We start from the raw sequence: 67,584 nt of genomic DNA on the forward strand, positions 1-67,584 counted from the left end.
GGGTCAGGCACCTTTCAAAGGTACAATTTATTGGCAATCTATTGGTAGAGCTTAACTATCTTATGCAACATATGCAACTTAATCACAGTTGTGTGTTTATTGTGGTGTCTAAATTTGGAAATAGGGTGACTATACAATTAGTAAGTAATGCAAAAAATCTGATCCAAAGATTGATGAAAATTTTAAAATTTTTGATAAACACTTGAAATGAAACTACAGATCCAGTACGAAATAGCCATCAATCGAGGCTACTACACAAGGTTTTTGTTTCTTAGGCGTTTTCATTTGTTTTGACTTTGATATTGTGAATTTTATCTGGGTTCATGTTGTTTAGGAGATTGGAATCCTAGAAATTGAAATTTAATTCTTTATTGATTATTTGAGGATTGGAATCTAATTTTTATTTAAATTTTTGTTTAAATGATATTTTTCATTGAGTAATTGAATGTTTCGTATAAAGGATAGAGATTTTTGAGATTGGAATCCTAATGTGCAACATTCATTCTTTGTGATGAGAGTTAGATACTAATGTGCAGTATTCATTCTTTGTGATGGGAGTTAGATATCTATTTGCTTTATTTCTAATTACTTTAGATATCTATTTGCTACTAAAAGATATCAAAATGACTCTCACTTTCACAAAACGTAAGGTATTACATTCACAAAACTTAACGTAAGGTATCCTATGCTTTCAAACTTTGTGAAAAAATTCAAATCCATTCCATCTGTTTGTCTCATGTTTTTGTTTTGTGCATGTTCAGGTTACTAAGGCAACAAAATTAAAATTTTAAGGTTGCTTGGCACTGTCAACAACATTGCATAAGTGGTAGCTTAAATTCTCCTTTCATTGTTGAAATTTTTTTCCCATTTGCTTTGATTGTAGAAAATAAACAAAGATTAATTAATAATTCATATTCTATTGCTTTCCTATGCATCACACGGGTTAGTGAACTGAAGACATTTGACCATTAGTTGACTTCCTTAGGTTGTGACACATAAGATTTTGGAGGTCTCACAAATTTCCACGTACACATTTTTTAATTTTTAGAAAAATTGATTTTTTACCTTATGATTTTATACCCAACCTCTTCTTCGACTCTTCCCTCTACTCTCTCTCTCTCTCTAGCAAGATGACCAGCAACCACTGCCTAGCTATTGTGGAGCCCAATCTCCTACCATTACGCTTAATCGTCGCTGTCTTCTCCTCTATCTCCACTTTCCAATCCACTATCTATATTCTCTGACAATGGTTTCAGCCCCCAACATTGTAGACACTACATTTTGTATCCCTTACAACTCGAGCCTCCGTTCCCCAATGATGCCGAAATTCTAAGGCCCAAGGTTGGTTTAGGGCTCAATCAGATTACAAATTGACTTGAGAGATGTTAAAAAGGAAAATATAACTTCTTATGAGCAAATAAATCTATTTTTGGAAAATAAAAGGCCAAAAAAACTCTCGGCCTGCATATGCAAGCTAGAACCTGTGTACGCAGGTCTGATGCATGCATACGTAAGCACAAACCTGCACACGTAGTTAGGGTTTCAGAAACCTATGAAAGACAAGTTTTCTGCATTAATGTTGAGGTTTGGAACGAATCCCACATCGTCTAGGAGCCATTCCAAACCCCTATTTTCTCACTATATATGCCATACATGACACATTTTCAAAACACATAGAAAATCCTAAGGGAAAACCTAAGATTCACTAGAAATAGTGAATCAAAGAGGGGGTTTTTCATAAAACATCCTCAAGTCAATTTTATTTTGATTGGGACATTTTCTGGTTTTGATCCTCGAGTTTTTAAAGTTTACTAATCATTTTTGCTTGGTTGTGAATAGATTTGACTGGGGAGAATGGCCAAAATCAAGCGAAAGGAGCTTTTGTTTTGAGGTATATGTTCTAACCTCTTCTCTTCCATTTATGCATTTAATCTTGCTTTTAATCTTATTTCTTTGCTTTGTTTATGTGTTAATATGTTTGTTTTAGTTTAGGTTTTAATTCTTTTCTTTTTTAAAAGTATGCTAGGTTGTAAGATTTTGTTGTTCTTTTAGTTTCCGTTCTTGCTTTCTGGGTTAGGGTTCTTCTGGGCATGTCTACGTGCATATGCTTTTACATGCGTACGCAAGCTTGAAGTATGCACACACATACAACTGGCCTGCGTATGTAGGCCTATGTATGTGCACATATACTCGTGCCCAAAAATCCTATTCTGAGTCTATTTGCTTCTGTTTCTTTGCTTCTTTCATATAATATGCCTCTAACACGCTAGATTAGGGTTTTCTCTTTGTTTCTTGTTTTGATACCATGAACATGCATAAATATGATCATGCATTAATGCCATAGGTGCTGTGATGTAGTGAGGTAAGCGAGGTAAGTCATGCATTCACATGAACATGCATTGGGTATATGTTTGATGATGAATATGAATGTGTTCGTTTGGATGATTTGTTCTCACGTGTTTATTTGAATCTTGCCATGCTTGTGTTTCTCCCATGTACACTTGTTACCTTGTTTGAATAAGTTATTTGCCATGATAGATGTCGTGAACACAAAATCTCAAGTTTGAAAATCAAACAATTGACAATGTTTTACAAGTGTAAATTTGTATTGAAGAATTTGTAAGTATAATTCTCTATGTTTAGATTCTAATACAATAGAATAATCTCCTGATTTGATCTCCTTAGAAAAGTCTTCAATTCAAGTATAGCGTCGATGTAGTCTTGACTCGAACACAAGATGTCCTCCACTTGGATTGGAAAGTGGATTGAAAGATCTTTGGAATGAAATTGCGATGAATCTCTGGCTGTGCATTCGTTAGGGATTTCTTGTTCTTTGCGTTCTTCATGGGTTCTTCAAATTTTATTGATCTTCGAAGATTTATGGTGGAAGTTCTTCGGGGCTTTAGAACTTGAATCCGATAAAAATTTGATGGATCAAAGTCATTGAAGTTTTTGGAGGCTTTGATGTTTGATTCCAGTAGAACTTTGAGACTTGGAAGAATGATTTGGATGAATGTTCTTCATCTTCGAAGATTTGTAGTGAAAGTTCTTTGGGGGTTTGGAGGCTTGGATCCATAGAGCTTTACTAATTTGTAGTCTCTTAGTGTTTATGGAGGCTTTTGAGCTTGATTACAATGAGCTTTGAGATCTAGAAGGATGACTTGAATGTTTTTGCTTTGAATGTTCTTCGTATTCGAAGGTTGAAGTTCTTGATTTTCTTAGAGGTTTTGGAGCTTGATTCCGGTAGAGCTTCAAAACTTCTAAATGTTTCTATATCCCCTGTAAGGCTAAGAAGGGTCTCTATTTATAGGAGTCCTAGAGAGGTGTGATAACACATGATTGACTATCATTAATGACATGTGTCATAATTTACATGGAGGGACTTTATGCCTCGTTCTCCAAGGGACACATGGCATTATTTGATTAGCCATAGTGCTTTAATTTAAAATAACACATTTTAGCCTTTAATTAGACTGCTTATGTCATTTAAATTAACATGAGCTAACATTTGATTGGCTCTCAAGTATTCTTTGTAATTTTTATTCTTTGACACTTGGAATATTGTCATTGGTCTTTGAATAATGATAGTGACACCCATTAAATAATACATGACTTCTTGTAATTAGCCGCTTTAAATGTACTACATGAATTTTGTGGTCTGACGTGGCAATTTGTGATTGGTAGAAAATTTCACTTTCTATAGATGTATGCTACGGTTGGTTGATGAGTATGATAGATGAATGTTAGGTCTTTGGGATGAAATGCTATGTTGTATGCTGGTGTGTGTGTGTAAGTTAGATGCAATGTTGAATGTGCCTTTAATAGGATTAAGACGTAGGACACAATTGAGTGGAAGCTGACCCACGGGTCAGGTGGTTTTGGGTGCCTAACACCTTCCCAAGACCGTACCTAAATTTCGAACCCATACTTTGGTAGTAAGACTAGTCCTTCCACGTAAGGACGCTATATTCATGATTCCTAGACCATAAAACTAGGTGGCAACTCCTTGTTTCTCTGCCCCAATCCACTCAGCCGAGGCGTACTCCCTAAAGCGACCATGCCTTGCGCCCATAGTGGCGACTCCACTAGGGATATAGAGTTTGATTCTAATGTGTCTTATTTTTTAATGTTAATAAAGGCTTGTTTAATATTTTTTTGCACACACTTCACTTGGTTATTTGTCCCTTTATCTCGGTTGGTGATAATTGGGAAGATGAGTATACTCCATTCAAGCCAAAGTCTTTTGAAGTTCATCCCATCAACTCACAATGTGTGCCATTGCCTATAATGGGCTTTGAGTACGTTAACAGTTTGCCACTAATCCGCAAAGGTCCACTTAGGCCCTCGGTTGGAATCATGGCCCACCTAGTTGTGAGTGACCTACTTATCTATCCTTTTAGCTCTAAGGAACCTACCCACACTTAGAAAAATCCTAGATCTCATCCAAAGTGGATACCCTTTATATCTCTTATTTGTTCAACCATATATCTTGTGGTCACCTAACTCTAAAGAACAAATATAAGATATAAAATTGAAGGATGACCCAAAAGTTATGGCATACCCTAAAATGTTTAGGATGAAAGAAAAGATGTTCTCACATATAAGAGGCTTATCCTAAATTCCAAAGGTATATCTTAACTTGAAAGGTTCATAAGACCATAGCCTAATTGCTCTCATAAGCCGAAATAAAAAGGCCTTTTGAAAAAGAGGACCTTGGACTTAAGGTAGCAAGTATGTTATGGACTCAGCATCTAATGTTCCATAAAGTCAAAATGAAATCCCCTAATCTTGGGCCTCTTTGTTGCATGCCTAAGCCCAAATAATGAGAAATTCATGGACTTTGAAGGAAAGGCTACAATATATTCTAGCTAGAAGGTAAAAAAATAATGATAAATAAAATGAGAAAGAAGAGCCGAAAGGTGATGAATACATTGTAGGCCCATATTTGAGACAATGGGTCGAAAATCTCTAAGTACATTCTAATGAAAGCCCACGAGAGTAAGATGAGAGCATTATTTTAAATGGACTAAAGCCTAAATGAAACAAGGGGCAAGGTTCATAAGAGGAAAGAAAGTGATTTTGTAATTAGGCCTTCACTAAAATGGACTTAAAGACTTTCCAAGAACATCTAAAAGAGAACTCTTTTCTTTTTTTGGGGCATGTATTTACTAAAACTCGATGGGCCCTCTCAGTTTTCCACATGCCACGATGTTGACTTAAGAAGACATCGATCGAATGATGACCGAAGGAAAGGTTCGCTTTTTTCTACTAGAATTCGTGACACAACTGAGAAGCACTCTCGGACCATGGACCTTCAGAAGGGCCCATGTCAACGATTTCTCTAAATCAGGAAGCAAAGGATCATGAGAAGACCATGACTGGCCAAAATGGACCTTGATGGCAAAAGCAAATCAAGTCAACCCAGCTCACTTCACGCTTGAACGCGACATAAACCCTCCTTCTAATGATGATCAATACCTTGTGCTGACCCAAGATGAAGGGGAGGAAGGAGATGATGGAGTAATTAGCTATTGGAGTGAAGACGATGGCGACTAGTTTCTTAACAAGGCAGGAAGAGATCTCCCCAATGAAGGTGAACTTCTGTATGAGAAAACTAAAGCTATACGCGTGTGGGGGCCTCTAAAAGATGAAGACTAGTCCACTAAATTGAAGACTTTGTTCAAAGAGGAGGACGAAAAGGAAAGCGGCACACCCTAAAGAGGAGGAAGGATAGAATTCATCAAGGGGCACCTCAATAATTGGACTTGGGTTGGGTTTTCTAAGAATGAGGGAAAAAATTTTGTAATGCAAGTTCCAATGTACTTTTCAACATTTTAAATAAAATGAATTTTTATTTGGCTTGTTTTGATGTGTCCCATAATATTGAAATTCTACACTTAAATGATTCTAATGAATTTGAAAATGAAATTAATAAATAGTTTGAAAAGAAAATTGAACCTTTGGAACCAACTTTGAAACTCTTAATTTGGGTAATGATGAGAATCCACGCTTAATTAAAATTGGTTCAACCCTAAGTGAAAAAGAGAGGAAAGATCTCAAAAAGCTTCTCACAAAATTTCAAGAATTGTTCGCATGGTCCTCTAAAGATATGCCCGGCATCGATCCTGAGATAGCCTAACACCACATTAATACTCATGCTCACATGGTATCCATCAAGAACAAGTTGAGGCGTATGAGAACTGAATGGATTCTAAAGATCAAAGAAGAGGTCACAAAGCAATTGAAGGTAGGGTTTATCAAACTCGTACACCAAGCTGAATGGATAGCCAATGTTATGCCCGTACCAAAGAAGGATGGAAAAGTAATGATGTGTGTGGATTTTAGGGGTTTGAATAAAGCTTGTCCTAAGGATGATTTCCCTCTTCCCCACATAGATGTCCTAGTGGATAACACGACCGGTAATGCCTTGATGTCTTTCATGGATGGTTTCTCAAAATATAACCAAATCAAGATGGCTCCTAGGGATATGATGAAGACCACCTTCACCACAGATTGGGGAATCTATTATTATACGGTAATGCTATTTGGGCTCAAGAATGCAGGAGCAACTTGTTAGGACATATGTGTTTCACATGTTAAGAACATATGTCACTACTTTATGTAATTGACTTATCCTTTGACAAAACGCATTTTACTTGTATTTGGGTAGATTTAGGATGTGTTTAAATACTTCAAGAAACCATGTTTCAAGATCAAGTGTTGAAGCCTTTAAGTCTGTCTAAGAAAATAAGTTGATAGTGCAAATTCATTAAAGCTCGACAGTTGGCTCGACAACTGCATCTATCAAGCTTAAGAAAGCTGTTCAAAGACTAGTGTGCTCGACACCTACTCAACACCTCCTATCTGTCAAGGTTTAAGAATTTCAGAATTCAAATATGATTTTCTTGGGATCCGTGAATATGTTTTTAGGCTTTCTTTTCTCCTAACCCTAGACATATAAAAGGATTGTTTTAAGGGCCGTCAAACAGTTCACAAGTTGCATAAGCATTGAGCAAACTCTGTTCAAGCAAATTGTGACCGGAGACGAAGTTCTTGCCTTAGTTCATCTCTTTCTCTTGAAGAAGTTGCTATGTATGTGCACCGTAGGGTTTTGTGACCAAACATCTTCTTGATCTTCATCATGTGGATGAACTGAAGAACTTTGCAACCAACAATCTTCTTAGTTGGTGATTGAAGTCACGTACTGGGATCCGCGCAATTGGTTAGTCATGTACTTTGGAGTCGTGCATCAGAAAGCGGAACTGTCACTACAGAACAAGTCCAATTGGGTATTGGGGTAAGGGTTCAACTATAGGTTAATAAGGTACTTGGGATTCCTTTACTTGTAACCGCTTGTTGTGATAATAGTGGAGTTTCGGGAGTGGTGACCTAAAAATCACCCGGTGGGGTTTTTGCCGTAAGGTTTTCCCCATTTGTAAACAAATCACCGTGTTATTTATTTTCCGCTACTTAATTAGTTTATTGGTGATTTATTTGTGCTACCACGCTTTTGCATGATAAATTGATTAATTAATAACTTGGCTAATTAATTAATTAATTTCTATCACAAGGGGCAAAGGATGACCACAACTTTGTTAAATGACATGATGCATAATGAGGTTGAAGTATATGTTGATGACATGATCGTGAAATCCAAAGATAGAGAGGGTCACATCATTAACTTAAGGAAATTCTTCAAGAGGATTAACGAATATAAATTGAGGTTGAACCCCCAAAAGTGTACCTTTGGAGTAACAGCTGGGAAATTGCTAGGCTTTTTAGTAAGTAATAGATGGATAGAATTTGACCCATTCAAGATCAAAGCCATATTGGAGATGCCTCCACCCAAGAGTGAGAAGGAAATAAGAGGATTCCTAGATCAGTTACAATACATCAACTGTGATTCATTGCCAAACTGACCTCTACTTGTGAGCCCATCTTCAAGCTCCTAAGGAGGAATGAACCCCATGCATGGAACGATGAATGTCAGAAGGCCTTTGAACTTGTCAAGGAATACCTTCTTCATCCAACCATCCTAGTGCCTCTACAGCATAGGAAGCCATTACTACTATACCTTTCTATCATAGGAGATACAGTTGGAAGCATGCTTGCACAAGAAAATGATGATAGGAATGAGAGAGCAGTATACTATTTGAGCAAAAGATTCCATGATTATGAGACTAGATACATCCCTATAGAGAAGCCATGCTTTGCACTAGTATAGGTTGTACAGAAGTTGAGACACATCATCCTACCATTCCAAATATGGATAGTAGGCAGAATGGATCCATTAAAGTATCTATTTAAGAAACCTGCTTTGAGTGGAAGATTTTCGAGATGGTTAATCCTATTCGCAAACTTTGATTTGAAGTATGTGGCAAGAAGAATGATCAAAGGAAGCACAATATTAGATTTCTGTGTTGAGAACCCTATATGCCTTTGGCTATTAAATTGAACTTTGAGGTGACTAATAATATGGCAGAATATGAAGCTTGTATCACCAGAATGGAAGCTCTCCAAGAGTTAGGGATAAAGGAAGCAGAGATCTCTGGAGACTCAACCTTGGTTATAGCCCAAGCACATAAATTATGGAAGGTGAATGAAGAAAATTTAAAGCCTTATCAACAATATTTAGAGGACTTGACCAAAACCTTTGATAAGATTGAATACACCACCATCCCTAGAGTTTAGAATCAGTTTGTAGATGCCATGGCTACCTTAGCCTCCATGGTTGAAATACCTGAAGGAGCGTGGATATGACCCTTAGAGATTGAATAGAGTTATGAACTAGTGCACAAGGGAAAAATCGAGTCTTTAGTCTTGGCTATAGAAGAAGAAGGGGTTCCTTGGTATTATAACCATGAAATTCTTGGAAATAGTTGTATCCTGTCGGTGCCAATAAGAGAGAACGTCGTTCGATAAGGATGATGGCTATGTAATATACCCTATGTGGAGGACAGCTCTATAAGAGGTCTTATGATGGTATACATCTCCATTGTTTGAAGAAAGAGGAAGTTGAAAGGGTTATGGAAGAAGTTCATCAAGGAATTTTTGGTCCTCACATGAATGGAAGAATGTTAACCAAAAAGATCCTAAGGATAGGGTACTATTGGAATACAATGGAGACTAATTGTGTAGACTTTGTGAAGAGTTGCCACGATTGCCAAACACATGCAAACTTGAACCACGTGCCATGTAGTGAGCTATACAGCATGACCTCTCATTGGCCTTTCTCAGTTTAGGGCATAGATGTGATTGGAAGGTTAGTCCCAAAGGCTTCGAATGGACACGAGTACATCCTAGAGGCAATTGACTACTTCACCAAGTGGGTGGAAACAGCCTCATACTTTGTATTGAAAGCCAAGCATGTGGCTCGGTTTATAGAAAATAACATCATTTGCCGGTACGAGGTACCACAAGAGATCATCTCAGATAATGGCTCCCACTTTGAGGGAGAGGTTCGAAGGATCATGGAATTGTACAAGGTTAAGCATCACAAGTCTTCATCATACCAACCACAGACTAATGGGGTCGTAGAAGCAGCCAATAAGAACATCAATAACATCCTAGCCAAGATGGTGGTGACATACAAAGACTGGGCCGAAAAACTTCCATTTGCTTTATGGGGTTACAAAACTTCTATCCGTGCATCAACTGGGGTAATCCCTTACTCTTTGGTCAATGGATGTGAGGAGGTCCTTCCCATTAAGGTAGAGATACAATCTTTGAGAGTGCTAGTAGAAACCAAGGTCTTAAAGGAAGATTGGATGAAAGAAAGCTATGAACAATTGGCTTTGATAGATGAAAAAATAGGTAGGATGCAATACCATGCACAAGGGTACAAGAAGAGGGTTGCTAGAGCATTCAACAAAAAAGTGAAACCTAGAAACCTTAAGGAAGGGGACTTGGTCCTAAAGTGTTTAGAGATGAAACTTTTAATCCAAGGGGGAAGATGAAGCCAAGGTGGTCTAGGCCTTTTATTATCAAGAAAATCATGTCGGGAGGTGCTACAAGAATTATAGATTTGGATGGAGAAGAGATGCTTCACCCAATCAACATGGATAGCCTCTGAAGACACAACATTTAAAAAGAAAGAAAAGAAAAAAAGTCTGTTAAGTTGAAAAACCGAAAGGGCGGCCTAGGAAAAAATTAAGGCAAAAAGAACCCCACTAGATTGAAAATCCGAAAGGGTGGTCTAGGCAAAAGATAGGAGAAAAGACCATGGGCATGGCGAAAATTCCTATGAGGATGTCATGGGCAAAAATTATATGGCATGGAAAAAAAAAAAAGAAGAAAAATAATGATAATAAGCAAATATAATGAATGGATGGTTCTCTTATTACTCAAATTAAAAGATAATAAATTGTTTTCATAGGGGATTTGGAATATTCCAATCTTTTATTAAATTCAAAAGAAAAGACATGAGAATCATAAAGTGTAGAGAAGTAAAATTTGGGGTATATTAAGGTAATCAGTTAGCCTTCTTTCTTTTGTTGAACCTCTTGTAAGTCTTTTCATCTATGGGAACCCATTTCAGGTTAGCCTCTAGCCAAGCTTTATAGCCTGAAGTAGGATGAAGAAATTGAGGGAAACGAATGTCTTTAGCCACCATCCTCTTTAACCAAGTCTCATGGATCCTGTCGAGGACTCTTTTTGTAAAGACAGAGATATTAAAGACACCATCATCACTAGCGATCCCTTGGCAATCTCCAAATTGCCTTGTAATATGGTTCGGGGAATAATAAGAGTAACGATGAAGCCCAACCAAAGGAACACAATTGTTTTTGAAGACGCGGTTGACCATGCTTGAAATGTGCCACCATTCCACTATCCATTGAATATCTGTGACATTGATGCACTTCATGAACTTTGTGAACTCATCAAAACTCATCTTAGCACATTTGGGCCTACGGTCAAAATAATGCTTGGGGAGATATAGGAGGAACAATAAGGGGATGGAGCATTCAAAGCCTTCATATGGCCATATTTGGAGAAAAAAAAAAGGGAGAAGAGAAAGAAAAGAAAAAGAAAGCATGAGTGGAAAAATGAGAGATAAAAAGAAAAGAAAAAATGACAAAGATGATATAAGGAGCCTTGATGGGTTGAAAACCGAAAGGCAATCCATGCAAAAATTAGAGGAATCCTGCTAGGTTGAGAATCTAGGCAAAAATTATGGATTATACCTGAAGAAGGAGAGGGCTCCCTGCAAAGAAGTTTGCTTCCTCCCTATGAATAGCGTCCAAGCCATTTAGAGTTTCAGCCAAGATCATACCTACATGACTTCCCTTGTCCAGGTTGTTAACCATTAAGCACATCCTTGGATCTACTCGATATGTTTCATGCACCAAGAAATACCTTGCAAGGAGGCATAAACAGAAGGCATTGATATAGTGAGAACACTTCCTACTAGTCACAGTAACAACCAACCTAGAAAAGTATGCAAAAACCATACGAATGTTCAAATGGTTAAACATACACCATTATGGTGCCACAGCTAAAGAAATCCCTAAAAGGTCACGAGCTAAGTCAACAAAGTCCTCACCATTGGTGGGAGGATAAAAGTGCTAACTACGGGTTCACCCATGATTGCACTAAATTCTGCAGGAGTGGGGCATATCTCCACACCATTGAAGTGAAAAACATGCCAAGTGGGAATTCAAAAGTTGGAAGTAGCACAAAGGAGAGGTTCATCCACTTTGATTTGGTGATAAGGAATGATGCAAGAGAGACCGAAAGGAACTAGAGCCTTCTAGAAACTAGGGCCAAGATTCTTGATTCATGCTGAGACTTCTAAAGGAGAGAATTTTGCCATTGGAAAGCCTCAAAGAGTGTTTTCTGAGTTCAAAACACATTTGGTGAGGGTTTAAAGGTTCCCAATGGCTATTTTATACTTAAATAAGACGGCTAGGGTTTTTCTGAACTACAGCACACGTGCACAGGATTAAAGCTACGTACGCACGTATGCATGAAGAGAGGCAGAGCCGAAGTCCATTTCCAATTTGGAGTGTGATTCCTCCACCAAATCCTCTCCCATGATTCCTACAACCTAGGGGACTACTTAAGGCACACTCCAGCTCTGATTTGCAAGCATCAAAGATCAAGAAAAAAGTAAAATTGCATAGAATTGTGCAATTACCCCATAAGTTATAAATTAAGTACATGTCCTGAATTAAAGCATAAATAAAAAAAGATGTTCTTAAATACAACCCAATGTCTCAAATAAAGATAAATTGCAAAAATATATGCTAATAAAAAGAAAAAAGATATGTTGTATGTTGTATGCTGTGTGTCTGTTTGTTTGTCTATCTGTAAGATCTTCGAAAGCGCCTCTTCCTTGGCTGGTAGGTAGGAGTCGCCTCTGAATCACCATTACCATCACCACCACCACCACCACCACCACCGTCATCATTATCACCATTTGGGGATGCATGCCCTCTAGGATTGTAGATCTGCCGGGAATACTCTGTCATCTCTGACTTCAGGTTCCTCACAAGCCAAACTAGCTCCTGAACAGTGGGCTGAATTTTGAGGGAAAAGTATTAGAAAAAGTGTTGTGATGCAAGAATAAAAAAGGAAATGAGATAAGCATGAGGAAGAACAAACTGCTTGTGTACCCTTAGGAAAAGAGTAGTTCATGACATTTGTGTTACGGCCCACCGCACACTCACGAGCAAAACCATCAGAACCATAGACATAGACCGACCACGATAAGTGAGGAGAATCAAGGGGAGCACCAGCAATAGGGCCAGCCTGACATGAGTATCCCATGTGAACATCATTGTACAAAGTAATGCAAAGGAAGAAGAGAAATGAATAAGAAGGGAGAACACATACTGCAAGAGTGAGAGAAGGCATGAGATGGGTATCGTTGAACTCCTCATAGTCTAGCTCATTTGAAACCGACTGGGTATAGGGGATGCCACTCCTCCACAACTGGTATTTCACATCCGTTGGCAAGCATGAACACTAGAAGGTCCATTGGAACTTGAAGGGCACCCTCACCCATCAATTGGCAATGCACCCTCTCTGCCAGATAGAGCACCCTCAAAGGGCTAAGTGATCCTGGAAAGGAGAATAGTAGCTGTCTCTAAACAAAAAGGGCTAAACAGAATAAACATGTGAAGGCAGAGACAAAACAAACAAACAAAAATTTAAGGTTTCTAGGCAACGACATCATGCACGCTAGAACAGGTCTGTGTGCGCATAATCAAGCCTTTGTGCGCAGGCAAGATTATGTGTATGCAAGTCCTTGCCTAGAAAACCTAAAAACACAAAAACAAATCAGAACTTTAAAACGAAAATCTAACAACCTAATGTGCACACAACATGAAACGAACTAAGAAACTAACTTAAACAGACATACACTAACATAAACTACGCAAAAAACAAGATTAAAACGTAGAAAGAGAAGCATAAAAGGAAAAGAAATAAAGAGAAAGGGTTAGACCTAATACCTTAAATGAAAGCTTTACAAGCTTGATTTTGACCGTTCCCCTTAGTCAATTCTATTCACAAACCAATAAGAAAGTGATTAGCAACGTTAAACTAAAAGGATTGGGGCCAAAAAAATGTCTCAATCAAATAAAATTGACTTGAGGGTAATTTATGAAAAACTTCCTTTTGATTCACTATTTTCTAGTAAATTTTAGGTTTTTTCAATGGGATTTCTTTGTATTTTGAAAATGCACCATGTAAGGTTTTATATAGTTGAAAAAAATGGGGTTTAGGATGGATCCTAGACAATCTGGGATTCATTCCAAACCTCAGTCATTATTGCAGAAAACATGCATTTCTTATGCTTCTGAAACCCTAGTTGCGTATGCAGGAATGTGCTTACACACGCATGCTTTAGCCCGCATACGTAGGCCACGACCTACGTATGCTAGCCGCAACCCACGTATGCAGGTCGAGGGTCACTTTGGTCATTTTATTTCCAAAAATAGATTTTCGCTTATTTAAAAGGTTATATTTTCCATTTTAACACTCATCAAGTCAATTTAATATCTGATTGGGCTCTAAATTGACCTTAGGCCATAGAGTTTGAGCATCACTGGGGAATGGGGGCTCGAGTCATGCAGGGTATAAAATATGGTGTCTACAGATGCCCCTCTTTTGATTCGTGAGCTTTGCTAACGGAATCAAAAGAATAAGAGAAAAAACATTTTGTTTTAATGTACAACTCGGGCCCATCCCACACACATCATGCATACATGAGGCGGGGTGCAACTCCGAAGAGCTGCATGGGATTCATATGTCCGAAGTCCCACCTTTGTAGCTCGGGAAACGAGCAATGACAGGTTCATTATCCCAAAACCAATTTTTTCACTTGCAAGCAAATGGCAAGTGACTCAAAATCCTAGAGTCACTTAAAAAGAGAGAGAGAGAAAAAAAAAAGCAAAAAAACAAAGAAAAAAAAAAAAACAAACAAACAAACAAGGGTGCTCTTACGAGCTAACCCAACAAACAACAAAAGGATATAGTCATTGTGGTGTCCATTTAGAGCTCTTGCCTCTAACTTCTCTGGGTGACTTATTCCTCTCGTCTTCTTCACTTCTTTCTCTACCTTTTCGGGTGAGGCTTTTGCCACGAGTTGACCTTGGTCTCTTTCTCTATCTCTACATTTTTCTACCATGCTTGCATGTTCAATTCCTGGAGGATATGTGCACAAATAGTCTTGATTGTTAGATCCAATAGGAATGGTGAAAAACTCACTAAGGAGTAGGTGTGTATGGGGACGAATCTTCTACCTTTCACGACTTGCATAGGGTTGAGAAACTCACTGAGGAGTAGTATGAATGGACTCGTTGAGGAGTAATGTAGACGTGTAATCTACTAGGGAAGAATCTTCTGCTTCTTTCATGGCTCGCTGAGGACTTTGAGGAAGAATATTTTGTTCCTCGCTTGGGATTTTTTGGTGTATGGGACTCACTGGGGAAGAATTTTCTGCTTCCTTACAAGAGATACTTTGGGAAAGAATCTTCTACTTCCTTACTACATATTGCTTTAATGTAATTAGGTTCATCGGGGAAGAATCTTCTGCCTCCTCCATAGGGATGGTTCTTGATATGCTTGAACTATTGAGGAAGAGTCTTCTGCTTCCTTTATGATGACGTTTGATAGGTTTGATCTGTTTGAGGAAGAATCTTTTGCTTCTTTACTAAGGATAGTGTTCTTGAGATGCTTGAAATATTGTGGAAGAGTCTTCTGCTTCCTCATTGAGGGTGATGTTTAATAGGTTTGATCCATTTATGGAAGAATCTTCTCCTTCCTTACCGAGGATAGTGTTCTTGATATGCTTGATTTGCTGGGGAAGAGTCTTCTACTTCCTTCATGGGGATGGTGTTTGTGCTTGAACCACTGAAGATGGTTCTTGAATCCACTGGAATGTGTTTGATGTCTTCTACTTCCTTTAGCATTCACTGGGGAGTCCTGCCTTAATTGGGGTAATCTTGTGCTCATGACTAAACTACACGTAGTTTAATGGTGGTGTATGGTTTTTTATGTGTGCTTGATCGGGGGAAGAGTCTTCTACTTCCTTTAGCATTCACTGGGGAGTCCTTTGATAATTTTGTGCCTTAATTGGGGTAATCTTAAGATGTCCCTCCTTTTTTGGAAGGAATTTTTTTTATTTTAGTTTTACTGTTCATGACTAAACTACACGTAGTTTAATGGTAAGGCCTAAACTACACGTAATTTAACCATTAGGTATGTTCCCGCCTTTTCATTTTTCCTAACGGTTACCAACCGTATATTTTTTCTTCTTCATTCTCTTCATCTCCCTCACCTCTTTATATTCTCAATAACTTTTTTTTTCTTCTCTACAAAAACCTCATTCTCCTTTTTCTTTCTCTCACTTTCTGACTCTCTCATTTTCTCAAACACCCTCACTATCTCATTTTCTCTCATTCTCTCATCATCTTCTCTAATGGCACCCAAGGCCAAGAAGTCCTCCTACGTCTTATCTTTTGATGCATTCCACCTTACCTACTGGAGTGGAGCAACGAGGTTGGTGGGGTCTCCACCATTGACATACCGGCCAAAGAATTACATTCCCATGGCTAAATTTGTAAGTTTTCGAACATTTTCTCATTTTCAAGTATTTCTCTAATCTTCTATTTCAATGTGTTTTTGGCCATGTAAATGCTTGTTTGCTATGGGATGGGTTTAGATGAAAATCTAACACCTTAGGAGGTGTAGGAACATGTCTAGGATTGATTTTGGATGTTGCATCTTTGAAAATGTCGAAGAACTGCTTTTGTCTGTGTTCTTGCGTGTGTGGGCTCGGGCTTGCGTACGCAGCTTATATTCATTTGTATGCAGCTCTGTTCTTACGTACACAGGTCTGTTCTTGAGGCTCTGCGCACGTGGGAATGGTCTTACGTACGCGGGATCTTGTCTACGTACGTAGGCTTTGACTCGCATACATGAGACGTCTGGCAGAAGCTCTACTCTGCCTATTTTCACTTATTTTTCCTTTATTTCATTTCTATGTGCAATCCTAATACGCCTTTTTGTCATTTTTGCATCTGCATATCACTATATCCTCTTTTTATCTTCATTCTTGAATTAAAACATCATATTTTCCAAATTCTGCTTGAATCAGGAATCTAATGTCATCTTTTTTTTTCTTTTTTTCTTTTTTTTACAGTCATCATTCCCTTATGCTGGTAGGGGAAGCACTAAGAAGGTGGTGGGGTGGTACAACCTTCTTGTCCCCGAAACCAGGGGCTATATCCAGGAGGCAGGCTTTGAGCCTATCATTGGTCTTCTTTCAAAGAAGTTTGTGAGCGCTATCTTGGTGTAGTGCCTCATTGAGAGGTGGTGGGATACTATCCACACCTTTCATATTGCTAAGTAGGAGATGACGGTGACTCTGTTCGACTTTTATTGCATGATCGGTCTTAGCTTCAAAGGGGCCATCATCAATTTGGATGGTGTGTTGAGTATTCAGCTGGGTCTCGACATGTTGGGGAGGAAGTACTCCACTGAGACCATCCACTACTTCGACTTGGTGTAGGATTACTTGTTCCTTCCATAGAGGACCATGGAGGAGTGTGTCTGTATGGCTAGGGCTTTCCTTCTCCACTTGTTGGGGGATTATCTTTTTACCAATGGTGGGAAAACAATGTTGTTGAGGTGGTTGACCCTCTTTCAGGACTTTGGAGAGGCACAAAGGCCTAACTGGGGGCAGGCATGTCTTGCCTATCTCTACTCCACTTTTGATGCTCTCAGCCAGGGCACCTTGCGACAGTTGGTGGGGCCTTGGAAGCTCCTTGAGGTTAGTTATCTTTTCATTCTTTGCACTTTCACTTGTAGCTTGTAGTCTTGCAAATTGTGTTATCTTGAAAACTGTCATCTTGCATCTGTCATCTTGCAATCTGTCATCTTGCATCTAACCTGTGGTTTATGTTTCTTTTTGCAACGGTAGGTTGTTAGGTATGGTCTTATAACTCTATGCACCGACCTAGTTCTGAAGGATTTTCCTCAAGTGAGGGCCCACCTTGCGGGGTTAACTTCGGATGAGGTAATTTTAAGAGTTCTAGTTGTTCATGTTATTTCATGTATTTCCTTTAGAATACTCTTCTTCTAACCTTGTGCCATTATAAGTAAACTAGACCCCATGGGTCGGCCATCCCCTTCCTGCTACTTAAGACTTGGAGCCTGCTGCTCTAATTGCTTTAGAGATTACCTGACCCCTCGAAGGAGTACGCTTGAGGGCATTATATTTGGCAGAGAGGGTGAGGTGCTAGTTAGTGGGTAGGGATGACCTAAAGATTCTGATGGACCCTCCTAAGTTCATGCTTGCCCCACACTACATGACTGATGCCGAGTACAACACGTGGGGGAGTGGCATCCTATGCTGAGTGACTTTTTGAGGGGTTGGACTATGAGGAGTTCAACATCACTTGCCTTATGCCTTCCCTTACTGTTTAAGTATATGCTCAATCTCTTTTTCTTTTCCTTTTTTTCCTTTTCTTTGTTTGTCATGACTTCTAAAATGGGAAATTGTAACAGGGGGGACCTACTACCGGTGAGCCCATTAATCCTCCACACCTCCTTTGGACGGTCTATGCTTGTGGTCCTGATGGCTTTGCTCAGAAGCGTGCCATGCCCCGTAATCCTAATGTCATGGGCTATCCTTTCCTTCCCAACACTTGAGCGGTGGGTTCTTTTTTCCCTTTGTCCTTTCTCTTTTTGCCAAATTTCTCTTTTTGTCTCAGTCACTATTCCTTCCTTCTTTGAACTACAGCCCACTATCCAAGACCATGAGGAGTTGGAGTGGCTAGCCAAGAATCTCAAGTTGGAGGTGACCAACTACTTGAGGGAGCTATACGATCCTAGAGGAGTGGCCCACCCAGGCGGTGGTGATGATGATGATGATGATGACGATGATGGTGGTAAGGAGGAGGACTCGGAGGTGACTCCTAGCTACCAACTAAGGAAGAGGTGACACTGTTGATTTCCTGTAGTCACAACACATATAGGCATACAACATACAGCTTTCTTCTTCTTCTTTTTTGCTTTTAGTATTTTTCTTTCCCTTTTAGCAACATTTGAATTCAGTTTGAGACAAAGGATTGTATTAAGAACATTTTTTTACATTTATGCTTTTGATTGGGAACTTAGCACTTAACTTACGAGATATATCATAAATTGTATGTTTCTATACAACTTTGCTTCTTTGATGCTTGAAATCTTGTGTTTGGAATGTGTCTTGAATGATTCTCTAGGTTGTAGAAATCTTAGGAATGCTTTGGAGTGAAAATTTTTTGCTTAAAACAGGGGAACGTGGGCTTTTGCCAAGCATCGTACGCATGTGGAGATGAGCCTGCATACGCATCTTTGACTTTGCATACGCAGGGTTGACTTTGTGGACGTGGGCTACAAATCTAAAAAAGCCTAACTGACTTACTTAAGTATAAAAGTAGTCGTTTGAGTCAGAAACCCTCACCAACGTATTTCCAACTTAGAGAACACTTTTTTAAGGTCCTCTAATTGCAGAAAACTCTCCTCCTGATGTCTCCACTTGGATTAGGAAGCTTGGTCCTAATTTCAAGGATTCCATCGCTCCCTATGGTCTTTCTTGCATCTTCCCCTACCATCAAATTAGGGTGGATGAGCCTCTTCCTCGTGCAACTGCCAATTATTGGGTTCCTTCTTAGCATGTATTCCACTTCAACGGAGTAGAACTATGTCCCACTATTGAGGAATTTGCTGCTATTATGGGTGAACTGGAGATTGATGACCTCATCTTCCCTACCATAGGTGGGGGTCTTCCTTCCTTGCTGCGAGTTGTGTTGGGTGTCCCTACTACCACGACAAATAGGTGGTGCATCCTTGGCAAACTCAATCTTAGGCTGGTCTTTGATTATTTTTCCGGTTCAGCCCTTCCTGAGGGTAAGAGGTCACAATCATACTTCCTTTGTGCCTTTTGCTTATGTGCCTTTGCAAGATATTTCTTGGTCCAAAAGTCATATTGTATTGATCTCCAAATATGCATGGTGGCTTATGAGCTAAGGAGAGGTAATCCGGTGGGCTTGATCTTGGCGAAAACCCTCAATGGTTTGGATGCCTTTCATAGGAAGAAAACAAGCTTCTTTACGGGAAGTCCTCTTCTTCTTCAGGTATAATCCCTAACTTTTGCCTAGGTTCTCAACCTAGTGGGATTCCTCTAATTTTGCATGGATTGTTTTCAGTTTTCAACTCATCGAGACACCTTATATCATCTTTCATCATTGTTTTTTGTTTTTTGTTTTTTGTTTTTTTTTTGTTTTTTGTTTTTGTTTTTGTTTTTGTTTTTGTTTTTGTTTTTGTTTTTTTGTTTTTTTTCCCCCCAAATATGGCTACAAGAGAGGTTTCGATTGCTTCAACCCCCTACTATACCCCTCAGCACTTACCTTCCTCAGCATCTTAGAGACCGTTGACTTCATCAGAGTGACATGAGCTTTGAGGCGTACATGGAGCTTATGGGTTGCCTTAAGAAGATCAGCATTCAGTAAGTCGTGGAATGGTGGCATATCTTAAGCATGATCAATAGTTGCTGCAAGGACCACTGTGTGACTTTAATTGGGCTTCGATCCTGCTTTTACTACTCCACTTGTCATATCTCAAGGCAATTTGGAGAGCGTCAAGGGACTCCTGATGATGAGGGTGCCTTCCACACCACGGTGTTCACCAATAGGATCTTGGGAAGGATTAATAAGGCTTGGCCATGTCGTAGGGTGACGAAAAACATTGTTCCTCCTAAATACATCTAACCCATTGCAAGGTACAAGCAATGGTTGAAGGATGACATGAAGTGGATTTTGAAGGATGAGAAAGCTTACATGAAGACTATCAAGAAAGCAAGGAGGACTGAGTGACCACCTTGAGGGGCCCTATGTTTTACTTTTCTGCACTTTTATGATTCTTATGTTTTTGTTTTTGAATTTAATAAAGGATTGGAATGTTCCAAATCCCTTATGAAAACAATCATATTATCCTTTAATTTGAGCAATGATAGAATTTCATTATCTTTGCTTATTGTCATCTCATTTATTCATTTTTTTTTTCTTTTCTCTTTCCTTTGTTGTGTAATTTTTGTCTATGGTTTTTTTCCCCTAGCTTTTGCCTAGATTGCCCTTTTGGGTTTTCAATCTAGCGAGGCCTTTTACCTTAATTTTTGCCTAGGTTGCCCTTTCGGGTTTTTAACCCAGCAGGCTTTTTTTCTTTTTCTTTTTGTTTTCTAAACTTTGTATTTCGGAGTCTATCCATATTGATCGGGTGAAGCATCTCTTCCCCATCCAAATCTGTGATTCTTGTAGCACCTCCAGACATGATCTTCTTAATGATAAAAGGCTTGGACCACCTAGGCTTCATCTTCCCTCTTGGGTCAAAAGTTTCATCTCTAAGCACCTTTAGGACCAAGTCCCCCTTCTTTAAGGTTTCTCGGTTTCACCTTCTTGTTGAATGCCCTAGCAATCCTTTTTTGGTACCCTTGTGCATGATATTGTGCCCTAGCCCTCTTCTCATTTATCAAAGCCAATTGTTCATATCTCGCCTTAACTCAATCCTCTTCTAGGACCTTGCTTTCTACTAATACCCTCAAAGATTGTATCTCCACCTTAATAGGAAGCACCGCCTTACTACCAAAAACCAAAGAGTAAAGTGTTGCCCCAGTTGATGCACGGATAGAGTTCTATAACCCCATAAGGCAAATGGAAGCTTCTCGGCCCAATCTTTGTATGTCACTACCTTCTTGGCTAGTATGTTCTTCACATTCTTATTAGCTACTTCTACGTTCCCATTAGCTTATGGTCGATATGGTGAAGACTTGTGATGCTCAATATTATACAACTTCATGATCCTTCGAACCTCCCCCTCAAAGTGGGAGCCGTTGTTAGAAATGATCTCTTGGGGCACCCCAAACCAACATATGATGTTGTTTTCTAAGAACTGAGCCACATGCCTAGCCATCAATATGGAATAAGAGGCTGCCTCCACCCACTTGGTGAAATAGTCAATTGCAACCAAAATATATTCATACCCATTTGAAGACTTAGGAACTATCCTTCCAATCACATATATGCCCCATACCGAGAATGGCCATGGAGAAGTCATGCTATACAACTCACTAGGCGGCATATGGTTCAAGTTGGCGTGCGCTGACAATCATGGCAACTCTTCACATAGTCCACACAATCAGTCTCCATCATATTCCAGAAGTACCCTATCCTTTGGATCTTCTTGGCTAACATTATTCCATTCATATAAGAGACACAAATCCCTTGATGAACTTCTTCCATTCCTCTCTCGGCTTCTTCTCTCTTCAAACAATGAAGGTGTATGCCATCATAGGATCTTCTATAGAGTTGTCCCCCATATAGGATGTATTAAGTTGCCATCAACCTAATGGAACGATGTTCTCTCTTGTTGACACCATTTGGATATGCCCCTAGTTCCAAGAACTTTATGATGTCATAGTACCACAAAACTTCCTCTTCCTCTATGGTCATTACTGAAGCTTCGGTCTTCCCCTTGTGCACTTCCTCATAGCTTTGCTCAATTTTCAAGGGTCGTGTCCATACTCCCTTAAGTATTTCAACTATGGAGGTTAAGGTAGCCAAGGCATTCGCAACTTGATTTTGATCTCTAGGAATGATTGTGTATTCAATTCTGTCAAAGTTCTTGGTGAAGTCCTCCAAGTATTATAGATAAGGCTTCAAATGTTCCTCCTTCACCTTTCACAACTTTTGTGCTTGGGCTATAACCTAAGTTGAATCTCCAAAGACTTCAGCCTCATTTACCCACAATTCTCGAAGAGATTCAATTCTGGTAATACAAGCCTCATATTCAACTATGTTATTAGTTGCTTCAAAGTTCAGCTTGATTGCCAAAGGTATGTGAAATCCCTCGGGAGTGATCAAGAGTATTCCTATCTCACTCCCATATTGGTTTACAACTCCATCAAAGTACATCTTCCATGTTCCTAACTCAACACCTAAAATGTCCTTATCTAGAAAGTCTTCTTTACCATCTTCTCCCTTTTTAGGATTCTTAGCACATAAATCTGACACGATGCTTCCTTCTAATAGTTTTCCTAGCCACATACTTCAAATTGAATACTACCAATAAGATCAACCATCTCGACAATCTTCCACTCAAAGTGAGTTTCTCAAAGAGATACTTTAATGGGTCCATTCTTGCTACCACCCATATTTGGAAAGGTAAGATGATATTTCTCAATTTTTGTACGACCCAAACAAGTGCAAAGCATGAATTTTCTATGGGAGTGTACCTAGTCTCATAATCATGGAACTTCTTGCTCAAATAGTATATGACCCTCTCATTCTTGTCATAGTCTTCTTGTGCAAGCATACTTCCAACCGCATCCCCTATGATGGGTATAGGAGTAAGAGTTTTCCATATTGTGGAGGCACTAAGATAGGTGGGTGGAAGAGATATTCCTTGATAAGTTCAAAGGTTTTTTGGCATTCATCGTTCCATGTATGTGGTTCATTCTTTCTTAGGAGTTTGAAGATGGGCTTACAAGTAGAGGTGAGCTTGGCAATGAATCGACTAATATATTGTAATCGACCCAAGAAGCCCCTTATTTCTTTCTCACTTTTGGGTGGAGGTATCTTTAATATGGCTTTAATCTTGTATGGGTCAACTTCTATCCCTCTATCACTCACTAGGAAGCATTGCGATTTTCCGGCAGTTACTCAAAGTACACTTTTGTGGGTTCAATCTGAGCCTATACTCTTTAACCTTCTCAAAGAATTTCCTCAAGTTTATGGTGTGGCTACCTCTATCTTTGGATTTCACTATCATATCATCAACTTCCCCATTTGGTAGTGAAAATGGTTTTGGTTATATCTTCGGGAGCCATCTTGATTTGGTTGTACCTCAAGAAACCATCCATGAAAGACATCAAGGCATTTCCTGTCGTGTTATCCACTAAGACATCAATGTGAGGGAGGAGAAAGTCATTCTTAGGGCATGCCTTGTTCAAATCCCTAAAATCCATACACATCCTCACCTTCCCATCCTTCCTAGGTATAGGCACGACATTGGCTATCTATTCGGCTTGGTGTACGGGTTTTATGAACCCTACCTTTAATTGCTTAGTGACTTCCTCTTTGATTTTTAAGAGCCATTTAGTCCTCATTCTTCTCAACTTTTTCTTGATGGGTACCATGTGATCATAAGTATCAATGTGATGTTGAGTTATCTTAGGGTCAATTCCAAGCATATCTTCATAAGACCATGCAAACACCTCTTGAAATTCCATGAGGAGTTCTTGAAGATATTTTCTTTCTTTTTCATTTAGAGTTGAGCCAATTTTAATTAAATATGGATTCTCATCATTACCCAAATTAATAGTTTCAAGAATTGGTTCCATAGGTTCAATTTTCTTTTCCAATTGTTTATTAATTTCACTTTCAAATTCACTTGAATCATTTAAGTGTAGAATTTCAATGTTATGGGACACATCAAAGTAAGCTAAATCAGAATTCATCTTATTAAAAATATTGAAAAGTACATTGGAACTTACATTACAAAACCTTTTCCCCATGTTTTCAGAAAACCCAACTCAAGTCCAATTATTAATGGGCCCTACAATTGGCATGATGAATTTGGAAGGATCACTTGGCCTTTCATTGGTGATGGTGAACATGTCCTCACTTGTCTTCATCATGGTCTTCATTACTTCAGCATTCATGTAGTTCACCTAATCGACCTCTTCTTGTATCTCCTTGATCACCACAGTAGGCTTCTCCTTAAAGGTGAGCTTTTTATTAAAGAACATTTCCCATCCGAGATACACCTTTCCATCCTTGCCTACCTAAGGTTTGGGGAAGCCACACTAAAGGAAGTTTCCCCCTTCCTTCACGAAGTTCCCATTAAGAGTGCCAAGGTTTTTCTTGATTTCGTTGTAGCCTCCAAAGAATCCTAAACCTTCCCTAGTCACTTGAGTCTTGACGTTGGGGAACTCAACTACCCCTTTTCCTTCTTTTCCAAGGCCCATACCAAGCATGAATCCCATGTTCTTCATCATTGCAATCACCTTATGGCTACAATATGGGAAAAAGTCGGTAGCATACCTTTCATCCTTCAATCCATAGTTAGTCATATTCATAAACTCAAAGCCACTCATTTGAAGCTCGCTTCCTCCTTCCTCGAGCCCACAAACTGGTGCTAGAATCTCACCATCTCCAAGCACTATGGCAATCCCTCATTTCCATAGGATCTTCATCTTTTGGTGTAGCAAGGAGGGGATTGCCCCATTGGGGTGAAGCCAAGCCTTTCCCATGAGAAGGTTGTAATTTGGGGTGATGTCCATGATATGAAATTCTACAATGGTTTCCATTGGCCCAATCTTATAAGGAGCCTTGAAAGTACCCATGGCCTTCCTTGAAGTGTTGTCATATGCCCTTACAGTCAAGGGAGAAGGAATAATAGTCTCCATATCTAGGCCAATAGTAAGGTCGGTCCTAAAGGGACAAACATTCAAGGCGGACCCATTGTCAATAAGCACCATTGGAACCTTGGCACTTATGCATTCAATGGTGATTTGCAAGGGTCTAGTGTGAGTAGCTCCTTCGGGAGGGAGATCTTCATCAAAAAAAGCAAGGAGAGGGTGTAAGGAACCCTCAACTCCCATAAGAGACAAAACTTCTTGTGGTGTAGTTTCTATAGGTACTTCTTTCCCATTTAAGGCATCCAAGAGAGCCTTACGATGCTTTTGAGAGGCCATGAGCAAGCACCATACGAACACATGAGCTTGGGTATTTTTCAATTGCATTAAGACCCTATCTTATTCTTCTTTTTCTTCATTTCCTCTAGGTTCTGTAGGCTTGGACCCTTCCCCTAGATCTCTACCAAGATGATCCTTTTCCAAAAAGTATGGCTTGTAGTGCTTCCCACTTCTAGTGATATTTGCTACATTGTCCTTAAAAACCCTCTTCTTCAATTCCGTCACTCCTTTGGGGAGTATTCCCCATATTGCAATTGCTTCCTTTAAGATTTCATCTTTTTCATCCTATATTTCTTGGACTTCCACGACATTAATATTGACATTTGTAGTTTCTATCAACTTTGAGCAATCCCACCCAATCTCATCTACTTGCACCCAATTTTGATATGAAGGAGGGGCTATTGACACCCAGCCTCGATTGGAATGGTAGCGAAAAAATTGCTACTATTGTCATGGGCCCTCATTCAACCACCCATTGTAGTGACAGCTCCCGCGTGCACGGGGCCTCGTTGGAGGGCCCATCTCGATATATATGGTGTTGTGTGTTCACGGAGCTTCGGGTGCTCTCTCTCTCAGTGGAGGAAGGTAGGTCTACTTTTGGTTTTATGGCAGGAATCTAGGCCAAATTTTAAGGGATTACCAAAGCTAAGTAGAGTCACCACCAATCATTGGGTTTTTCTAAGGTGTGATTGGTCACTTGTTTCTAGTTGATTTTATTACCGATCCTGGGTTAAGAAAAAGGGCATTTTTCCTAATCTAACGTGGATGGCAAAAAATCTTGATTCTTAGGTCCGAAAGTTTGGTTACATGTGGGGAAGGTGTTAGGCACCCCACAACGCCCATCCAAGGACAGTCCTTTGTTTTGATAAAACCTTAATTTTTGGAAATTGGCAATAAAAACATGATTTCGGTGTTGGCTTTTAGGGCTTTGCATGCATGGGGGCTTTAAGGTTTGGCTTTTAAATGGGTATGGTCCTAGTCTATGCTTTCCTAAGGCATTCGAACAAAGTGCCAGATTTCTACAACAAAAATATGGCGACCTTCCCATGTCATCATAAAGCACTCGGGTTGGTCATAAATCAACATAGACGGGTCCTTTTCTCCTTCCTCTTTAGTCATCAAGCAATTAATCCTTGGTCCTCTCCCAAAATTATGGTTAGGCAAGGGATTATTAATGATGCTAGGCGGCAGTGCAATCACCTTATTGTCTATTAAATCTTAAATTGCACGATGAAGGCCAAAACATTTGTCAGTGTTGTGGCCAGGGCTTTGATGGTGGGCACATCTCTTACTCACATAAAATCTTGCAGGCAATGGATTTGGGATTGGTCTTAGGTCTAAGGTTTTAGCAACCCCTTTGCTTTTAGTTTTTCAAACACTTGATTCATAGGCATATATAACTCATGAAATTCCCTCCTAGGCATTGGAGGTGGCCTTTGTGATATTGGCACGGGGGCAATAGGAGCAATAAGCTAGCAAGGATCATTTTTGTATATATTAGAAACTTCTACAGTTTTAGAACTAGATCCCAAATTCTTTTTAAACCTTGGTGGGTCCTTATTCTTTATAGTGCCATTATTTTTTGCATCCTCAATTTGGGTTCCAGCAGTAATCAAAACTTTAAAATTAGGAAAATACTGGTCAAACAAATATTTATGATTACAGGCAATAAGTTTTTTACAACCATGGTTAATTGTTCTTCTTCACTTGGCCTATTCATCATCTGTGCTGCCTTGGATCTCCACTTAGTAATGAAGGTAGAGAAAGATTCTTTCGGCTCTTACTTAGTGGTCTCCAAATCTCTCCTCATCACATCCACCACTATGCTATACTTGTATTGGTTGTGAAACTCGCGGTAGATGTCCTCCCAACTCCTTGCTCTAGCATCATCTAGGTTGAGGAACCACCTAAGAGCGGCTCCAATCAGGGTATTTTGAAACATTTGAGCAAGTAGTTCTTCAGTTGCTCCTAGGGGCTGCATGGCCCTCATATACATCTTCAAATAGGACTTTGGGCAGCCAGTCCCATCGAACTTGTCCAAGGTTGGCATCTTGAACTTGGGAGGCAATCTCACATCGGGGAAAAGTAAGAGTGATTGGTAGTCCATGAGGTCTTCCATCTTGCGAGCTCTCTTGATCATCTCTTCCATCTTGTTTGTCCTCTCATTGATCTTTTTCTCACCCTCCATGGTTGGGGAATTATGATCAGTCTTGGTCTCCTCTTGGCCACCCTTAAGGTTTTGAAATTGTTGTATGATAAGGTTCATGTCTTCTCTTAACTGAATTTGGCTTGCTACCATGGTGTTTAGTAGCTCTTAAGTGTTCATGGGTTCTTTAGTTTTCGGATATTCTCCCTCTTCTGTGATAGTGATGGAGTCATCGGACTTCTTGTGGCTTGGACTGTCTTGTAGCTCAAACACAGGTTTGTGATGTTGTAGCAGTGGAGTGACTTTTATGCTCACGGGCTTCAACACCATGATGGACTTGGAACTGGAACTCCTAGCTTGAATGTCAGTCTTGGGTTCTCTTTGGAGTCTTCCCTTTGATCTTGACCAAATTCTCCCCTAAGAAAAGGCTTGGTTGGGTCAAACAAAGTTGGGTCCCCATCTACATCAATCAACCAAACAAACATATGCAACAATGCAATGCAATTTTAACATGGACCAGCCTAAGGGTAGGTTCTAAGTCATTAAATTGTATGGTGGGTTTGTTGTTTCATTGTTTCCCATAGCTAGGATGTTACAACTCCCAACTTGTAATGTAATGAACATTACGTTGGTCCAAACGGCATGGTCTATCCTTTATAGTCAACAAGAAGAGATCTAGTGACTTTGGGCTATGAGTTGGTGAGTTCGCCACTGGGTACCCCAATCTAATGAAGACCCGTGATCCATGGTTACTACCACCATATGTTTGAGATGGGTGCATACATATTTGTTGTTTTGATGGCACACACTATGATAGTTAGGGAAAGCTCTTAACAATCAACATGGCAACACAAACAAAAAATATAATACAAACATCTCAAGACATAAGCAAACAAACAAACAACAACATCATGCAAAAGACAAGGGTATGTAGTTGGTCACTTAAAGTTTAACACGAAACTTAGCCCTCAACATCCCCAGTGGAGTCACCACTATGAGAGATCAAGGGAAAATTTAGGGTCTCTCAAAAAAGAGATTTAGGTGCTTGTAACCACACCTCTCTTTTGGGTAGTGGTGTGGAGTAGCTAGTTATTTTTTATACCAAAAAAAAAAAATACAAATTACATGTTCAAAATACTTTGAATGTCATTGATTGAATAAAGAAAAATACAATTTTGATAAATTCACCTTACAAGACTTTGGGTCCTAGTTACAATCTATGCAAAAGAATACATAACTTTGGTCCTAGTTACAATCTACCAAAATTAAAAGATAAAACACTAATCTGCCTATCCAAAAATCCTAAACTCAGGGGCTAGGTTATGGAATGGGAAGGTGTTAAGCACCCATTCCGCCTAGACAGAGTTTGGTCTTCTAGACTCTAATGACCAATATACCCTTTTTTGAATGATGTTGTATGATATGTTATAATGCACATGACAAACACTTGACAAAAATTAACTTAAATAAATTTGCCTTATGAATATGTCCTCTTTTAAAGAAAAATTAGATCTGTCTTGGAAAATTAAAAAAAAAAAAAAAAAGATTTTGTTTGTAAAAAAACCAGATCTGTTTTGTGTAAAGTTAAAAAAAAAAATGATTTGTTAAAAAAAATTAGATTTGTTTTTTCTGTAAAGTTAAAAAAAAAATGATTTTGCTAAAAAGAATCAGATCTATTTTTTATTTTTTATTTTTTTTAAAAAGAGATTTTGAAAAAGATCAGATCTGATTTGTGTAAAAAAAAATGATTTTATTTGTAAAAAGTTAGATCTATTATTGGACACAATAAAAAAAAAGACTTTTGAAAGAGGATCCATATTCATGAGACAAATTTATTATGCATGCATCGCATATTAAAAAAACTTTAACCTAACTTTCCATTGCTTCTTTTGAATTTCAAAATCTGCAATTTTATAGCAAAGAAAACTTTTCAGAAAAAATCAGATATGTATTTAATGAAAATACAGACCAGTTTTATATTTAGAAAAAAAAAATCAGATCTATGTTTAATGAAAATACAGATCAATTTTGAGTTTAGAAAAATCAAATATGTATTTAATGAAAATACATATTAGTTTTAAGTTTAGAAAAAATCAAATCTGTATTTAATGAAAATACAAATCAGTTTTGAGTTTAGAGAAAATCAGATCTGTATTTAATGAAAATACATATCAGTTTTGTGTTTTGAAAAAAATTAGATCTGTATTAATGAAAATACAGATCAGTTTTGAATCTTCATAAAAGAGTTTTGTTAGTTATTGCAGATTTTTAAGTCAAAAAGAAAGAATTGAAGTAAACAATCATCTAAAGTATTCAAGCATGGCAATTATATATATTAAGAACTAGACATAATAAAACATACTAAACATATTCATGCATCAAACAAAAACATATTAATTAATGGAAGAAGAAAAGAAAGAAAGAAAAAAAAAAAAACAGAATACCTCTTGCATAAGCATACTCTTCTAATGAAAGAATATTTTAGAAATCAAAGAAGTTTGTTCACCTCTTTGAAGTCTAAAATACTTTACTTACAAAAAAGAAGTTCTTAAAGCAAAAGCTTCCAGAACGTCAATAACATATTCTGATTTTTTTTCCTTTATTTATAGAGGTTGGGACGCTTAAAAAATAAGCTGAATGAGATCAAATACGAATTGGAACGCATTCTTACCTCTAAAAATCAAAAAAGATAGGCTTTATCTCAATCAGAAACACTTGAGCCGGGCCGAAATTGGAACGCATCGGCACATGGCTTATTCTTATCTCTAAAAAGTCGAAAAAGATAGGCTTTATCTCAATCAAGAAACACTTGAGCCGGGCCGAAAGTTTGGGCTAGTCAACAGTTGGGAAGTGCCAATCGGCACTTGCCATGTGCCGATCGGCACTCCAAGAGGGCCGAATTGGGTGCCAGGTCCATGTTTGAGTTTTGGTCCAATTTGGACTCCTTTTTAAAGGATTTTTTAGCCGGGAATTGTACCTAGACGTGTTTTTAATCTGTATTCTAAAAATTAATCCCTTTTTCTTGATATTTAGGTCTTTAAAGTGATAATTATCTTGTAGATAAATATTCCAAAAAGACTTGATTTTCCACAATTTCTTTATTATCTGATTATCCACTTTATTCCCATGCAAGCAGACCTATTTTTTACACTAACCAACAACCAATCATAAAATTATTTAATTTTCTAACCAATCAGAATTAATTTAAATCCCAAACAAAATGCATGTAGACCTGTAAAAAAATTGATCTTGTGATAACTTTCAATTTGACTGTCCGATTTGAAAATCAGGCATACCTCGTGATCATTAGAATCTCAAGATCATTTTTATGATATGAAATGAATGAATTAATGCATGTAATGCAATTCTAAATTTTGGGGTATGTGAATGATCGCTCTAATCATTTTCCAAGATTAAATTATAGGTGCAAAATTGAGTGTCTACAGGGGTGTGATAGGGGGATCCTTTATCTCCTTACCAATTTATCTTGTGTTTGGAATGCTTATCCATTCTTCTAGAAGAAGCGATTTGGGATCGCATGATCCATCCTGTCATGTTCAAGGGTCAAATTAAAATTTCACATTTATTCTTCGTGGATGATATCTTTCTCTTCTCTAAGGCGAAGATTACTGAGTGCCATAATCTTAAAAACATCCTACACAAATTCTGTCAATGCTCTAACCAAATCATTAGTGTTCGAAAATCTTGTCTCTAGTTTTCACCAAACATGCCTAGGCGAACTAAAGAGCTTATTGCTGGTACGTTTGATATTCCCACTACAACTCAAATTGGAACTTACTTAGGAATTCCTATTTTTGCCACCCGCCAAAAGGCTACGGCCTATCAATACTTTGTTGATAAAATTCAAAGGAAGATCGAAGGTTGACAAGTTAAATATATGTCTGTTGCTAGGCATGTCACATTAATCAAATCCACCTTGGCCTCCATCCCTATCCATGCCATGCAAACCACCCTCCTCCCGCAAAAAATTAATAGGCAGTTAGATAAACTAAATTGTAAATTCTTATGGGGAGACACCACCCAACATAGACACTGTCATACTATTAGTTGGGAAACCATCACTACCCCTAACGAGGCATGAGGTTTGGGTCTTAAATCCACACACCACATGAATGTGGATTTGCTTATGAATCAGGCATAGAGAATCCAACAGCAACCATCCATGCTTTGGGCTCTATTAAAAGCCAAATACTTCCCTCATATAAATCTTTTTGAGAGTAACATGAACCCTAGAGCGTCTCATATTTGTAAAGCCATTCATGTTGAAAAACAATGGCTTCACCAAGGTATGAAATGGATAGTAGGGGATGGTCAAACTATTCAAGTATGGGAGGACCATTGGATTCCTGGAGGACCGCTTCGGAGTCGTATTGAAGGTCCTCTTATGCCAAATGAGGAACAAAGACTAGTTAGTTCTCTACAAGAACAACATAATTGGCAATTAGAGGATTTACAATTTCCCATCTCGAAGCAATTAGAACAACATATCCAAGGAATTCTAGTGGTTCAATTGACCAGGTTGTCTGATTCCTTTGTCTGGCCTAAAAATAATGGATTTTGTTCGGTCAAATCTGCCTTGAACTTATTATACCAACAAGCAAATATCCTTTTGAAAAATCTCTTTGGAGCTGGATCTGGAAACTCCACTGCCCCAAAAAATCCAAATTTTCATTTGGAAGTCCATGCCCAATTGACTGCCAACGCGTCATTATTTGGCTTTTTCTCGCTCGGAAATCAATAACCACTGTCCTAGGTGCAGTACTTTGGAAACTACTATCCATATCTTACGAGATTGCCTGTGGGCTAAGGTGGTCTGGTGTCAATCTCTGGGTATCTTGCCCCTATCTTTTTTTTCAACTACCACCTCAAATTTGGCTTCAAACAAACACCAAATCAGATACACTTATCCTCCACCACTAGCTTCCTTGGAAAATGTACTTCACCTTCCTTTGTTGGCATTTATGGTTAGCTAGGAATGAACATATTTTTAATAATCAATCCCACTCCCAATCCTAGATCATCCACAAAAGCAGTTCAACTCACTACAGAATATCTTTATTTAGCTTTCCCCAACAAGAATATTAAAATTAGGATCCCTAGGATCATTAAATAGATTGCTCCTCTAGAACCTTTTATAAAATTAAATACGAATGGCAGTGTTATATGTAATCCTGGAATGGTTGGTGTAGGAGGTCTGTTGCCCAATAGTGCTAGTGCATAGATTTCAAGTTTTTCTTTAAACACGGGTATTTCTTCTAATAATATTGCGGAATTAGAAGCAGATCGATAGGGCCTAATGCATGGGAGTTGGGTTTTAAATTTATTCATCTTGAAATTGACTCGATGATAGTTCTTTCTTGGTCAACCACTAAAAATGATATCTCACCAGATGCTATTCCATTACTCTGTGATTGCAGGAACCTTAAGGAACGTGGCTGGATCGTCCAGGTGCGCCACAGCTTCCGTGAAGCTAATGGCTACACGGATGCTTTAGCAAAGAGGGGAAACCAACAACAGTGCTTTTTGGAAATCTACTATACCTGTCCCGCTTTTGTATATGTACCTTTTGTATGGGATATGGAAAACCTTGGGACTAGTAGACTGTGTCTTTTAAGGCTTGAACTGCCTGTTGTTATATAAACTCTTTTATATATATATAATTAAATAATACTCCCCCCTTTTATCCAAAAAAAAAAAAAAGTGTAGCTAAAAATATTTAATACATGTACTGTCACATTGAGAGAGAGAGAGTGGTTTGGGGGTGAGGTTTTTTTTAGAAAAGAAGATAGTCAAAAATTTAAATAAAAAAATAGAATGATAAAGGTAGATTTGAGATATTTAGGATAATTATAAAGAAATAAATATCTAAGTCTACATGATTTTTTTTTCTTTGAGAAAAAATTTAGAAATGAAACGTTCCGTTTGTTTTGACATAAAATATTTGCAGAGATAAAATATTTTACATGTAAAATATTTGCAATAAAATATTTTCATTTTACAGTGTTTGGCCGGGTATATGAAAATGTTTTGTAAAATATTTTCCAGTGTTTGGCACTACGTAAAATGGGAAAAAAATTATTAAAAAATTAAAACATTTTTTTCAACTTCCAAAAATTATATATCTTTGATAAATATAAACCATCCATAACATAGATAATACACCCATCATATAAGTATTATCCTTCATAGAATATATTCAATGCACCTAGAAATCGTAGTTTATTAAAAAAAAAAAAAATTAAAAACTTATAAGTTGCAATTTATCAAAAGACACATTGACTTTGTCATTTATGTACACGAAGGGAGTGAAAATGTTTTTTTTTTTTTTTTTTTGTATTTGTAGCGGTGACCTTTTTTTTTTTTTTTTTTAAATAGTTTATCTTTTCTATCATACTATTTATATTCCTCTTTTTGTATTCCTTTTACATTCTATTTCTTTCGATGTAAAACCTTTGCAAAGGTAATTTTTTGTGTTTTACAGTATTTGATAGCATCTAGAAATAAAAGAGTTAAAGAAAAATTATTTTTAGTCAACATAAGAAGTATGGTCTATTTTTTCGTGATTGTTTCCCAGTATTATAAAAAAAAAAAACTATATCTCATAGCAAATTAAATAATGGAAGTTAAGAGTTCATTTCCAACTCACTTAAAATTGCTACTAAACATAGGAAAATGACATAGTTAAATAGATTTTTTTTTTAAATGACTCATTTTTTTACAAAATATTAACGTCTAAACAAATAGAAAATGTGATTTACAACCTTAAAAAACCAAATAAATATATATTTTTTTCATTCTTTGGTTTTCTAATGTTGCTTTTATAAGACTAAAAATTCATGTTCACCTTTCAAGTAGTTTTAATTTGAAATATTTTCAATAGAGATATTATCATTTAGAGAAATTTAGTGTTATTGTGCTAGTTTAATAAGTACAAAAAATTCATGAATTAGTTAAAGTTATTTAAAATTTATTGTTTATATGTAATTTTTTTTTTTGAAAAATGACTCATTTTCTACAAAATATCAACGTCAAAACAAATAGAAAATGTGATTTACAACCTTAAGAAACCAAATTAATATATATTTTTTTCATTCTTTGGTTTGCTAATGTTGCTTTTATAAGACTGACCTTTATGTTCCTTTAAATCCCATTTTAATATTTATTTTGACATTATGTTGTGATTAATAAAATTGTTGTTATTATTATCTAAAATAATGGTAACATGAATATTTGGACATTATCATATAGTCCATGAGATGCATAGTATATGATTTAGTCACAGAAGATATAAGTCACAAGTTCTTTGTAAATTCAGAATTTTAGTTCGTAGTTGGTGATGAAATTGGGCATTTCATCTGTGAAGACTATAACATATCAACTAAGATGATTTGTCTTGATCATGAAAGTGGAGACTTCTAGTTGATATGTTGATATGTTTTAAGTGTTAAGATATATTGAACTGGACCGCTGTGATATTTGTTATTTTACTAACGACTGTCAAATGAATAATAAATCTCACGACTTCTATTTACATCAATTCTTAATCTTAAGAGAATAATGAACCTGATCATGAAGTGTAGGTTGCTTTCATATATCAAGACTGAGATCTAAAGTCATGATAAAAAACTCAGTTTATTGGGCAACCACATTTAGTGTTGAAAGAACATTATTCTCAATATGGAATTCATAATCTCTTAACGGAGATATAAAATATTCCCTTGAAATAAGTTTAATGGATTTGGTTATTCAGAGTGTTAGGTCTAACCACTTTAGTAAGGAGTTACTAAAGTATATATTTATGAAATTGGATTTCATAAATATATGATAAATAACTTAAAGGATTAAACCAAGTACTCAAGGATTAAGATGTAATCTTCAAAGTGGCAGTCATTATTTATGACTTTGTATTACTACGAATGTTTTAATGAAATGGTTGAATGTATAATAAAGTCTTGGGATGTAATTTATTAATAAGGTCTAGAGTGCAATTATATTTATATAGTGGTATTAAATATAATTAATGGTAATTTGGACTTGTCAAGAATTGACAGAAAAGCCCAAAACCTATTGGAGCTAGTGTCTTATTTGTTCCCTTTTGATCCTACTCCAAGCCACATACTAAAACCCAATTGGAATGGCCCAAAGGGCTAGCCCAATTAGATAATCAGTTATAAAGAGATAAATATACAGAATTTTGTAAGAGAATGAAATGGTGTGTATGTAAGTGTAAGCCACTCTATTATTCTCCCTTGAACAGATACATATAAACTGATTGAGAGACCACACTTCTTGGGCACAAGTGGAATTGGAGTAAAGATTAAAAGTGTTCCCAAGTACTTCTAATATTTGGTTTTGAATTTTACTGCATCAAGGTACACTCTCTTGTTCTTATATTCTGAAATTTACAGAGTACATGTTATCAATTACGAATGAAGTAGATCAGTTAATTTTCCGCTACATATGTTTTGTATGCGATACAAACACGTGTCTTTCGAACAACTTTTGTAAGACTGAAAATTCATGTTTACCTTTCAAGTAGTTTTAATTTGAAATATTTTCAATAGAGATATTATGATTTAGAGAAATTTAGTGTTATTGTGCTAGTTTAATAAGTACAAAATTTTCATGAATCGGTTAAAGTAATTTAAAATTTATTGTTTATATTTCATTTTTTTTATTTTTTTTAAAAAGAGGAAGATATTTTGACATTGAAATAATTTGCTTTTATCAAATATAAGATGTAACTCACGAATAAAAGCTTTTATCACAAAACCTCTGTCTTCGTTAAGGATAAGGGAGAGTCTTTATGTATATGAAAAATGTAATTTCTTGTGTTTTATAACACACAAAAGTTGTCAAACACATTTAGAACGAAATCCAAAGTAATATTACTTAGGAAAAATCCTGCTATAATCCTATTATACACGTGTTGTAACTTGATAACATGATTTGAAGTCATATTTTTAGTTATAAAACATATGTAAGACATAATGTGTATAACAAACACAGCCCATATTACTTTTATATTTGTAAACAAACTACAAACTGTTACTCTCAGCCTCAGGGATTGAATTTTGAATTTGATAGCAGAAATTAATTAAATTTTGTAAAAGAATAAATCAGGAATTCTGTATTCTAGAAGGGTGTTATTCTAAAACACAGGGACAATAGTGCAAAAAATCTAATACAATATGAGTATCTAATCAGAAGTCTTTGAACCTAATAAGCCCAACGTATGATTGTCAACTGCCACACAAAAAAAAAGGCAAAACAAAAGACACCAAAAAGGTACAAATCATTGTTCTTATGAGAGAGAGAGAGAGAGAGAGAGGCTCCAAAACCCACCACCTCTGCCGTTGATACACGTGAAAATCTTTAAAGGGTCATAGCTTAAGCACTAAAAATCTCAAACCTCCAATCTGAGTGTGACATGTCAGCAGATAAGAAAGCTCTTCCATATAAGATCTAAAGAGACATTGCAGAAGGAGGCATGGGTGGCATACTGGAGAATAATACAATTGGGACATATCCATGCTTGCCCACGACCATGATTAGGATTAGAGGTGTTCAATTACCAGATACCCCCCAATTGTCACATTACACAAAAATATCATATACGCCATTTTGCTCTCATTATTCTGACACATCCCTTACTCTCATCATGCCTTCAAATTCCATTTTTTTGTCATAAAAATTATGTTTGTTAGGGTTACTTAATTATTATTAATCATTTAATATAGTATAATATTAGCTAGGGTTACATTTGAATAACTCTATTTTTTATGCTTTTTTTTTCAAAGCTTTTGGAAGGTAGGGTTGAATAAGAAAATAAACGTGATCAATATTATTTCTTGTTGCTTATCTATTAAACTATTCTCCCTCTTTTTTCTTTTTGAGATAACATGTACAATATACAGAAATCCTAATGGTTATTTCACTCTCCCAAAATATTTTTAGAACTACAACAAATTTTCATCAACTTCTCCATTATCAAATCACTTTATTTGATTTTCATAGCAACCAAAAAAAAAAAAAAAAATGTTGCTTTCTGATTAATAGGCTTCAATTTATAAGGCATAAGAGAAATAAACATATTGATGTAGTTTAAAAATGACAGGCAGGACATATTTGAAGCATATTTTTAATTTTTTTACTAGTACAAAAGTTTTAAAAAATAAAAATACACTAATTGATAATTATCAAGACAAGGTTTATATTTTGTCTTCTTTAGGCCACAGACAATGCATTTATATACACAGTTTGAGCTACAAAATTATAAAGTTTTACTTTTAAAAAAAAATGATTATTTTTGTTGCACATTTATATAGTCTGTACAAAACACACTTAATCAACTGAATCCTTGACGAGAAAGAGATACAGACGCCCAAGCAAGCTTAAGCAATTTCTTAACAGCATAAAAATTAAAATCGAACAACATATAATACATAAATATACCTTATAAAGTGCTATATATGCATTTCAGAGATTGAAAAGAATACTAAACACAAACAAACTTATAAAGTAGGTTGCTGTCCCGCCCCCCACCCAAAACAAATAATCTGAAGGTTGGTTTTTAACTTTGTCTCTCTTTCTTTTTATAATATTGGAAACATAAAGAATTATGTTCAGTTTCATATCATTACACAACTTAGGGTATAAAAGGAAAAAGGGGCCAATATGGTAAATGAGAAAGATAAATAATTGAAGTGGTAAAAGAGAGAGAGAGAGCAAAAACAAAAATGGTCCCACACCAAGAACTGCTGAAACTGAGCATTGTCTCTTCCTCTGTTGTCTGTTCTTATCTGAATCACTCAAACAAAACCCTTAAAATTAAATCCCTCCCCAATCCACTGTTCACTGAGAGAGAGAGAGTCTGTGACTCTGTGTGTGCGTCTCTGCCACATGCCTATGGTATAAGTAAAGAGCTCCCCCAACGGATCTTTTCCTTTTATCAGCTCCTCCTCCTCGTGACCTACTCTGTGCACTGCATAAAATCCATCCTCTCTTATCCCTCTTTCTTTTTTCTTTTTCTTTTTTAATTTTTGGTACTCATACTCTTTCGTTTCCTTATTGGGTTATTTTCCTACCTAAGATATTTCTCATTCCTTTAACCCAAAACCCAATCTCTTTCTAGTTTTCATTTCTGGGTACCCTGCTTTATTAGAGGATTTTGCATCCTCTGCTTTTTCAACATATACAGAGACAGAGATGGAGAGAAACGTCTGGGTTTTCCAGTTTTTTTTTTAAATTAAATTTTCATGAATTCACTTTTCAAAAAAGGTTTTTTTTTTTTTTTTTTTTTAATTGGGTTTTAGTGTGTTCCTGTATTTAACTTAAACTATAATTCTTGGCTTTTTTCCTCGCTCCATTATTATTATATATTATTTTTTAAAGAAAACTTTAATTGTCTGTAGTTTAAGGGTTTAGGGTTTTGTACTTTCTATTTTTTCCTCCTTATTTTCCTTCCCAATCATCTGTAAAACAAGTGTAGCAAGTTTGAGCTCTTTCAGGTATTGGGTCTCTAAATTACTGTCTGATTCCCAAATGAATTTGCTTCAGAGTTGAAATTGGTTTTCACGGGTTTGGTCTCTTCTAGCTCTTGGAATTTACCTTGCTCAATCTCTCTGTAATGAAAACCCTGAATTCAATCTGATTTTTGGGTTCTAGACCTCCAACTGCTATTGGTTTCATTCATTTCACTAGCGTCTGAATTGAATTCAATCTAAAATTTCAGACAAAGTCCTCCAATTTTTAGTGATTTTCCTCAATTCCAATCTGAAAGTTGGGGTCCTCAAATATGTCTTCGTGTTTAACCGGAGGGGGTGGAAGAACCTATGCACTGGACCTAGAAATCGTGAAATCCCCATCGACGACGTCAACATGGACATCTCACACTCACACTCACACATCTTCTTCTTCTTCTTCTTCGACTCTCTCCGAGTCCAGCAATTCCCCACTTGCAATCTCAACCCGAAAGGCCCGAACCCCACGAAAGCGGCCTAACCAGACATACAACGAAGCCGCAGCACTCCTCTCCACGGCCTATCCCAACATCTTCTCAACTAAAAACCTCACAAAGCCTCGCAAGTTCACTAAGCAACACGACTACTACTCTGTCTTTGATGAGCCCTCGGAGTTGTTGCCCTTTCGCGTCATCGACAGCTCCGGTTTCTTGCTCCGCCAACCAATCCTAGAAGAAAAACCCATTTCACAATTCCAATCCTCCAAGGTCTCAAAGCCAGGGGAAGTCGATTTCCATTTCCATGGCCATGGGCATGGGGATTCTACGGAATTGTGTTGTGATGGGAATGGGAATGGGTACGAGTATGAGGAGGATTTCGATGCGGGATCGATTCTGGATGAGGAGATTGAGGAGGGAATTGATAGTATAATGGGGAATTTGAGTGTAGATTCTAGTGCCGAAGTAGCAGATGAGTGGAAGGGTCCTCGGCGGGCATTGGCAATGAATAATTGTTGGAATTCCAATGTCAATTTGGGTTTTGGCGGGAAATTTAATATGAGAGCATTGAGGCATGTTGAAGAACAAGAAGCAAACTGGTGGAGTTGTCCTAATCCCATTGTGGATGTGCGTCAAATCTCACCCAGATTCCACAACGCTGTTTCTCCTTCTTCGGTTTTGACAGAAGAGAAGAAGAAGAAGAAGAAGAAGAAGAAAAAGAAGTTGGAAAACCTCGAGGACCCTGTGGCTGTGGATACTGAGATTTCAGATTCAGTTCCAAAACCCAACTCCGGGTTGCTCTTGAAATTGAATTTCGATGAGGTTTTGAACGCTTGGTCCGACCGAGGTTGTCCATTTTCGGACCAAATTCCTCCAGGCTCCGAATTCCCAGGAAATGATGTCTATGTATGTATGTTTCTCAACCAAATAAATTTAAAAACAAACAAACTCAAATCCTGAATTTTGTTAGAAATAGAAACCCATCATTATTATTATTATTATTATTATTATTATTATTCCATTCTGTGCTATCACTTTTTTCAATGCTCTCTTTATTATTGTTTTTAGTACTTGTCATGCTCCTTTTCCATGGACCATCATCATCTATAATAATAAAGTTGTTGCGCTTTATTCATCATATGCCTTCTAGAAAACGAACTTAAAAACCTTTTTTTTTTTTTTTTTTTTTTTTTTAAAGCTCTCAAAACTTTGTTATTTAAAGTTTTTAAAATTATTTGGTATACCAACTGAAGGAACAAAAAAGAAAAGGTTTAAAAAAAAAAATTTTATTTGGTATTTTTTTTTTTGTGGTTTAATTCCTCTGTCAAATCTCAGCTTTTGTTTTTATACTGGAACCCTTGAACTAGAATATTATTTTTAAGTAATAGATCTAACCGACCTCAAGTAAAAAATTACGGAGCAAATAATAAACAATGATCTATGTACAAATTGACAAAATATTACTTTTTCGAAAAGTAGTACTGGTAGCTAGGTAATTTGGAGTTAAATGTTGATAAATATATATTATATATATTGGGGTTGGCAGGCGAGAGCAGCGCAGATAGACTTATTTTCGGAGAGTGGGGGGTTGAGAGAAGCCAGCGTGCTTCGCTACAAGGAAAAGCGGCGTACACGCCTCTTCTCTAAGAAGATTAGATACCAAGTCAGAAAAGTTAACGCTGATAGACGGCCCAGAATGAAGGTATGCCTGCCACCCTCTTGTCTTCTTCTTCTTTTTAAATTGATTTCTTAATTAATATAATAAGTTATAGGAGAGTGTTTAGAAAAACCTCTTTTTTTTTGGGCTTTTTTTTTTTATTTGGAAGGGGGCTTTTTCTCTCATCTTTTTTTCAAATAAAAAATATAGAGTTCAACTTCAAACTTGACTATACTAGTCGTCAATCCGTGCTATGCATGACAATCTATCTATTTGTGAGGTAAATTAAAATAATTTTATAAAATCTTAAATTAATTAAAAAACTACATTATTATATGATTTGCCCTTGTATGACTTTAATTTGTTATACAATTTGATGAAGAAACCATTGCTTGAATATGTGGAAAATTATTAAGTACTCTTAGAATACCATAAATGCATAGTCCCTCCTCTCACATGAATAGTGGGTCCCACCATGAATTTAATTAGTGAGACCCACTATTCTTGTAAGAGGAGTGAGTACGTATTTATGGTACTTCGGTAGTACACAATAATTTCCCTGAACGTGCAATGGTTTACAAATTTTAATTTGTGTTTCATTCCTTATTAAGTTTGGACTAAATAAAAATAATTTTGTTTAAAAAAATGATAATGATGAGTTTAAATTTAAGTTGGATTTATTAGAGAGATAGAATTTCACTCTTTGTTAAATTTAGACTAAACAAAAATAATTTTATTTTAAAAAAATGATAATGATGTGACAAACTCTGGAGAGGTCAATAAAAAGTTAAAGGTTTCATTTTTTATATATTAAAGATGAAAGGATTTTATTAGATTTAAAAACATTGTAAGAGAAAATAAAGTCTTAAATTTTGACATCTTGATCTTGGATACTAAAGAACTTAGAAATGATCAAATGTTGGCGACCCCTAGCCCCTAGGCCAACTGGAATTGACAATGGCAACAATGATTGACGTATGAAAGGTAGAATCCACTTGATACTACTCACCCAAAAAAAAACCCTCCCAAGTCCCAACCATTTCATTTTTGACGGTTCACACCCCCCACCCACCCAAAAAAAAAAAAAAAACTGTTTTATAGTGTTTTGGCCTTATTTTAGAGATGTTTAGGCCTTGTTTGATACATGTGTTTGAACACATATTTTCAGTTTTTAAATAATATTTTACGTATTTCCACATACTTTTTCACCCACACATATTTCTAAAAAAACTGAAAACTGTTGTTCAAATATATATACTAAACGGGCCCTTAATACTTGCTTCTTGGTAACAACGATCCCACTTAAAAATGATCACTCTTTCTATAAATATAGATAACAATTCTTTTGTTTTTCCTACTAAAATTCAAAACTCTTTGAGTTCTTAACTATTTTCTCACATGTGCGGAATCCATCAATTTCACAAATATCTGAAAATTATAGTAGAAAATCTCCTAAAATGCTTATTAGAGATTTTAAATTCAAGATCTTATAAGGTTGTAGGAACCACTAAATCAATCTTTTGATAAATATTTGATATAATTATAATTAAAAATTGGGTAATAGAACTGTTTAACTAATGACGAAGACTTCTTTGGTCCCAAAGACAGGTCTCATTGTCTCAATAATAACAAGCACGTTCAACTTAGTGACATTTTTAGGCATGGGCCTATAACACTAAAAACGTGAAACAGAATCTTGACTTCAAATCTTGCCATCGACTGCATATGTTTTTTGCTACGATGCGAAAATCGCAACGATTTTTTGACTACATATGTTATTATCAAAATTTGACGGGGAATCAAAAAGGCAAAGATCAACATAGCAATCTATATATTTTAAAAGCATGAATATTAGCATTTAAATTCTTTTTTTGCCTTAAAAAAATTCAATAATTTGGCCATGAAAATCCAATATAGATGGGTTTACAATGTACTCAAATTTTCTAGAGCATTAGATCAAAGTGTAAGCAAAAGTCCATTTTGCCATTTTACGAACACAACACAAACCTTTGAGTACCTTTTTGCTTTGGGATTAAGATTAGGTGCAATAGCAAAAAACAATAGTAATAAATAGTTGAAATTGAAAGTTGCAAAAAGCAATTTTCCATCTCAGTCATTAAATATAAAAAAAATATTAAAAAGTTAAAAGTTAAAAATATAAAAAAATTTGTGAGTTTGATATTTTCATAAAATTCTAATATTTTTACCAATCTTTTGGTTTTTTTTTTATAATTTTTTTTTTTGAGAAACCAATCTTTTGGTTAAATGGAAATTGACAACAGAAAATATGTAATTTTATGAAAACCATATTACAAATTTTTACATATCCACTAAGCTTCCATCACGCCAAAAAAAATGTATTCAAAGTTCCAAACGCTTTATTAAAAAAAAAAAAAAAAAAAGTTTCAAACGCTTGTGAATGTATATAACTTTCTGAATTTACCCAAACTTTTGTACTAATTACTTATAATAAAAACCTTTTATTATGGTCTTGTTTGGCGTATTTTTCTCTATATCTTTTAGTTTAGTGGCTGAACTTTCTTCCATCAGGAACATTTACCTTGGCTAGCATTACTTCCTTTTCGTTTCTCAAAAAATAAAAACTTTTGGCTAGCAGTACCCTTCTCTAATAGAGTCTTAAAATTAAACTTGGGCACCTATATGATTAATTAAAAAAAGCTTCCTTTTAGACAACAGTATTTTATTTTATTTTCCTTTTAAGCATTCTTGGATGGTCAGCGTCTTCTGATTTTGAACATGAACTAATTTTTAGACCGATGATTATCATGTATAATAAATGGAATAAGCTGTCCGCTAATGCTGCTGTCTCTCTGGAGTCTGGACCCTCTCTCTGATCTATGTTGTTTGGTGATTTGCAGGGGCGCTTTGTTAGGAGGCCAAATTCTAGCGCAAATGGTCAAAGATGAAAAGTAAAAGGCATGACTTCTGGGTTGTGAGTTGTGACTTGTGATCCTCACCACTTTTTGTTATTTGATTACCGTTTCTCACATAAAGAAGTTCGGGAGATGAAGACTATTTAAGAAGAGGAGCATACAGAAGTAGTCCAAGTACATTTACCCTAGGTTTTCTTTTTCGCATTTCTCTTTGTTTTCTAGTCTTTGGAAGATGCTTTAGTTTCAACTTTGTTCCAAAGTCATAAATACCTTTTAGTAGGTATAGAGATTTTGTTGGATTCAATGGTAGCACAAAAGTGAAGGAAAATCTTTAATTGGATTCAAATTTCAAAGCCACAATTTTTTTTTTTTTTTAATTGAAATTATTCTTGACTAGTACAACAATTTTTTCCTCCTTTTCCACTATTTTCTTTTTTCTTTCTATAAGTTGATTGATACAACATAATAAAAAAAATTGCCTTATAGTGGATAAATTTGGGGACATGGCTTGTCCAATATGATTGTGTAATCATGGTCAATAATTGATCATAAAATGAATATAATTCACCATTTATATTCTTCTTATAAAATATTATCTACAAATAAGTTTACTGATACAAATAGATTCACAATCTTTTTTTACAATGAGTTCAAGTATTTTGTCACTTATATGCTTATATAAAAGTAGATTCATGTGAAAGAGATGTTAGTGGCAAAATTTCTAAACAAATTGTGAAAATGGTTATGAATTTATATATGTAGAAGAACTCCAATCCATTTTGGTCTATAATCAGTTCCACTAGAGGTGAGTTTGGTTCGAATTTTCCACCAAACCAAGCTCCTTGGTTTTATGCACCCTTATACTAAAATTGACCAAATATGTAAGGCCATAGAACGCACTAATGGGAGTGAAGGCAGCCAATTCGTTCTAGGGTTGTCAAATTTGGGTATGAGCCTAAAAATTAACAAACATAAAAAATACTTGTTAGGTTTAAGCTTTAAATTGGCAAATCGTGAACAAAAGTGTCTTGTAGTGGTGCTTTTAGAGTCCATATGTGTTGACAAGACTACTACCCAAATACTGGAATTTATCATGCAAGGATCAAGTTTTCAACAACTTTTGATAGCTATTCTATCGATTAAAAATGATTGAAGGACTTCAAGGACTGGCTCCAAATTTACTTGTTTAAGGTGGGAAAAGAGTTTCCTACAATGGGGAAAACCTTTTTAGCCCAGTCTAACAGCCTAAGTGATAGAATCTTGGACTCAATATGTACTCTCTTCTCTTGTAAATACTTCTTAAGGAGGCTCAAGCTAAGAATTGAGCTCCTCCTTAGTTGTTTCTTTCTCTCTTTTTCTCTCGTGTATCTTTCTCCCTTCCCCAATTTTTCTAACCTTTTCTCTCACTCCTTCGGCCCCTATTTATAGACTTCCCTCAATTGGGTTGTCATAATGATGGGAGGGGCTTTTTATGCTGGTGGGGCCCTTATGGGATATATTCTTGACCAGATGAGACCCACTTCTCGCGACAGATGTGACTATCTCGAAACTTTCACCTGTCGCCAAAAGGCGATTTCCCCAAGGCACTACGGTTACCATTCTGTGCGGGCCCCAACCTGATATTGATCCCCAAATTGATATGGACCCTGGTTCATTGTTGATCCCTGAGTTGATATGGGCCCCGATCTGCCATTAGGCCCATAATTCTTAGGCATACAGAGGTTAATGGGTTGGGCCCATACCGATGCACGTATAGATTTTAATCGTCAAGTGGGTACTTTTGAAGTCATGGAAAAATGTTCACGTTGCAAATCTTCATAACTAAAGAAGTTTATGGACTAGGAGTTGCATTGTATAACGTTAGTATGTTTAACTAGGAATTTGGTTATTTACCCCCCTCCCTTAAGCTTTTACTGTGAAATTTCTATTCCATTGGTTTTCTCTAGGTCATCATATTGTTTAATTCCTTTCTTTCATGTTGCATTATATTAGTGATTGGATGATTAACCAAGGTGTAGACACCGCATTTTGTATCCCTTACGACTTGGGCTCCTGTTCCCCAATGATGCTAAAATTCTAAGAACCAAGGTTGGTTTAGGGTCCAATCAGATGTTGAATTGACTTGAGAAATGTTAAAATGAAAAATATAATTTTTAATGAGAAAATAAATCTATTTTTGGAAAAGTAAGTCCAAGGAAGTCCTCTACACGTGCACGCAGGAATCAGCTTGCGCGCGTAGCCATGATGCATATGCACGCAGACTTGATCCTGCGCGCTCATGTAGGGTTCTAGAAACATAAAAAAGACAAGTTTTCTGCATTAATGTTGAGGTTTGGAACATTTCCCACATCGTCTAGGAGTCATTCCAAATCCCTATTTTCACTATATAAATAGCCATACATGGTACATTTTCAAAAACACATAGAAATCCTAAGGGGAAATACTAAGATTCACTAGAAATAGTGAATCAAAGAGGGAATTTTTTCACAAAACATCCTCAAGTTAATTTTCTTTTGATAAGACCCTTTTCTGGCTTTGATCTTTGAGTTTAAGATTACTAATCACTCTTTTTGTTGATTATGAATAGATTTTACTGAGAGGAACGATAAAAAAGCAAGCTTGAAGAGCTTTTGCTTTGAGGTATTAGTTCTAAGCTTTTTATTTTATTTTATTTAGTTTAATTCTTTCTTTGCTTGTTTTATGTTTATATATGTTTATATAGTTTAGGTTCATGTAGTCTTTATGTTTTAAAGCATGTTAGGATGTTAGATTTATTATTTCGAAGTCATGCTCTGTTTTTTGTTTTGCTAGGGTTTCTCGGGTGGATTCCACGTGCACATGATCCTACCTGCGCACGCAGGCTTATTCATGCGTGCGCATGATCCTGCCCAGAAACCCTAACCCTAGTTTTTCTAATTCTGTTTCTTATTTCACATGTAATGCTTCTGTTTTAGATCATTTCGTTTATATTTATGGTTTTGAGTCTTTATTTCATTGTTTGTTTGTTTGTTTTCCTTCCACATGTTAAATTAGGGTTTATCTTGTGTTTCCTTGTTTTGATGCCATGAACACGCATTCACATGTTCATGCATTTATGCCATAGGTGCTGAGATGCAGTAAGGTAAGTGAGGTAAGTCATGCATTCACAAAAACATGCATCTTAGAATATGATCTTGCTTTGATTATGAGTATGAACATGTTTGTTTGGGTGAATTATCCTTGATTATATGTTATTTTGATCTTCCCGTGTTTGTGTTTCTGCCTTGATTTATTGTTTATGCCTTGGATATGATATGATGACATGTATGCTAGATGAATGTTAGGGTATGCCATGATAGATGTATGTTAGGATATGCCATGATATATGTATGTTAGGTTTTGGGATGATTGATGCCATATTGTATGCTTAGATGTATGCTAGTATGTGTGTGAGTATAGATACGATATTGAATATACCTTTAATAGGGTTAAGACATAAGACATAATGAGAGGAAGCCAACCTTAGGGTTGGGTGGTTTTGGGTGTCTAACACCTTCCAAAAACCATACCTAAACTCTGAACTTGTATATTTGGTAGTAAGATCGAAAAGGTCCTTCCTCGAGAGGACGTTATATATGTGGTTTCTAGACCATTAGAATAACTAGGTGGCGAATCCTCGTTGTGTCCACAGTGGTGACTCCATTGGAGATAATGAGTTTAATTCCTATGTGTCCTATGTCTTAACCTTGATAAAGGCTTATTCAATACTTGTTTGCACACACATCACTTGATTCTATTGTCCCTTTACCTCGATTGGTGATGAGTAGGAAGATGGAAGGTTCCATTCGGGCCTAGGTCTTTCGAAGTTCATTCCACCAACTCACAATGTGTGCCATTGTCTATGATGGGCTTTGAGTACGTTAACAGTTTGCCATCAATCCACAAAGACACCTAGGCCCTCGGTTGGAATCATGGCCCACCTAGTTGTGAGTGACCTACTTTTCTATCCTTTTAACTTTAAGGAGCCTACCCACACTTAGAGAGATCCTAGATCCTATCAAAAGAGGGTACCTTTTTATATCTCTTGTTTATTCAACCATATATCTTGTGATCACCTAATTCTAAAGGATAAATAAAAAATGTAAAAATGGAAGGATGACTCTAAAGTTATGGCATACCCTAAGACAATTGGGATGAAAGAAAAGAAGTTCTCACATAAAAGAGGCTTATCCCTAAGTCCAAAGGTATATCTTAACTTGAAAGATTCATAAGACCATAGCTTAATTGCTATCATAAGCCCAAATCAAAAAACCCTTTTGAAAAAGAGGACTTTAGGCCTAAGATAACAAGTACACTATGGAGTTAGCATCCAAGATCCTACAAAGTCAATATGAAATTCTCTAATCTTCGGCCTCTTTGTTGTATGCTTAGGCCCAAAATGATGAGAACTTCATGGACCTTGAGAGGAAGGCTACAATATATTCTAGCTAGAGGGCTACTTAAAAAAAATGATAATAATGAAATGAAAGGGAAGAGCCCAAAGGTGATGAATATATTGTAAGCTCATGTGTTGAGACAAAGGGTTGAAAATTTCTAAGTACATTATAATGAAAGCCCATAAGAGTAAGATGAGAGCATTGTTGTAAATGGACCAAAGCCAAGGAAGCGAAGGGCAAGGTTCTTGAGACTTAATGAAAATGGGACTCTTTTTCAGGCACCATTACACCACCAAGGTCAAGAAAACACGTCTCCACTCCAATTTGGGTTCGAGAAAAGCACGGAAGGCGTTTGGTCAAGATTGAGGACACATATCAAGAGTCAGTAGAGGAGGGAGTATCTCAAGAAAAAATGGCTGCCCCAATTGATGACACAACGGCACAAAGATCCTAAAGGCTTTGGACGAACATGGGGATACCCTCAAAAAGATGGGGAGTCGCCTCACCAAGCTAGAAGAGGCCAAGTTGAAAAAGGCCACACATGTAGAGATTCACAATGATGAAGAAGTGGAAGATTGGGATAAAAGAGACAAGGTTGATTATGAAAGCAACAAGCAATTTGAGAAACTCATGGTAGAAACCATAGCCATGAAGTAGAAAATGGAGAAGATGCAACTAGCCTTTTGCAAGGCCCAAGGGATGGATGATTTTCTCTATAACATGGGGAGCATAAGCTCCAAAACTCCCATTGCACCACCTCCAAAGTTCAAAATTTTCGATGCGAAATTTTTTAATGGAACTAGAGATCCAAAGCAACATGTTAGGAGGTACTTAAGCATTGTTGAAATGAAGGGGTTGGATGAGAAGCAAACTTTGCATGCATTTCCTCTCTCACTCATGGGAGGTGCATCAAGATGGTACTATAGCTTGGATCTTAGCAAGACTAAGGTATGGAATGGGCTAGTGGAGTTGTTTGTGGATCAATTCATCTTCAACACCATGATTGATGTGACTCTAAGGGATTTGGAGATCGATAAGCTAGGAGTGGGGAAAACATTCTCTGAATATATGACAAGGTGGAAGGGAAAAGCATCAAGGATGGTTAATAGACCAAATGAGAAAGACCAAATCAACATGATTATCAAGAATTTGCTTCCGGCATATAATAGTAGGCTTTTGTCATCACCTATTAGTTCTTTTGGGGAATTGTGTGATTGTGGAACCAGGATAGAGGATTCCATCAACAATGGACAATTGGAGAAGGGTGAGAGCAAACCTCCAATCAAGAAGACATATGGAGGAGGAGCAACTGCCTCTAAAACACCCAATCCTATGAATGTAAGTGCCATCGTACCTTAACAAACCTTAGCCTACCCAAGCTTCCTAAAGGAAGCCTGCCGAGAATTTTCTTTTCTAGGTATGACCCTTGCCCAAGCATATGAAAATTTTACTTCCAAAGGATTCATCATACCTCTAGATCCCACACCTATGCCTAATCTTGTACCTCATACTTTAGAATTAAGTCATCATATCATTTTATTCCTTTCTTTCATGTTGTTTTTATTTGTTGCATTGTATTAGTGATTGATTGATTGACCAAGATGTGGACATCGCATTTTGTACCCCTTACAACTCGAGCCCCCATTCCCCAATGATGCTAAAATTTTAAGACCCAAGGTTGGTTTAGGGCCCAATCAGATATTAAATTGAATTTAGAAATGTTAAAATGAAAAAAAAAAAAATTTAATGAGCAAATAAGTCTATTTTTGGAAAATTAATACCAAGGAAGCCCTTGGCATGTACACGTAGGAATCAGCCTGTGCGTGTAGCCATGATGCATGCGCACCCAAGCTCGATCCTACGCGTGCATGTACGGTTCCAAAAACGTTAAAAAAAAAAATGCAAGTTTTTTGTATTAATGTTAAGGTTTGGAACGAATCCCATATTGTCTAGGAGCCATTCCAAACCCCCGTTTTCACAATATAAATAACCATACATGGTACCTTTTCAAAAACATACAAAAATCCTAAGGGAAAGCACTAAGATTCACTAGAAATAGTGAATCAAAAAGGGAGTTTTTCTCAAAACATCCTCAAGTCAATTTTCTTCTAATTAGGGCCTTTTTCTTGCCTTGATCTTTGAGTTTAAGATTACTACTCACTCTTTTTGTTGATTGTGAACAGATTAGACTGAGGAGAACGGTCAAAAATCAAGTTTAAAGAGCTTTTGCTTTGAGGTATTAGTTCTAAGCTTTTTCTTTTATTTTCTTTAGTTTGATTCTGTCTTTGTTTGTTTCTTTGCTTGGTTTATGTTTATATATGTTTAATAGTTTAGGATCTTGTCGTCTTTATGTTTTAGAGCATGTTAGGATGTTAGATTTATTGTTTTGAAGTTGTGCTTTGTTTTCTGTGTTGCTAGGGTTTCTGGGGTGGATTCCACGTGTGCATAATCCTGCCTATGCACGTAGGCTAGATTATGCGCACGCAGACTTGTTTATGCGTGCGCATGATCCTGCCCAGAAACCCTAACCCTGGTTTTTCTAATTCTATTTCTTATTTCACATGTAATGCTTCTGTTTTATATCCTTTCTTTTATATATATGGTTTTGAGTCTCTATTTCATTGTTTGTTGTTTGTTTGCCTCTCACATGTTAAATTAGGGTTTATCTTGTGTTTTCTTGTTTTGATGCCATGAACATGCATTCACATGTTCATGCATTTATGCTATAGGTGCTGAGGTGTAGCAAGATAAGTGAGGTAAGTCATGCATTCACATAAACATGCATCTTTGAATATGATCTTGCTTTGATGATGAATAAGAACATGTTTGTTTGGGTGAATTATCCTTGATCATATGTTATGTAGATCTTCCCGTGTTCGTGTTTCTACCTTGATTTATTGTTTATGCCTTGGATATGATATGATGATATGTATGATAGATGAATGTTAGGGTATCCATGATAGATGTGTGTTAGGGTATGCCATGATAGATGAATTACTAGGTTTTGGGATGATTGATGCCATGTTGTATGTTTAGATATATGCTAGTGTGTGTGTGTGTGTGTGAGAATAGATACAGTATTGAATATGCCTTTAATAAGGTTAAGACATAAGACACAATGAAAGGAAGCCAACCCTAGGCTTAGGTGGTTTTGGGTGCCTAACACCTTTCCAAAACTGTACCTAAACTCTAAGCTCATATCTCTAGTAGTAAGATCAAAAAGGTCTTCCTTGAAAGGATGTTGTATATATGGTTCCTAGACCATTGCAAAAACTAGGTGGAAACTCTCCATTGTGTCCACACAAGGCTATTCATAATTGATTTAATTAACAACTTGGCCTTAAAGGTTAATTGGAAACTTTACACGAGTATAAAAACCAACAATACTAAATTTTAGCATTGGTTATTGAGGACTAAACAAGACTAAAGCAGCAAGAAAGTAAGGGATCTTAGGGACATCAAACCCATATGTCAAAATGGACTCATTGATCCCTAAGTCAATCCATTTGTCCTATAGCCAGGGGTACGTATGATCGGGATCCCATGCAATAATTGCATGGTGCAATTACCATGAGTGTGTGAGATGTAAAAGTTAGAAAGGTTAAAAAGTGAAAAGGTACAAAATTTAAAGATTAAACATTTTTCTAATCCAATGGTTGAGATTAAAAGTAAAATTTTAACTTTTAATTTCACTAATTAATTCGCTATTGCATGGTACAATAGCCCTTTGAATCTCATACGCAAGCCACAAACACCAACTTGGAATAACCTTGTACCAAGTGTCACCTGAATAAGGGTTTATGGTGAGGAAAATGAGCATATAGGGTTTCAAGGACGCATCAATACAGGTTGGCCCTAATAGTAGGCCTTAGGCATTTCACCAAAAGAGCTAAAAGATTGTCTACCATCCATATTTTGTTTTATCAAAATAAAGGGGGTTAAAGTTATTTGATTCTTGGTGAGGTCCTTGACCATTTTCTTAGCTTCTTGTCAATTATCAATTTATTGGGTAAAAGTAATTGACCATGAGTATTGCCTTGCTTCCTAAGTACATCATGTCATTTGTAGAGACCTCATTTCGCAAATGAGAGACGGTTCACGATTCAAGGATAAAATGATAATCTTAACTATGAGAGGGTAGAAATGTCATTTGAATTATTGGATGAGCAAGAACTTAATTTTAAAATATACTTTAGCTCATGACGACTGACGTGTTAAATGAGAGAATTGGACTATTGAATCAAAAAATTGATCCATATTAAGTTTTAATGGCTAAATGCATGTGATTAAGTTTAAGACTAGTTAATTATGGTTGGTTCTTAAAATAAGGAGTTTAAATTATTTATTTTTCAAAACCTCATTGGATCAAAATTTAAGAAAGGATGTATAAACATGCATAAGATAATTCTGACACATAATCATGATTTTTAAATAATTAATTAATTATCATATAAAATAGACGTGTAATTGAAATTCAAAATTGTAATATCTATGGGGACCATCTGATCATAAACTGGCATAAAAGTTATTTTAAACTCATAATATCTCAAAACATGTACAAAAATTGAGTCGGACCCAAGATAGGAGGTAATTGGGCACCTAGTTCAAGGTGCCGATTTGCACTTATGATCAAAATTGTCATCCTTTTGTATTTGGGCCCTGTTTTGTATTTACCCTCTTATCCAAACGATCTAAGGGACAATTTTGTTTAAATGCTCTAAGATAGGAGAAAATATATCCTGTTACGGGTGTATGTTTCTCTCCTCTCACAGCTGGTAGGACCCACCAGCTGTGGATCCCACTAGCTTGTGAGAGGGAGGAAGCATACACCCGTAACAGGGTGTACTTCCTCTTGAGATAGAGGGAATTGGAGGGTAATTTATATTTCTAAATCATTTTCTCTATAAATCAAAGGAAAACATCCAAAAAAGGTGGGTTGAATGTTAAACAGTGAGACCTTATTGAGAGACATGAGGTTACATCTTGTATGTATAATATTTTCTAAAAGATGCATGACAAGTGATTTATGATAGACCATTTTCACACCTCCCAAACACATTCCTCTTATCAAACAATCCATCATTTCCATCCAATACAAACTCTAAACAACGTGAACTGATATTTCATGTCTATTTGGTAATAGATTATCTAACTTTTTGTTGAAAGTACCATAGAAAAAAACTAAAAGCTAGCTTCTTTTTTTTTTCTTTACTATAAAAAAAAAGGTAAAAATGCTATAGAAAAAAAAATTATATGTGTCATTCTAACTATGTTTTAATGCTGGAATATGCAAAATTAATTCCAAATATAAATTTTTTTTTAAAAAAAAACATTGAATAATACCTTAGGATAGAGGATAATAAGTGAATTATCACCAACCCACCTATCATGCCAAAACCAAATTGAGTACCATCATCCACAATGAATGCCAAATGCTTAGAAAAATCTCCCACCCTTCACCAGTAGTATGCCATAGACCACAACCATGTGCCATCCTACATACTTTAGTACTCCACCCCCTTTTTGTTGGAATTATACTTAAAAAGTAAAAATTCAAGAGAAACAAATATAATACATCTATCAATTAATAATTATATCATGTGCATATGTAATAAAAAAAAAACAACAATAAGATGTGAGAAATTTACATACTTGATTATGTTATTCAAGGACCTCACAAGCAATCAGGATGCTCTCCCCAGCTAGTCAGGATTAACAAGAGCTTTATTTTCTCTTTCACACCCCCTTGCAAGTGTGGCCTTGACAATATTTATAATATTCAGAAAGGACATGACCAGCCATAAAATCTTTCCTATCGTAATAACACTTCATGTAACAGAAATGTTACATTTGTTAATAAACAACTTTATTAATTAGATTCATTAATGAAGAAGTTTATTAATGTGTTATTACTTTTGTAACTCCATGCTAATACATGGATTCATCTATCATTCATATCTAGAACTACTATAATGACAACACATTTAATAGGAGTTCAAGTTACTGGTATTGACACGATAGATTTATTAAAGCCAACACTCAACGTGCATGAATCTCATTATGGAAGGACTTCCGAGATTATTATGCACTAACCATCGAAAGACTAGCCCTTATTGTCTTCCATAGTCTGAGCAATTTTAACTTGCACCTCCCTTCTATCATGGTCCAACAATGTACCTATCAGAATAGGCTACATCATGATGGATATGGTCAAGTCAAGGACTACAATGAATGCATTCATAATCTTAGTCTACTAAATCACCTAGACCTATTTCAATATATCAATATCTTACATCATAAAAATATTGCATAATTTCACAAGAGACTGAATATTTATTTGTTAATAATAGAGGCATCATATATATTATGTTGGGCCACATTATTCTAACAGTCTCCCACTTGGCCTAACATAACCCCATTTCCAATACATGTGTTTCAAATAGCCCAGAGGACAAGCCTTTGGTAAAAGGATCAACCAAATTTTGCTTTGATGAAACTCTCTAAACAACCACTTTCTTCTTCTTAATCATATCTCGAATGTAATGGTAACAACCCTCTATATGTTTTGTGCGAGAGTGACATTTCGGATCTTTGGTGATAGCAATGGCAGAATTGTTATCACACAAAATGGGAATGGGTCTTTGAACACATTCTACAATTAGCAACTCTGTTAAGAATTGTTTTAAATATACAGCTTCTTTTGCAGCAACATTCAAAGCTATATATTCAGCTTCCATCGTAGATTGAGCAACACATTCTTATTTCTTACTTTTCCATGCAATAGCTCCACCACATAACATAAATACAAAACCAGAGGTAGACTTTCGACTATCTAGACACCCTTGATAATCAGAATCTGAAAATCCAGATAATTTTAAATCATCAGAGCCATGATATGTCAATTTCCTACCTTTAGTCCGCTTCAAATATCTGAAAATCCATTGAATAGCCATCCAATAAAGTTTTCCTGGATTACTTTGAAAACGACTAACCATACTGACTGTAAAAGCAATATCTGGTCGAGTACAGATCATGAGATACATAAGACTTCCTACAGCAGATGCATACGGGTGTAACTTTGGGTCTAGTTTGTCTTGCTCATTTTTAGGACAATCTTTCTGAGAAAGTGGCCTAAGAAAATTATAGGGAATCCTCCCACTCAAACAGTCAATCATATGAAACTTTTCTAGTAAAGTCTCGATATATTTTTCCTGGGAGAGACTCAATTTTTTATTCACCCGATCTCATTCAATTTTAATCCCCAAAATGTATGACGCTTCACCTAGGTCCTTCATATCAAAAGTTTTGAATAGCCACTGCTTGATTTTAGAAAGCATCTCGATATCATTTCTTGCCAGTAGAATATCATCCACATATAATGTAAGAATGGCAACCTTATTCAAATTTTTCTTCACATATACACAAGGTTCAGAAGAATTTTGCATAAACCCCAAAACTATTATTGATTCATGAAACTTCAAATTCCACTGTCTTGATGCTTGCTTTAATCCATAGATAGATTTTTCTAACTTGCATACCTTGTTCTCATCTCCTTTTGAAATAAAACCCTCAGGTTGCTCCATATAAACATCTTCTTCAAGATCACCATTTAAAAACGCAGTCTTTACATCCATTTGATAAAGTTCAAAATCAAAGAATGCAACTAGAGAAAGTATAGCATGAATAGATTGGACTCTTACAACTGGAGAAAAGGTTTCTTCAAAATCAACTCCATATTCTTGAGTATAGCCCTTTGCCACCAATCTAGCTTTGAACTTTTCCACTTTTCCTGAGACATCTCTCCTTCTTTTAAAAATCCATTTGCATCCAACTATTTTCATTCTCTGTTGCCTTTCCACTAGCCTCCAAACACCATTCTTTTGCATAGAATCAAGCTCCTCATTCATAGCACTAATCCAATTATTTGAATCAGTATCTTCTAAGGCTTGAGAGTATGTTGCTGGGTCTCTTAAATCTTGACTAACTTTCACCTTCTTATAGTTTTCACTATTATAAAGGTAATAGTCAGACATATCTTGCCCCTTAGAAATTCGAGTGCTTCTTCTCAAAGGTGTTGGATCTATAGCTTTCACTATTATTGACTCTGTATCTCTTTGTTCTTCCAAGACTTCCTTTTGAAAATCATCATTACCCTCAATTTCAAAAAGATCCTCCAAAAATTTTACATTTCTACTCTCCAAAATTACTTGACTTTCTGGATCAAACAATCTATATCCTCTAGACCGCTGTGGGTAGCCCACCATGACACACCTTTTTGTTTTAGATAACAATTTATCCCTACTAGGATCAGGAATTAAAACATGAGCAATACATCCCAATATCCTAATATGAGACAAACTAGCTATCTTACCAACAAACAACTCATGAGGTGTTTTCTCTAAGGCTTTAGTGGGAATTCTATTTAAGATATGCATAGCTGCTAGAATAGCTTCACCCCAAAATGAAGTTGGCAAATTTGCTCTTGCCATCATAGATCTAACCATGTCTTGGAGTGTTCTATTACGTCTCTTAGCAATCCCATTAGCCTCAGGGGTATATGGAGGAGTGCGAAAATGAACAATTCCATTCTCAGCACAATATCTCTCAAAATCATTTGATACATACTTTCCACCTCTATCTGAATTGGCAGATTTTATTACATTGTTTGTCCATTTTTCAACCTCAAGTCTATAAGTGATAAACTTTTCTAAAGCCTCCGATTTATGTTTCATCAAATAGACATACCCATATCTAGAAAAGTCATCAGTAAAGGTGATAAAATAACGATATCCTCCTATAGCATTTATATTTATAGGTCCACAAATATCAGTGTGAACTCTCTCCAAAACCTGAGAAGTATGACCTCCTATAGAGTAAGACTTTTTCGTCATTTTCCCTTCAATGCAACTTTCACATGTTGGATAATCTTCTAATATGACATCACTTAACAGACCCATTTTGATCATTCTTCCAATTTTTTGTTTACTAACATGTCCCAATCTTAAGTGCCATAGATAAGTTGCATTATCTTTCACAGAAACATTAACATCACACACAATACTCCCACACAAATGCACTTGATACATATTATTATTTCAAAAACCATATAGGACTACAAAATTATTTTTCTTCATCAAGAATCGTCCATTTCCAAAATAAAAATCATAACCAAGTTTTTCTAGCATAGAAATAGATAACAAATTTCTCATAAGACTCGGAGCATACAAACAATCAACTAAATCAAAAGTTGACCCATTATTTAGTTTTAACTCAAAAACTCCTATGCCTTCAATCTTGGCTTTTGCATCATTTCCCATATAAATGTAACTTTCTCCATCATTTATTTTCTGTAGCCCTTTGAACCCCTACATAGTATTAGAAATATGAGCAGTAGCTCCTGAATCAGCCCACCAAGATCCAAACTTAATAATAGTGGTATTAATTTCATTGAGAATAAGATTGCCGAAAATACCTTGAGGTTGTTTCTCACGTGACCTCAAAAGAGAATGACATTCAGATTTTTTTATGGCCTGATTTGTTGCAATGATAGCAAATAATTTGTTTTTTTTTTACCTCAACATCTTGCTTAACTAAAGCCTTCTTGTTACTTCTCCAATCATTTTTACCACTTTTGAATTTTCTTTTCTTCTCAAACCTTTTGCTTCCTTTAGGAATAGACTCCTTTTGTTCAGCAATGTTAATTGAAAAATTATTAGCTCTCACCTTTGCATCCTCTTTAGCTGTGACCTTAGATAAGAGATCATCTAATGTCCAATCCAAACTCTGAAACAAAATAAATTTGTCTTAAGGTATCATAAGAATTGGGCAAGGATGACAAGATAGTTGAAATTTTTGTTTTATCATCTATTGGTCTTCCTTGAAGGGCTAATTCATCAGTTAAGGCAATCATATTAATCACATGTTGACGAGCATCTTCTCCTTCTGATAATTTAGTCCTAATAAATTTTTCCCATAAGCCTTCCACATGTGCACTAGACTTTTTTCCAAACTTCACTTCTAGGCTATCAATTATGGATTTAGCACTAGGGGAATTCATATAGCTAACCATCAATTAATCAATCATATATCCCAACATAAAAAATTTCATTTTGTTATCTGCCTCAATCCATTTATTATAGGAGATTTTATCAGACTCAACAGACTCCTCATTGGGCTTAGGTGGACATTCAGATTTAATACAATGACTATAATTATAAAACCCCATGTACAAATCTACTCTACGTTTCCACTCTGCATAATTGGGTCCAGAAAGTGTACAATTCTTCATGATATCAGCCATGTTCAGAGAACCAAAGGAGTTTGCCATCTCTCTGTAAAACGCAACACATATAATTTGTGTATTAAAATCCAATTCTTTTGGCTATCAATTTCTTTTGATAACATACAAGAATTTATATTCAATGACAAATATTTCAACCAATTAAATTCATCCCGTATCCGTAGGGGCATAAGGAAGAATTTAATCAATTAGTATTTATCTCTTAAATATTTATTTATATTAAATTAGAGCTTGTGTCTATCCGTAGAGGCGTTGACACACACACACACACACACACACACACACATATATATACATTGTGTCTATCCGTAAGGGCGTTGACACATTTATATATATAATCTTTCAAAATCCTATCTCATCCATGTGATTAACCGAAGGGGTGTCATCATGTTTGAGTTTAGAATAATGAAAGAATTATAGATGTATTAACTTTGAAGAAAACTAACTCCCACTACAAACTTAAAATTAACTAAATGGCGTTATGTTGTATTTGTTACAACCATTTATTAATAAAATTTATTGTATACCTAACATATAACAATATCACATGTATAGGGGAAAAAAAATTAACCATAAAGACAAGTTATCATAAATATTAGCAGAGCCTAAATGCTTGTGACTGTTGGAATTATACTTAAAAAGTAATAATTCAAGAGAAACAAATATAATACATCTATCAATTAACAATTATATCATGTGCATATGTAATAAAAAAAACAATAATAAGATGTGAGAAATTTACATACTTGATTATGTTATTCAAGGACCTCACAAGCAATCAGGATGCTCTCCCCAGCTGGTCAAGATTAACAAGAGCTTTATTTTCTCTTTCACACCCCCTTGCAAGTGTGGCCTTGACAATATTTATAATATTCAGAAAGGACATGACCAGCCATAAAATCCTTCCTATCGTAATAACACTTCATGTAACAGAAATGTTACATTTGTTAATAAACAACTTTATTAATTAGATTGATTAATGAAGAAGTTTATTAATGTGTTATTACTTTTGTAACTCCATGCTAATACATGGATTCATCTATCGTTCATATCCAGAACTACTATAATGACAACACCTTTAATAGGAGTTCAAGTTACTGGTATTGACAGGATAGATTTATTAAAGCCAACACTCAACGTGCATGAATCTCATTATGGAAGGACTTCCGAGATTATTATGTACTAACCATCGAAAGACTAGCCCTTATTGTCTTCCATAGTCTGAGCAATTTTAACTTGCACCTCCTTTCCATCATGGTCCAACAATGTACCTATCAGAATAGGCTACATCATGATGGATATGGTCAAGTCAAGGACTACAATGAATGCATTCATAATCTTAGTCTACTAAATCAACTAGACCTATTTCAATATATCAATATCTTACATCATAAAAATATTGCATAATTTCACAAGAGACTGAATATTTATTTGTTAATAATAGAGACATCATATATATTATGTTGGGCCACATTATTCTAACACTTTTGCCCTCTCCATGTTTAGTAGCAATGAACCTCTACCACAAATGAGTAACTTCATTGCCTAACCTCCATAACTGTGGGTGCAAAGGAGTATGCCTTGGCCTTGGAGTGGATTGGGTAGAGGGTGAAAAATAGAGTCGCCACATAGATTAGGTCTAAGAACTATATTGGACCTTTTGGGCCACTCACTTACATGCATTGGTCTGCATACCAAATCATAAGTCCGGAGTTTGGGTATGGCTTAGGAAGGTGTTAGACACCCAAGACCGCCCCGCTTATGGGCCAGCTTCCATATGTGTTACTAGGCCATATTTAAATAAAGAAGTTATTAAAAGAACTCTAATCCTTAACCTAAATATACAACATGCACTTAAATAAAATAACACAGACAACATGTTAAAGATCACATCACAATATAAAAGGAAACAAATAAAACACAATCAAACAAATATATTAAACATGGAAAGGACAAATAAATAACACAGAAGGAAAAAAAATCACAAATAAACCAAACATGGCAAAAGTACCAAAATAAACATGGAAAATAAATAAACATTATTAATTAACCTAAATAGAGTCAAACAAAATCAAAAAACATGTGAAAAATAATCAAATAAAAAAAAAACAAGAATTTTGCCCTAATCTGGGTTTAGGGTGCATACGCATACTCAACTATGCACATATATACTCAATGATGTGTACGCATCCTTTAGCATAGATCCGAAAAATTACATTTTGCAAGATTTGATCAAACAAAGATATAACACATGAGTTCAAATAAGCATGTTAGAAATCCTAAACACTAAACTAACATAAAGAAAATAAAACAAAGCATCAACATAAACAAATAATCAAGAAACAAAACAAAGTATGTGTGGGTTCTTATTTTGGACAATACCTAGGCCTAAGTAGGAACAAGGATCCTAGGCCCCGAAAGAGCTTTATACTTGTAGTTTGTAGGACTGGGCTTGGTTCACCGCAGCTATGTTGGGCTGATTACGAACCAAGTTATGCATAAAACATGAGCCCTACAATACATGCAAATATATATATATATATATATATATATAGTAAAATAAATGTCTGAGGAACAATAAAGAAATAAGGAAAAAACAAGTAGTGACGTTAGGGATCCTCAGAAAATAAAGAGATATGTCATTATATTGAGTTTTAGTACATTAGACCCTATTTCTTACTGGGATATGTCACAAGGTTCAAATAAGTTCAAAAGTTACAGATTTGGATAGCTCTTCGTAGGCTTCCAAGACTTGTGAGGTTTGAATCCTCTTGAATCCAAATGTATCCTCTAGCACTTTTCTCATATTCCCTCACAGTGTTTCCCTCTATTCTCTCTTTCTTGAAGTTTAAATGAGTTTCTTAAAGACTCTTTTTGCTCTAATTAATTGTTGCTGAATGCCCTTTGCTGATGATTTGATCCTCCTTCTATAGTACCTTCCTAGGGTTTTTGGAGTGCCATTGATTCCCTTTATTTGTTGCCCCGAGTACCAGAACCAATGTTATGTCAGCAACATTGGTGGCTGGTCCTTTCCTTATTTTCTCACTACATTCTTCTTTTGGGATTTCCCCCCAAACAATCACCAGTTGACCTTTCTATTTTGGGGGGTCCTAGGGGCTGACTTTCAAGCTTTTTTCCCAAAGCTTCTAGATGGACCTTTTCAAACCCCTCTTCTTGACTCTTTCACCTTTTGTCCTTATCTCTAAATAGGTAGATTCCTCCCTGTCAAGCTGAAAGATCCTCAACCACATTCCTTCATGGTTCACCTTCTTGCGTTTTTCGAGGTACCAGTCTTCTTTATATCAAGTATTGATTCCTAAGTCATTAGTTTTTTTTTTTTAATCATAGGCAGCTAATGAGACGTGCCTATCTTCATTCCTTGTGTCCATAAGCATGCTTCCTTGAGCTGTCCAAATCCCAACTGGTTCTTTCTTGCATTCCCTGAGGATCCCTCCTAGTTCTGGCAGTTCCAAGGTATCCTGGTCCAATCCCTTTCTAGGCTCCTCAGGAATTCTTCTCACAAAGGCTGGGCCGAGCTTCTCTTTTCCTTTTTCTCCTTTTCTAGAGCCCAGGGCTTTCCCTTTCATGGGCTTAGGCTTCTTTTTTACTTATTTTAAGTGGGATTTGGTTGGCGAATTGGGCCTTCCTTATCTTTGAGGGCCCTTTAGTTTTAGATTTTAATACTTTTGATATTTTGGACCTCAACAAGGTCTAAGAACCATAAATATAGCACTCTTTCATGGAAAGTCTGATCTTTACCAGAGCACATGTCCAAAGTTTAGGTATGGGAATAGGAAGGTGTTAGGCACCCAACCCCACCAAACCCGTGGGTCAACTTCCATTCATTGTGTTCCAAATCTTAATTTCATTAAAAGGAAATTTAACATGTTATTCTAACACACACAACTTTAGTAAGCATCTAAAGCAATCAACATGGCATAATCATCCCCAAACCTAGCATTTATCTATCATGGCATATAGGCATATTTCTCAAAGGGCAGAAATATCACAAGACAGATCAAGATCAACATGTTATAGCATCCAAACCTCAAGATCAAGGGATTTAGGCAAGCATATCAACTATATCATATTCATTAACCAAACTAAATGCATGTTCATAGCGTTATGCATGACTTAGCTCACTTACCTCACTGTATCACAACACTTATACATCAATGCATGTTCATGGTATTCACACAATCTAAAACCCTAATAAACAATCAAAATGATTGAACAAAACAAAACAAGATCAAACAAAGTAAACAGCTATGTACAGAGGTGAAAACTAGGTTAAATAGAGGTTAAGCATATAAATTACACAAAGGAAAAACAAACTGAAAGTGAATTAGGAATTTTGTCCAAGAGTATGCATACGCAACCAATCTATAAGCGTACGCATGCAAGCAGCATGCACACGCATACAAGCAACATGCGCATGCATACACACCCAAAGAACCCTAACCCAGAAACTACAAAAAAAAAAAAAAAAAAAAAAAATCTAACAATCTAACATGCTCTAAACATAAACATAAAGTAAACCTAGACTAAACAAACATATTATGAACACATAAACTCATATAAAAACTTAAAGAAGCAAAGAAAATCAAAGAAGAGCAAAAAGCCAAAGTTAGAAACTTTACCTCAACACTAGAACTCTTTAGAGCTTGATTTTGACCATTCCCCTCAATCAATTTAGTCATAACCAATTTAAAATAAGTTATTAAACTTTATAGCCCAAACTTGAAAAACTCCCTCTTTGATTCACTATTTTCTAGTAAATCTTATGTGTTTTACCATCGGAATTCATCCTCCTTGAAAAGTACCTTTTATGGCTCTATATAGTCGAAAAATAAGGGTTTGGGGAGACTCCCAGATGATGTGGGATTCGTTCCAAACTAAATTTTAAATGTAGAAAACTTGTCTTACATGGTTTCTGGAACCCTACCCTAGCATGTGTACACATGCACGTGTATGCGTACGCACGCCCTTAGGTTTCCATGGCATTTCTTTTCCAAAATTAGTTTATTTGTTCCAAAAATAAGCTATGTTTTCTACAAACACTTTCCTCAAGTCAATTTTCATCTGATTGGGCCCTAAACCAACCTTAGGCTTTAGAATTCTAACATCATTGGGGAATGGGGGCCCGAGTCGTATAGGGTACAAAATGCAGTGTCTATAGTGACTCTATGTAAAACCCTCGATCTAGGGGGGATACATTTTACAATGAACTCAACATTTTGAGCATCATGATCCCACTCGTTCACGCATGTTAGACCCATTTTGAGAAAAATTGGTGGTTCAGGGTTGCAGTCGCCCATAAGAGTATAGAGTAGAGTAGTAAGAGTAGGATATAAAATTTGGATTAAAGAAAACTTATGCGAATTTGATATTTGGTTAATATAGTAAGAATCTTTAAATAATTTAGTAGTAAAAACCAAAATATTGTTATGTAACACTAATCTGGTGATCATAGTGAGACTTGTTTAAATGCCTAAGATAAGGACAAGTGGCATTAAAACATGTAACCTTCAAGCAGCTACAAGATTTTATTGACATTATGGATAGCTAATTGATGGAAGTAACCGTCCAATCTCTTGCTTAGAGCATTAGCATCAGGCTCTACAAATCCAAAAATCCACCTTTCAACAAAAGTTTAACTAAACTACTCCAAAATCTCCTTGTATCAGGCTTAACAAAACCCTTAACAAGTATTTAACAATGAACAATGTTTCAATACAATTTTTGAGACATTGTTCATCAATACAACACAAAAATACCCTCATTTTTTATTTACAAAGCTGACACACTCTCTCATACAATTTGTACTCTTTGTAACTCTCTCTCTCTCTCTCGTTGCCTTCTTGTCTCTTCCTCATGAAAATCAATATGGTTGCCAACATTAACACGTTGCCGGAATTGGTACCTCCTCTCCCTCTAATTGTGAGCAACGATTCAGTCTTCTCTTAGATTTGCTTACAAAAGGATGGGGTTTTGTCAATTTGGTGATTTATGTTGGTTTTTATGCTAGTGTTTTGGGGGTGAAGTGATACCTTTTTAGGTTATGTTTTTGGCCAAAAATGGGTATATATATATATATATATAGAGAGAGAGAGAGAGAGAGAGAGAGAGAGAGAATAATATTTAAAGAAAGTAGATAAATAAATATTGAGGCTGATGAAGGTATGTGTTTGTTAAAATAGCAAAAATAGAGTTTTTGGGGTTAGTTTAACTAAAATTGTACAAAGCTTGATGTGAATGCTCTTATTGAGTAGTTATGGGTAGTAAATAACTACCTCTTTTTTCTATAAAAAGAGGCCTTGAAATGAATAGAAGACATTACGTACAAATGAGAACACACCACAGCACATTTGAGATAATTTCACTTACGTTCTTAGTACATCTAGTAGTTCTTAGACCTTGTAAAAGATTTAATGCTGGTAAGTTGTTTCATTTTTAGTTACAATCTTATTTAATTAAGTGTTATTTACTATTGATTTAATATTGTAGTTGTTTATTTATGTTTAATGTAATTTCTTGCTCTCTTCCAATCAATTTAGTTTGATCAGACCTAAACTTAATCAGAAAATTTGAATGTAGTCTGTTTTGGAATCATTCACTTCGAATCAATTCAATTTACTTCAAGCCTATGACACAAGGGCATGGATGACCAGACGACAGTTAGAGAAATTTTTAAGAGAACTTTTCAAAAGGTTCCATATAATCAGACCATGTTACACTACTCCAAAAACGTGGAGAGGATTCCCCGTAATCCGCTTCACGTACCCATTTACTCTATTAACCACACACATCACCCATGATGGTGGTGGATCCAAACAAGTAGACCCACTCCTAACTCTCTATAAAAGGAGCAAGTTCCCTTCACCCGAGGTAAGTTCTACTATTCACAGTTTCCCATCCTTATGTTCTAGAGAGAAAACTGACTTCACCGTCAAAGGATCCTTGGCCATGTTACATTGGTCACCCTTGACATTCTTTTCTTTCCTTTTAAGTCCTAAAGCCATCACCATAGCTCGAAGTATTCTAGCCTACTGATTTTCGTGCATCATAAGTTGGCGCTGTCTGTGGGGAAGTAAAACAAGATAAGGTGGCAAACCACCTAACTTTCCAAGAAAAAAAGGCCGCATGGTTCAGACTAGGTCAATGGCCACTAGTCTAGAGCACCAGAATAGTGGAAATGCCTCTAGTCACCTAAACTGTGCACCAGCACCACCAATGATTGTCTAGCAATAGCTGTAGTCCATAGCTGCTGCAATGGCAGACTTAACGCGACAAAACCAAGAGTTAACTAGAGAAGTTAATAGACACCGTCGACAACGCCGTGGTGAGGAAGACGAGCAAAATGCAAAGAATGAAGGAGCTAAAAACGAGGCTAAGGGAGGAGATCATTCTAGAGGTACTGTTACTCGTAGAGCACCCCACTTGGAGAGAGAGAGAGAGAGATGGATCAAATGAAAAGAGCCATAGAGGAGATGAAGGACTCCATAAGGAGGGCAAATCACATGGATGACCTTGTTCATAGGATTGACTCTCCTTTCATCGCGTCTATCACTAGTCACCCCTTACCCTCCAAATTTGAAATGCCTACCTTGGACTTATATGATGGAACGCAAGACCTTTGCAATCACATTGCCACGTTCAAGACGACCATGCACCTCTAAGGTGTTCCAGATGAAATCATATGCAAAGCCTTTCCTACCGTGTTGAAAGGCCTGGCCAGAGTATGGTTTGGTAAGTTACCACCAAACACTATAACTTTGTTTTAGGAGTTAAGCAAGTTGTTCGTCAACAACTTTGTCGAGGGCCAATGGCATAAGTGTTCCTTGTCCAGTTTGCTGAACATAGAATAAGGAGAAAATGAGAGTCTGCATACTTTCATTAGTCATTTTAATAGGAAAGCTCTGTTGGTGGACGAGATGGATGACAAAATCCTCTTAGCAGCCTTTTACAATAGAGTCAACTCAGATTTGTTCATCCATAAGTTGTACGACTAGGAGCCGCAAACAATGGCTGAGTTGATACATTCAGCCCAAAGTTTCATGAACACAGAAGACGCAATTATTGCTAAGAAAAAGAAGAAGGTTGAATGAGTGGAAAATGGTTCTGTACACCATCCAGAGCAAGGCCCTCATCCAAAGAAGGCCAAGATAGGGGAGAAAAGGGATCGAAATGGAAAGAAGGCAGGGTCGTCCTCAGGACGACAGTCCAACTACACTCCCTTGAATACCCCACTTGACCAAGTACTGATGTAGATTGAAGATGATCCGTCCTTAAAATGGCCTGAGAAGATGAAAGAAGATTTTAGCAAGCAGAACAAAAGCAAGTATTGTCATTTTCACCGAGCCCATGGATATGATGCGAGCGAGTGTTACGACTTGAAGCAGTAAATTGAAGTTCTCATTAAGCAGGGAAAGTTGAAAAATTTCCTTGGATGAGGCTACAAGGACGAAAGGCAGCCAATGAAGGGCAAAGCAGAGGAACCAGTGCGTCAACTGCTTGGAGAAATAAGGGTCATTGTAGGGGGCACATCAATTGGAAGCTCGTCCAAAGCCAAGAAGACCTACTTGCAGGAAGTCCAGAATGTTCAATTAACTGGACGACCACCAAGGACGATCAAAGAAGATGAGCCTGCCATTATTTTCATGGATGAAGATGCAAGATGACTACACCATCCTCATGATGATGCCATTGTCATCACTTTGGTGATTGCAAATTATACAACTAGAAGGGTGTTAATAGACAATGGGAGTTTAACGAATATCCTCTACTATCCAGCCTTCTAGCAAATGAGAATTAACAAGGAGTTACTTCGTTGTCCAGTGAGTGTGCCTTTAATCAGATTTAGAGGAATGAAGGTTCTACTAGTGGGCACTATCTCCTTACCAGTCATGGTTAGCTTTTACCCACGGCAAATCAGTAAGGAAGTGAACTTCC

General features: G+C 36.3%; 3 protein-coding genes and 1 long non-coding RNA gene across 6 annotated transcripts in view; all 4 read left to right on the forward strand.

Annotated features, from left to right (window-relative positions):
* LOC115975713 overlaps positions 1-3,722 on the forward strand; it is a 4,387-nt gene extending 665 nt beyond the window's left edge. Inside the window, exons 1-3 of one of the 2 annotated variants that reach the window (XR_004088179.1) lie at positions 1-826; positions 1,840-1,891; positions 2,686-3,722. The exon at positions 1-826 is cut by the window's left edge and continues 665 nt beyond it. This is a non-coding gene — a long non-coding RNA (uncharacterized LOC115975713). The remainder of the gene's footprint in view (positions 827-1,839; positions 1,892-2,685) is intronic. The other variant, XR_004088180.1, reaches the window with a different exon arrangement.
* A 4,753-nt stretch (positions 3,723-8,475) lies between these two features.
* Positions 8,476-9,956, forward strand: LOC115965371. Its single transcript, XM_031084572.1, has 2 exons — positions 8,476-8,595; positions 9,243-9,956. Exons 1-2 carry the CDS (start codon positions 8,476-8,478, stop codon positions 9,954-9,956), a joined length of 834 nt encoding a protein of 277 aa, XP_030940432.1.
* A 28,279-nt stretch (positions 9,957-38,235) lies between these two features.
* Positions 38,236-44,322, forward strand: LOC115975714 (protein CHLOROPLAST IMPORT APPARATUS 2). Of its 2 annotated transcripts, none has more exons than XR_004088181.1 (3): positions 38,236-40,276; positions 40,913-41,068; positions 43,903-44,263. XR_004088181.1 is itself a non-coding variant. In XM_031096613.1 (3 exons), exons 1-3 carry the CDS (start codon positions 39,205-39,207, stop codon positions 43,948-43,950), a joined length of 1,272 nt encoding a protein of 423 aa, XP_030952473.1. In that variant the 5' UTR covers positions 38,239-39,204; the 3' UTR covers positions 43,951-44,322. The 2 variants fall into 2 exon arrangements, 1 of the variants encoding a protein (XP_030952473.1); XM_031096613.1 differs by having other exon boundaries at positions 38,239-40,272; positions 43,903-44,322.
* A 4,670-nt stretch (positions 44,323-48,992) lies between these two features.
* On the forward strand, positions 48,993-49,691 carry LOC115965377. The gene has a single exon (XM_031084584.1). The coding sequence runs from the start codon at positions 48,993-48,995 to the stop codon at positions 49,689-49,691; it is 699 nt and encodes a 232-aa protein (XP_030940444.1).
* The last annotated feature ends 17,893 nt before the right edge of the window (positions 49,692-67,584 follow it).

This window comes from Quercus lobata, chromosome 2 (genome assembly GCF_001633185.2).
Source record: "Quercus lobata isolate SW786 chromosome 2, ValleyOak3.0 Primary Assembly, whole genome shotgun sequence".
Taxonomy (NCBI): domain Eukaryota; kingdom Viridiplantae; phylum Streptophyta; class Magnoliopsida; order Fagales; family Fagaceae; genus Quercus; species Quercus lobata.

Coding starts and splice junctions, on each gene's coding strand:
- LOC115965371 (XM_031084572.1), top strand. CDS start 8,476: ATGGCAGAATATGAAGCTTGTATCACCAGAATGGAAGCTCTCCAAGAG. Junction 8,596..9,242: donor AAGCACATAAATTATGGAAG/GTGAATGAAGAA, acceptor TTCTCAGTTTAG/GGCATAGATGTGATTGGAAG.
- LOC115975714 (XM_031096613.1), top strand. CDS start 39,205: ATGTCTTCGTGTTTAACCGGAGGGGGTGGAAGAACCTATGCACTGGAC. Junction 40,273..40,912: donor TCCCAGGAAATGATGTCTAT/GTATGTATGTTT, acceptor TGGGGTTGGCAG/GCGAGAGCAGCGCAGATAGA. Junction 41,069..43,902: donor ATAGACGGCCCAGAATGAAG/GTATGCCTGCCA, acceptor GGTGATTTGCAG/GGGCGCTTTGTTAGGAGGCC.
- LOC115965377 (XM_031084584.1), top strand. CDS start 48,993: ATGGAGAAGATGCAACTAGCCTTTTGCAAGGCCCAAGGGATGGATGAT.